The sequence below is a fragment of the Melospiza melodia genome, unplaced genomic scaffold (genome assembly GCF_035770615.1).
Source record: "Melospiza melodia melodia isolate bMelMel2 unplaced genomic scaffold, bMelMel2.pri scaffold_37, whole genome shotgun sequence".
NCBI lineage: Eukaryota > Metazoa > Chordata > Aves > Passeriformes > Passerellidae > Melospiza > Melospiza melodia.
Window position 1 is genome coordinate 3,904,454 of NW_026948690.1, and position 56,070 is coordinate 3,960,523.

At 50.0% G+C, this 56,070-nt stretch overlaps 1 protein-coding gene across 1 annotated transcript; it reads left to right on the top strand.

Annotated features, from left to right (window-relative positions):
- Positions 1-15,727: 15,727 nt before the first annotated feature.
- Positions 15,728-51,817, top strand: LOC134434463 (olfactory receptor 14J1-like; the record flags this gene model as incomplete). Its single annotated transcript, XM_063183117.1, has 2 exons — positions 15,728-16,189; positions 51,674-51,817. Coding segments are annotated over 2 exons (606 nt in total), but the record flags the coding sequence as incomplete, so codon positions are not given.
- Positions 51,818-56,070: the final 4,253 nt, after the last annotated feature.

Consider the following 56,070-nt stretch of genomic DNA (forward strand, 5'->3'; position numbering starts at 1 on the left):
ATATTTATTAGTGGACAAGATTTAAAAAGTAAAATAAATAGATAAAGAACCACCAAAATGGAACCATCAAGAAGTATCAAAGATGACTTTTATTACATGTGATTTGCAGAAACTGGCCAGCAGTTTAATGCTTCTGAAACCATCCAGTCATCAGTCTCCACACTGCAGCCTTGAGCTCCTGGTTCCTCAGGCTGTAGATGAGGGGGTTCAGGGTTGGAGGCACCACCAAATAAAGAACTGACAGGGCCAGATCCAGGGATGGGGAGGACATGGAGGGGGGCTTAAGATAATAAAATGTACTAGTGCCGAGGAATAGGGAGACCATGGCCAGGTGAGGGAGGCAGGTGGAAAAGGCTTTGTGCCGTCCCTGCTCAGAGGGCATCCTCAGCACAGCCCTGACGATCTGCATATAGGAGAAAACAATGAACACAAAACAACCAAAATACCAAACAGACACTAACTGCAATGAGCCCAAGTTCCCTGAGGTAGGATTTTGAGCAGGAGAGCTTCAGGATCTGTGGGATTTCACAGAAGAACTGGCCCAAGGCATTACCATGGCACAGGGGTAGGGAAAATGTATTGGCTGTGTGCATGAGAGCATTGAGAAAGGCACTGGCCCAGGCAGCTGCTGCCCTGTGGGCACAAGCTCTGCTGCCCAGGAGGGTCCTGTAGTGCAGGGGTTTGCAGATGGACACGTAGCGGTCGTAGCTCATGATGGTCAGGAGGAAATACTCTGCTGACAGGAAGAAGAAAATCAGAAAGACTTGGGCAGCACATCCAGTGTAGGAGATGTTCCTGGTTTCCCAGAGGGAATTGTGCATGGCTTTGGGGACTGTGGTGCAGATGGAGCCCAGGTCAGTGAGGGCCAGGTTGAGCAGGAAGAAGAACATGGGCATGTGCAGGTGGTGGTCCCGGGCTACAGCGCTGATGATGAGGCCGTTGCCCAGGAGGGCAGCCAGGGAGATGCCCAGCAAAAGGCAGAAGTGCAGGAGCTGCAGCTGCCGCGTGTCTGCCAATGCCAGCAGGAGGAAGTGGCTGATGGAGCTGCTGTTGGACATTTACTGTGCCTTGGCATGGGGATCTGTAAAAAAGTAATCATGGCATAGTTGGGTTTGGAGAGGACTTTAGATATCCCAGCACAGCCGGTGGGCGCTTTCCTTCCACTGCCTGCCAAGGGCTCTGCTGCCTGGAGCTGTCCCTGCCAGCAGCTGCTTCCCTGTGCCAGTGCTTCCAAAGCCCAGCCCAGCCCTGGGGGCTCAGCTCTGCCCTGCAGACCCCTCCCAGCTCTGGCACTGCCCAGGAGCAGCTCTGGCTCTGCAGGCTCTGATGGCAACATCTGTGCAACCCTGAGGAATCTGGAAAAGTGACACTGATGCTGCCTTTGGTGTCCTGTGCTAATCGCTGTTGCTGCCTGTTTTATTAAGATCACAGAGAATTTAATTTTCCAACCTTAACTGAGTGATGAATATCTATGTGCAATTTCCAACCCAGACCAGTCGATTTTAAAAAGCAGGATTTTCCCTTTTCTGCAGCCCCTGCTTCACTATGCTCCCTGTATAATCTACTTGGAAATATTCTACAGTCAAATGCCCTGCTGGGAGCAGTCCTGAACAATGCAGCATCCTCCCCACACAAGGAGAACACTTCCAAGCCTGACCAACTGTCTCCTCCCACCACAATCTTGTCCCCCAGTGCCGGGAGCAGCTGCCAGGGCTGGCTGAGAGCTGTCCCTGGCAGGCAGCAGAGTCCCTGCCCTAAAAAGGCGCCCTGGACTGCAGGACCCTGCTCTGCACGACAGTCCTGGGCACCCTTAGCTACTCTGCACAAGAGACAGTCAGAGAATGTACTCATAGGGTCTGCAGGCATTTGGATGTTCCAGCTGCAGGAGATGGCTCCAGGAGCTGCAGCTGCATTGTCCTGCAGCCAGAGATTCCTGTGCCAAGGCCTGGCAGTGATTCTGACCCAGGAACCTCTCGGCACCTTCCCAGCCCTGACTGATTGAAGCTCTCTGTGCCTGTGTGCTGTGCCCGGGGTGGCTGCAGGCCGTGCTCCAGCCCTGCTGGGCTGGCAGAAGAGCTGCTCATCAAGAGAAATGTGCTTTTGAAGCTCTTCTTGGTTACCAGGAGCTGCCTCTGTGCCAGGAGCCCAGCGCAGCTCAGCAGCACAGACACAGCACAAGGACTGTAATGAGCCTCTGGGGCTTTGTGCTCAGGCCCTGAACATCAGTCCCTGAGAGGGAGCTGAAGAAACCTCTCCAGAACTCCAAGGCAGAATCCAACTCCAAAGTTTCTTGGACTTTTAATGGGTTCCAGTGAAGGACACGACTGAGAAAGTGTCCCCAGGCCCCAGGCAGAGCAGAGACCTAGAGGCAGTGATGACAGGAGGGGACAAAGAGAAGCCAAGTCTTGGTGCCCTGGGGCACAGCGGGGTCTGTGCCACCAAGGGCTGGGAGGAGACACCTTGTCCTGAGGCCCTGGGGCCTCCTGGCACAGCCCCAGCCAGGCTGGGCACGGTCAGCCCCTTGTCCTGCCCTCAGCATCCCCCCCTAGCCCACATCCCAGTGGCCTCGAGGATCTGCTCGAAGGAGTCTCTGGTGAGCCTTGCTCAGGAATGGCCCTGGGGGCTCCTTCATGCTCCCTGTAGGGAATGCAGGTTTTTGAAAGGACTTTGGGTTTGGCTTTTGCCTTGGAGTCTCTGAGAGGTTTGTGCAATCATGGCCTCCAATTATCCGCTGTAATTAGTCCCTGGAGAGGCTTTCTCAGTAACAACACTCATTGGGGCTAATTAGTACTTCGGGGTACTTCAGTTATTTTAAGGTACTTGGTGTTTCCCTTTTGATACTGACTCTGTGAGAGGTTTGTGCAATAATGGTCCCAATTTTCTGCTTTAATGAATCCCTTGAGAGCTTTGTACTGACACTCAGTGGGGCTCATTAATGGCTTTAGATACGTAAGATTTTTAATGTACTTTATGGATTTAAGAATACTTTTAGGTACTTTTAAGTATTTCCTTGCCCACACTGAGTGTCTGAGAGGTTTTTGTGCCATCCTGACCTCTGATTCTCTTGTCCAAGGAGTTCAGGAGGAGCCTATGTTGGGTATCTTCCCTCTTTTCCGTTTTACAACAAAGATGGAACTGAAAGAATTTTGTAAGACTTTCTAAAAGCATCCAAACAAACATGAGACAATTAACAATACAACAACAGCTAAGAAAATTAAATGTCCTGTTTTAGATAGACATCATCCAACCCTTTAGTCCCTTGGATTGGAAGAGTTCATTGACCCAGTCTTTGTTTTCCACTTGAAGCTTCTTGAACTCTTCATTCAGTACTTGAATGCTCTTGTGGATTGACTCTGTGGCTGGAGAGATTCATGCAACACATGCCCTCAGAGTCTACACAGCCATGCCCATGTGCCCAGAATAAAAATTCTATCGCTGTTCTGCAAGGTAGCATGTCTGATGGCCTCTATGTCTGAGAGCAGGCCACTCAGTGTGAGGGAGTAGCATTGGTTTGCTTACTTAACAGGCACCCAAGTAGGTCTGATTGTCCTAAAGCTTTAGCTGCAGCCACCCAAGGTAGTCCAAATTGGGGGTACAACAATGCGATACCTTCATTAAAGCTTTCAAAGCCATCTCTTTGATATCATCCAATACTTCTCTGGGGATACCTGCTGCTTGATCATCTAGTCGGCTTTGCTGTCCTTCTCCAGCTAGATGGTTGATTGTCAGTTCTGCCCTTGCCTCATTATTAGCATAGTCTGCTCTTAATTGATTTAGTAGACACTTCCATCCCCCTTCCCACAAGTTGTATTCTGTAGGCGACAACAACATGGTCCTAATACATTTTAAATCATAGGGAGTTATGATGTGCTGTAAACATGGCCCTCATTAGGTCATTAAAACAAAGTAAGTCCTTCCTATGGTCTTTAGCTGCCCTACACAGATCTTTGATTTCCCTGTAAACCAATGGCTGATACCTGGGATTCTGCCCCTTTCTTTCATAACATACCCGGGCAACGAGGAGTTTCAAGACTATTTGCCAGTCTCCTTCCTTAACTGCTTCCTTCCGAATCCTTTCCTAGGCACCTTCTGGGGTTGAGGGGAAAGGTGGCTCTGGGGAATCCAAACTGTCTTCCGGGGAGGAGGAATAACTTGGAGGAGAAACATTTGGATTAGAAATAGTGTGACAGTTGGGCTTAGTATCTGTGACCATAAGGTTATATTATTGCTGGAGGGTGAGGCAAAGGGTACTGCTATTTTGTCAAGTGTTGGGGAGGAAGGGCCTTGATTTATGATGGCGGACTTCTGGGGTAGAGTTCTGGAGGCATGGCCCAGGGTGAAAGTGGAATGATTGACAGTAGGGACATGACCCACAGTTGTGGGGATGGAGTCTGGAGGTTTGTTCAGGGCGGAAGAGAAGGTTGTGGTAGCAGGAAGTGGAGGAGCCAAGATGGAGGGAGGATGATCCGGCTCCCAAGCCACTTTCAGGCTCCTTCCATCTTGAGTCTCCAGGGCATGATATTCCAAGACCACGTGGCAATTGCCATCAGGACCATCGTGGAAGGTCTGAGAAAGGCATGTTTGATGGGAGGTCCTGAGTTAGGAGTGACCAACGGATTGAGTTTTTGAGACACTGCTTGCTGGTGAAGGGTCTCAAGGATGGTATGGAAGATGGGGAGCATGTGGGCTCCAATGGGCTCCCTTTTGATTGAAAGCTTGTACAGTTTAAGTCCCACTTAGTCCTAAAATTCAGTGGTATGGATTTCATCAGCAGAGGCATCTGGGAAATTTTTAATGATCCACCTCATGATTGATTTTAATTTGTTCTTTGAAAATATTTTGTCACGATCTGTTAGAATTAACTTAAAGCATCCATATATGCTCCTTTCTACTTTGGACATCTGGCTGCCCATTTTTCTCCTTCTCTGCCTTAGGGGCAACAGCCACCAGAACACACCAAATCAATTATGGGATGTGGGTGCATATTGTAAAAACACAGTGGCAAAATAGGCAATAAATGTCTTGCATTTCCCCAAACCCACCTGCAATCCTATGCAGGTGAAACCGTTTTTGCCCCTGCTGATCCTGGGCCAAGGTCCCTTGAAGCAACAATGAATCTGCCAGGCTTGGCACAATTCAAAATCCCGGGGAGCACTGACCTATCCATTAGCTAACCCCAGCTGACGTGACTGACACAGGGAGGCCTGAATGTCATGGTGCCTGTTCGGGTGCCAAATGTCACAGTGAGGGTTGCTGTGACAAACCTCTCTGAGTCCTTGACCTCAGGGCGAGGGTGGCAAAAATGAAAAGGAGTGGGTTCGATGGAATTTCCCAAAAAGAACTTTAATTACAGGGTGAAAAACAATAAACATGGAGAAGTTGAGCACAGTAGGAGGGACAGTATCCTAAAACCTGAGACAAAGAGGAAGTCACAACATAGACACCTGGGACTAGAAAACTAGAACAATAACCATATAGAAGAAACAAGTAACCAATAAACCAATACAGGAGTAGAACTTGGACAACTTAGCATAACAACACTAAATGCTTATGGGAAAAGTCTCAAGCTCACCCTAAGTAAATTGAATGATTCCTAGAACTTGAAACTCATGCCCAGTTCTTCCAGGGTAAAATCTCTCTGACTCTGAGTTACAGCTGGGCTAATTGCCACACCGCTGCTTTGCACTGGTCCCTTGGGACCATGCGGCCAAACAGAGCCGCAATGCTGTCCTTGGTTCCACAAGGCTCTGCAGTGTCACAATGGCCCCTTCATTTCACAAGGCTCTCAAATGTCACATTGGTCTCCATAGGAAGGAAATCACAAAGCCCCAATGTTTCAGAAGCTGATGAACAGCAGCCATCAGCAGCCAAAGCAAGCCTGACCTGTCTGTCCTGGCAGGTTTGCTTGAAGCAACCCTTGGAGATTTGAAATTACGAATGCGGAGTCGTAATTTAGAACATTTGTGCCTGGAAAAGAGGGATTTTTTTTTCCATACAAAGAAAAGCAGAGAGCCCTTTCCAGTGTTTGGAAAATAGATGACTGCTGCCACTCAGGAGTCAATGACCAGTCAGACTTGTCTGTCTTGGCAACTTTAGTCTGGCAGCAATCCTTGAATACACAGATATTTGGAGGTGGAATCGTAATTTTAGTCATGGATGCCTGGAAAAAATGGACAGTTCTTTTCCATAAAACGAAAAGCTCAGAGCCCCAATGTTTCAGGGGCAGATGGGAATGGCCTTCCACATTCCAAGGTCAGGCAGACCTGTCAGGTGACCCCTGGGAAGCCAAGGCAGCCACACCTATTTCATGTTCCCTTGGTTCCACAGGGCCCTGCAGTGTCACAATGGCTCCTTGCTTCCATGGTGCCCTCAGGTGTCATAACGGTCACTTGATTACACAAGTCCTTAAGGATCTTAATGGTCTCCATGGTTCCACAAGGCCCCACAGTGCCATAATGGTCTATAGGTTCCATGAAGTCCTGCTGTGTCCAATGGCCCCTTGGTTCCATTGGGGCCCAGTAGTGCAACAATGATTCCCTTGGTTCCACAACTTCCCATAGTGTCACAATGTCACCTTCCTTCCATGAGACCCTCCAGGGTCACAATTGTCTCCCTGATTCCATGGGGCCTTGCAATGCCACAATGCTCTCCATGGATCCACAGTGTCCTGCAGGATCACAATGGCCCTTTGGCTCCACAAGGCCCTGAAATGCAGCAATGGCCTCTTGGTTCCACAAAGTCCTACTGCTTCACACTGGTCCCTTGGGACTGTGAGGCCCAGCTGGGCCACATGTTCTTGGTTCGAAGAGAACAGAAAGATGTCCTTGGTTCCACGAGGCCCCAGAGTGTCACAGTGGCCCCTGGGATCCATGGTGCCCTGCAGGGTCACAATGTTCCTCTTGGTTCCTCAAGTCCCTAAGTGTCACCATGGCCCATTGGTTCCACAATGCTCCGCAGTGTCACAATGGTCTCCATAGAAAGGAAACAATTGAGCCTCAGTGGTGCAGGGGCAGTCGCCAGAGAAGCAGTCAGCAGAGGTCAAGTTTAGCCCAACTTGTGTCATCCTGGTTTTTTAAGATTTTCTAAGCCTTCTGATGTTGACATTCTTGTAGTGAACTTTCTCACACACTTTCTGAAAGTAACTCATTGTTTCGCATTCCTTTATGGAGGAGGAGAGAGTTGAAGGGCTGTTGGTTTGATCAGTGTCATTGGAGAGGTGGCACTGTCACCCTCCAATCCGCTGTTACTTTTGGAAAACTATAAATGTTGGAGTCAGAATATAAACTGCACATTTTTTCTTCACCTTGAGAACAGCCATGTGTGCTTCTGTTCTTTCCTGTCCTCTAGTGACATCAGGTGACTGACAAAGTGTACTGCAGCCTAGGCTGAGACAGAGTCCGGATTGACGGTGAGGTTTTATTGTCACCCCTCTTTGGTGCTTTGCCTGCTGTTCTTGGGGTAATGGCAACCGCTGTGGGTTTCAAGGAGAATTCCCTCATTTTGGATCTCTGGAGGGGGGGTCCTGGAGTGGAAACAGGTTTCTATTTCCTGGAATGATTTTGAGCGATTGCTGCTGTGGGCCCGAGAGCGAGGGCTCTTTTCGGACTCTGGGAAGGTGTTCTCTAACGAGGAGTGGTCTCTTGTGGGGGTCCGCCGCATGGAGGCCCTCTTTGATGATTGCACCGTAGATGTGGGGTCGCTGCTGGTGCAGTGGAAAAAGTGTGAGGATCTTTGGCGGGGGTCTGGTTCTTGTACCCCTCGGAGTTCCCAGTGGAGCCCTTCTGTCTCGGACATGGACGAGGGGAAGTTTGAGTTTCTGTGTGATGTGGAGCTCTCTCCCCACCCTGGGACGGTGTGCTGGGGGACGGGTCCAACATGGGGGATGGCGATGGTTCCCCTGGGGTGGATTTGGCTGTGCCAGTCTCCCTTGTGCTGCTCTGCAGTGATGCGGCTCCACGGGCTGCACCTCTCTTGGCACCCCTCCCCTCCTCCATGTCGGGGACAGGGCCCCGCGCCAGTCTCGTGCTGTTGCAGGCATCTTTTCATTAAAATCCTTTCATTAGGAGTTTTCCTCCCGAAGCTGAGAAGTTTCAGCACCAAATTGTAAACAATGGTAATCTGCTGCTGTTCAATGCAACAGGTGGATCCGTGATTAGTCTCCTGTGGATGTTTGGATTTACTGACCACTCTCAGCAGAGCTGCTCTTGTTCTCTGACGAGACACAGATCTTTGTTATTCATTCTTTTCGATTCTATTCTTAGCTTAGTCTTCCGAGAAATCTTTTCCTTTATATTACTTTTTAGTACAGTTAAAATGTAGTGTATATATATAATAAAGTAATAAATCAAGCCTTCTGATCATGGAGTCAACATTCGTGTCTCTCTCTCATCCTGAAAACCCTTGTGACCACCATCACATTGTCTCAGTCCACACTGGGTTTGCAGGCCGTGCTGGCCCCTGTGCCCGCCAAGGCGCCCCCTTCCAGGGCTGTGGAACAACAGGGCGCTGAGGTATTTACCTTTAGTGTGAATGCCAACATGGCCAGCGGGAGGCCGTTGGGTGCCCGGGGCCGTGGCGCTTCCTCACCGAATTTGTGGACACTTTCCTCATGCCAGGTGACCGTGTGTCCAAGGAACGCCGAACGTTTCTGGCAAGAAGCCAAAACCAAGTCCGATGAGATGTCTGAGCCTGCCTCCTCATGGCATCTGCAGGGTCATGGAGGGGGCTTCTCTGGCTGCAAGGGGTGCAGGGGCGAGTGGTGTAACCTGGCTCCCAGTCAATCATCTCCTCCTGTCCCTGTGGGGCTCAAGGACTGGGACAGAGCAGGTGCTGTGGCTTTGTCGGAAGGTCCCCAGGCTTTCCCTATGCTCAGGGGTGTTACTCATAACACCCATGAACCGCTTTTGTATAAGCTGGAGAGGGAAGTCCATGATGCGGTTGCTCAGCATGGTTTGGGGTCTGCTGAGGTTATGCAGACTCTCGGGAGGGTTGCTATGGATGTGCTGACATCTCATGACCTCTGTCGTGTAGCACATTCACTTTTTGACTTCGTGCAGTTTGATGTTTTTGAGACCAAGTGGGCTCGTTTGGTGGCCCAGCGGTGGTGCAGAATGCTGCACTGGCGCCGCAGGACCCCAGGCGTGTGGATGTCACTGACATGCCGCTGGGCACAGGGCTTTATGAAAATGCTCAGGGGCACGTTGGCTTCGATCCCCTTGTGCTTGACCAGTGCCCCACACTGGGCATGGCAGCGATTGTTCAGACCCTGGAAATGGCTGCTCCGAGGCAGCCGTTTGCAACCATTGTCCAGGGGGATGATGAGCCTTTCATGGCATTTGCAGCAAGGCTGACTGCGTCTGTGGAGTGGCAGGTTCCTGATCCTGTGGCAAAGAGGATTGTGATTGCAAACCATGTGAGGTGTAATTGGAATGATGCTTGTAGGAGGGTCATATTGGCTCTGCCTGGTTTTCCTTCTATCTCTCAGATGGCGGAGGCCTGTGCGGACATCATCCCCTCGGGCCAGAAGTTGGCTGCCGTGGCTGCCACCGTGCAGCCAGTCTGGGCAGTACCGCAGGGTGGGCGGCCACAGCAGGGGACTGCACAGGCTGGCAAGAAGCAGGGGAAGAAAGCACAGAAGTTCAGATTTCCCATGTTCTTATGAGGTCGGTGTGGTAGGTCGAATCACATGTCCAATATCTGCAAGGGGACTGTTCATGTTAATGGCCAGGCTTTACCATGCTTGGGAAATGTGAAGCGGAGCACGCAGAAGGGACGCACCCAGACACAAGCTTCTCTCCAGACCCCGAAGATGATGGAGGTCTCCTTTGCCGGCTTGTAGCCAGCACCCGCGGATCAGCAGGTGTGGATGTCTGCACCACAGCAACAGTTGTCTTAGAATCTTGTAAAATACACAAGGTTCCCCTGGATTCATTTGATCCCTTGGGTGGGGGCATGAGTGCTCTCCTGATAGGGAGATCTAGTGCCACCCTTCAGGGCATCATTGTGCCCCTGGGGCTCATTGATGCAGATTTCACAGGGCAGATTTTTTCCATGGTCTCCACACCCACCCCCTCCTGTCAACTTGTGCCTTTTAAGTCCTCTGTTGGCAGGACAGCTGACCGGTTGTGTGTAGCTGGTGGCTTTGGATCCACTGGGATGCCTCAAGTTAGCTGAGTTGCTGTCCTGACCAAGGACCGTCCCGAGATGCTGTGTACCCTGTCTGTTCCTGGTGCGATGCCATCAGAAATCCACCTCCGCCGGCTTCTCAACAGCGGTGCTGACCTCATGGTTCTCTCCCTTTCAGCCTGGCCCTCAGAGTGGCCCCTGGATCCAGTGGGGACATCTGTCGCGGGTCTGAAAGGGACAGCGCAATGCTATGTGAGCCTGCGGCCCATGCTGGTTGCGAACCCAGAGGGACAGACAGCCTGGGTTAGGCCTCATGTTACTTCAACTCCTCCCAACCTCTGGGGGAGGGATCTTCTTCTGTCTGGGGGTGTCGCAGGAAGGGGACCAGGACACCAGGTGGTTCATCACTGGTCCAGTTTATTGAAGAAAGCATCAAGCACTTATACAGCAAATAATAAGCTTATGAATATTCTGTAAGCCAAGCAATCTACTGGTTAAACTATACCATGAACTCTTCCTCATTCCTTAGGGGTTACATCTCTCTTTTCTCATGTCTCTTTTACTATTTGTTATCCTAGTACAGCTAGGCCAAGGACACACTATCTCACAGGTGCAGGACTTGGAATTAGCCACAGCTTTGTAATTTTCCAATCTCTAGCAGCTAAATTCCCAACATCTCCCCTGTTTTTATTTTTTTAAAAAAGCAAAATTCTATGGGCTAACTGTGTCACACTCTTTGCAACACAAAAATAGGCAATTCTAACAACTAAACAATATTCTCAGCTAGCAAGGTTTCTCCCCTACAAGGGATCTAAGCCAGGGAAACAAACCAAAAAGGCTGTCACTATTTATAAGATATGCTATATAACAGATACAAAAAGAATTCTATGTGCTACAAGGCTCAAACCAAACTCAGCTGTGCTAATACAACCTACAAAAATAAGCTAAAGGAGTAACATGTGCGCAGGTTTCACCCGTGTCAACTGTCTGGTCAGTTTGCTTTCTATTCTCAAACAGCAGATATACTTCAAACAGGAATGGCTCTACTTACAAATGCTTCTGATTGTCCTTTTTTAACTAGAGTTTCTCTGATGTTCACAACAACACTTTACACACAAGTGATAAAAATAAACGCCTATCATAAAAGGATAAATCTATCTAACATCACTTAAACTTTATAGTACCTAGACTTAAAATAATTAAACTTAAAATATTTAAACTTAATAGAACTTAGCATTACTTAAACTTATCTTTACTTAAACTTAACAGATTTTTAAATCAACAGAACTTACATGTAAAATCACTTAAATCTAACAAAACTTTAACAAAACTTAACCGACTTTAAATTCTACATAACTTAAACCTAATATAATTTAAACAGAATCTAGCTCTACTTAAACTTAATAACACCTAATAGATAATTTAACTTTAACTACTTAACAACAGATAAAACTTAGTATAGAAATAGAATATAGCATTTACTATAACTTACTTACAGGCCTGATTCTAAAATACCAAGCTAAAACAACTTCCTTCTTCGTGTATTTGCTGCAGCATTTTTATACTTGAATGCACTTAAACATAAGAAATTTGTTCAAGGTATACCTGTGAAAAAATTCTTTTGAATTCAGTGCTTTAAAAATTTTAAATTTTTCAAAATATAATTTTAGAGTCTGATGTTTCACTCACTGAGTTATTTGGGCTTCTGATGTTAAAGTCTCTTTTACAGTCTCTGCTAGGAAGAACAAAAAGCCTTTTTAACTTGGGTGAGAAACGCTGCCACAATGGTCCTTGTGTCACTTGTTTATTTTCACTGGTCTCTTAATTGCAGTAGGAAGCTTTCTTTTGTTGACAAGAGTTACATTTATTAAGCTGTTAGGTCTCACACTGAAGCTTTTGCCAGCTGCGGGGCGGAGGGAGAGCGCTCCTGCTGCAAGAAGCGCTCCGGTCCCGCGGCGCTTGTGTCGGAGGGGGCGAACCCCCCCGAGGATGCCGCCGCTGCTGCCACTGCGCCCATGCCGAGTTTGGAGCGGCACAGCCCTGCAGCCACCCTGAGCCACAGCTGCTGCTGTGCACTCAGAGATGTGCTGAAGTGTATTGTATATCACCCGCCATGGCTTGCTCGGTTTCTTTGCTGACTTATCATCTTCTAACACTGCTTCCCACAGTATATCCCCAGATTTTCTCCATTTCGAAAGTTCATGTGGGTTAAGGAAAGGTTCTTCAGCATAAAAGTAGGCTAATAACAAATCTATCCCCTTTATCCCTCGCCATTCTAGATACGTGGCGAATAACTTATATGGTGCTTGCCTTTTCACACCTCTTTCGTGAGCGCTCTTGCAGCTTTCCAGGCTTCTGGCAGCAAGTATAGCTCAGGTCACCGATGTGAACCCCGAGGGTGCCTCAAAATTCTGGCACCTATGATTTAAAATATATTATGTTGTTCTCATTTACAGAATACACCCTGTGGGAAGAGGGATCGAAGTGTTTATTATGCTAATAGCAATGAGTATGCTAATAATGAGGCAAGGGCAGAATTGACAATCAACCATCTAGTTGGAGAAGGACAACACAGCCTACCAGTTGATCAAGCAGCAGGTATCCTCAGAGAAGTATTGGATGATATCAAAGAGATGGCTTTGAAAGCTTTAATCCAGGTATTGGATGGCAGCACCCCCAATTTGGACTAGACTGGGTGGCTGCAGCTAAAGCTTTAGGACAATCAGACCATCTTGGGTGCCTGTTAAGTAAGTAAATGTGACCTCACTCACATTGCGTGGCCTGATCTCAGACATAGAGGCCATCAGACATGCCACCTTGCAGAACAACGATAGAGTTTTTATTCTGGGCACATGGGCATGGCTGTGTAGACTCTGAGGGCATGTGTTGCATGAACCTCTCCAGCCGCAGCGAGTCAATCCACAAGAGCATTCAAGTACTGAATGAAGAGTTCAAGAAGCTTCAAGTGGAAAACAAAGACTGGTTCAATAAACTCTTCCAATCCAAGGGATAAAAGGGTTGGATGATGTCTAGCTAAAACAGGACATTTAATTTTCCTAGTTGTTGTTGTATTGTTAATTGTCTCATCTTTGCTTAGATGCTTTTAGAAAGTCTTCCAAAATTCTTTCAGTTTTTTCTTTGTTGTAAAACAGAAAGAGGGAAGATACCCAACACAGGCTCCTCATGGACTCATTGGAGGAGAGAACTGGAGGTCAGGATGGCACAAAAACCTCTCAGACACTCAATTTTGGAAGGAAATTCCTTAAAAGTACCTAAAAGTATACCTAAATCCATAAAGTACCTTAAAAACCTTGAGTATCTAAAGCTATTAATGAGCCCCACTGAGTGTCAGTACAAAGCTCCCCAGGGACTCACTAAAGCAGATAATTGGGGCCATGATTGTAAAACCTCTCACAGAGTCAGTATCAAAAGGGAAACACCAAGTACCTTAAAATAACTGAAGTACCCCGAAGTACTAATTAGCCCCAATGAGTGTTGTTACTGAGAAAGCCTCTCCAGGGAATAATTACAGCAGATAATTGGAGGCCATGATTGCACAAACCTCTCAGAGACTCCAAGGCAAAAGCCAAACCCAAAGTTCTTTAAAAAACCTGCCGTGCCTGGGAGCATGATGGAGCCCCCAGGGCCATTCCTGAGCAAGGCTCTCCAGGGACTCCTTCCAGCAGATCCTTGAGGCCACTGGGATGTGGGCTAGGGGGGGATGCTGAGGGCAGGACAAGGGGCTGACCGTACCCAGCCTGGCTGGGGCTGTGCCAGGAGGCCCCAGGGCCTCAGGACAAGGTGTCTCCTCCCAGCCTTTGGTGGCACAGACCCTGCTGTGCCCCAGGGCACCAAGACTTGGCTTCTCTTTGTCCCCACCTGTCAGCACTGCCTCAAGTTCTCTGCTCTGCCTGGGGCCTGGGGACATTTTCTCATTTGTGCTCCTCAGTGGGACCCATTAAAAGTCCAAGAAACTTTGGAGTTGGATTCTGCCTTGGAGTTCTGGAGAGGTTTCTTCAGCTCCCTCTCAGGGACTCATGTTCAGGGCCTGAGCACAAAGCCCCAGAGGCTCACTAACGTTCTTGTGCTGTGTCTGTGCTGCTGAGCTGCGCTGGGCTCCTGGCACAGAGGCAGCTCCTGGTAACCAAGAAGAGCTTCAAAAGCACATTTCTCTTGATGAGCAGCTCTTCTGCCAGCCCAGCAGGGCTGGGGCACTGCCTGCAGCCACCCCGGGCACAGCACAGGGGCACAGAGAGCTTCAATCAGTCAGGGCTGGGAAGGTGCTGAGAAGTGCCTGGGTCAGAATCACTGCCAGGCCTTGGCACAGGAATCTCTGGCTGCAGGACAATGCAGCTGCAGCTCCTGGAGTGAATTCCTAAAGCTGGACCATCCCAATGCCTACAGACCCTGTGAGTACATTCTCTGATTGTCTCTTGTGCAGAGCAGCCAGGGGTGCCCAGGGCTGTCCTGCAGAGCAGGGTCCTGCAGCCCAGGGCGCTGTTCTGGGGCAGGGACTCTGCTGCCTGCCAGGGACAGCTCTCAGCCAGCCCTGGCAGCTGCTCCCAGCACGGGGGGACAAGATCTAGGTGGAAGGAGACAGCTGGTAAGGCTTGGAAGTGTTCTCCTTGTGTGTGGAGGTTGCTGCATTGTTCAGGACTGCTCCCAGCATGGCATTTAACTGCAGAACATTTCCAAGTAGATTATACAGGGAGCACGGCAAGGCAGGGGCTGCATAAAAGGGAAAAAATTATTAATCTACTGCTTTGGGTTGCTGGGATGGAAAATTGCATGTAGATATTCATCTCTCAGTTCATGTTTAGAAAAAATAAATAATTTGATCTCAGCTCTGAATAAATCAAGCAGTGACAGAAATCAGCACAGGACCCCTCACAGGCAGTGTCAATATCACTTCTCCAGCCTCCTCATGGTTGCACAGATGTTGCCATCAGAGCCTGCAGAGCCAGAACTGCCCCTGGGCAGGGAGGGGTCTGCAGGGCAGAGCTGATCCCCCAGGGCTGGGCTGGGCTTTGGCAGCACTGGCAGGTCATAGCCCTGGGCACAGGGAAGCAGCTGCTGGCAGGGACAGCTCCAGGCAGAAGAGCCCAGGGCAGGCAGAGGGGAGAAAGTGCCCCCATGCTGTGCTGGGATATTTAAAGTCCTCTCCAAACACAACTATTCCATGGTTACTTTTCTTACAGATCCCCATGCCAAGACACAGCAAATGTCCAACAGCAGCTCCACCAGGCACTTCCTCCTTCTGGCATTGGCAGACACGCGGCAGCTGCAGCTCCTGCACTTCTGCCTCTTGCTGGGCATCTCCCTGGCTGCCCTCCTGGGCAACGGCCTCATCATCAGCGCCGTAGCCTGCAGCCACCACCTGCACACGCCCATGTTCTTCTTCCTGCTCAACCTGGCCCTCACTGACCTGGGCTCCATCTGCACCACAGTCCCCAAAGCCATGCACAATTCCCTCTGGGACACCAGCACAATCTCCTACACAGGATGTGCTGCTCAGCTCTTTTTCTTTATGTTCTTCATTGGATCAGAGCTTTCCCTCCTGACCATCATGTGCTATGACCGCTACGTGTCCATCTGCAAACCCCTGCACTACGGGACCCTCCTGGGCAGCAGAGCTTGTGCCCACATGGCAGCAGCTGCCTGGGCCAGTGCCTTTCTCAATGCTCTCATGCACACAGCCAATACATTTTCCCTACCCCTGTGCCATGGCAATGCCCTGGGTCAGTTCCTCTGTGAAATCCCACAGATCCTGAAGCTCTCCTGCTCCAAATCCTACCTCAGGGAATTTTGGCTGATTGTGTTTTCCATTTCTTTACTATTTGGTTGTTTTGTGTTCATTGTTTTCTCCTATGTGCAGATCTTCAGGGCCGTACTGAAGATCCCCTCTGAGCAGGGACGGCACAAAGCCTTTTCCACCTGCCTCCCTCACCTGGCTGTGCTCTCCCTGTTTTTCAGCACTGGGTTTTTTGCCTACCTGAAGCCCCCCTCCATGTCCTCCCCATCCCTGGATCTGGCCCTGTCAGTTCTGTACTCAGTGGTGCCACCAGTCCTGAACCCCCTCATCTACAGCCTGAGGAACCAAGAGCTCAAGGCTGCTGTGAGGAGACTGCTGACTGGATGGTTTTGGAAATATTAAAGAGCTGGCCTATTTCTGCCAATCATTTGTAATAAAAGTAATTTTTTATACTTTTTGTTCATTTGGATGTGGGTTTTTTCTTTTATTTACTTTTTTAATCTTGTCCACAAAGAAAGGTCACTTTTTATGCCATTTCCCATTTTGTTTCTCTCTACCATCCCTATGGTCACAGACTGTGTCAAAGAGGGGCTATGCCCTTACTTCCTTTAAACGAACTAAAGGATCTCCCAGCAAAGTTTTCCGCAGAGATGCCCTTTTGTTGCCTTCTCTGGAGCTGCAGCAGCAATGTCTGTGTGCAGAGCTGGGGCAGATCAGGGCTGGCCCAGCAGCTGTGCCCAGCAGCAGCAGCACTTGGTGTTGCCAGTGGTGCTGTCGTGGCCCTGCCCCGCTGCTCTGGTGGCCCTGGGGTTGCTGCAGGGCCTGAGTGCTCTCGGGGCCGGGCACAGCCCTGGGGGTGGCAGTGCCGGGGCTGCAGCAGGGACAGGCCATGGGCACTGCAGGGGCAGCGCTGACGCCTCAGCCCAGGCCCTGGGGGCTCCAGGCTCCTTGCCCAGGCTCTCACAAGAACATGGACAGGCCAATGCTGAGCACAGAAAACCCCCGTGAGCAGCCCCAGGCTGGCCATGGGCAGGCTGGGGACAAACAGCATGGCTGGGGCTCTGCAAGGGCCCTGGGGGAGATGGGAAGGAGTAGCAGAGCAGGGGCTGATCCATCCCCAGTGTGCTGGACAGCCCAGGGCAGCGTCCCAGAGCATCCTCATGCAGCTGCCAACAACATCCCCCCTCTGCAGCCCTGGCCTCTCCCCCAGCTCACACAGGTGCCCCATCCTTGCAGGCACAGACACGGCAGCACTGGCTCAGCTGCCCCTGTTTGCATTGCACAGAGCAGGGGGAGCACCCCCATGCTGTTGGTGTGGGGACATGAACCTGAGGGAGCACAAATGCCATCAGCCCCTGGGGCCAGCAAGGGCTGGGGGACACCAGGGAAACCACTCAGCTTTGTCCTGGCCTCTGCAGTCAGCCAGAAAGTTTGTTCCCATCAGCTGGGAATTTCCTGTCCCACTGCAGACACTTGCTCAGAGCCAGGGCTGGCTGGCATCCACCCCCAAAGTGCCCTGAGCATTTCCCTTACTTCACCTTTGCTTTCTGTAGTCTTTGCTTGTAGAAATTTCTTCCTCTTGCTCATCCCTGTTCCCTCCCCTGCAAACAGCCAATCCCTGTTTGTCCTTTCCTCTCTGGCCCCACTCCCCTTTGCAGTTCCTGACTTGGCACCATGGGATCGTCCCTTAGGGAGCAGGATCATCCTACAAGTGCTGCAGGAATTGTCTGCAGGCTCCTGCAGTGCCTCCTGCTGCTCCCTTGCCAGAGGCACCCCAGGCCAGGGGGGCACATCTGGGCTGCTGTGTCTGGCTCTGGGGCTCCCTGTTCTGGGCAATGAGGAGGAGCTGCAGAGGCTCTGCAGGACTGACAGGATGGGCTTTGGGGCTGGCAGGAGAAGCTGAGGGACCTGGGCTGCTGGAGCTGCTGAAGAGGAGGCCCAGGGCTCATCCTGCAACTGCTCCAAGGGTGATTTCAGAGAACCCCAGAGTCAGCAAGGCCGGATAAGGCCTTGGATATCATACAGTCCAACCTGTGCCCTGGCACCGCCTTGTCTACCCTGAGCTTCCTCTTCTCCAGGACAAACAACCCCAGCTCTCTCAGCCACTCCTCACAGCACTTCTGCTGCAGGCCCCTCACCAGCCTCGTTGCCCTTCTCTGGACACGCTCCAGCCTCTCCGTGTCCTTCCTAAACTGGGGGGCCACAACTGGACACAGCACTCGAGGTGCTGCCCAAGCAGTGCTGAGCAGAGGGGAAGAATCCCTGCCCTGCTCCTGCTGGCCACACCATTCCTGATCCAGGCCAGGAGCCATTGGCCTTCTTGGCCACCTGGGCACACTGCTGGCTCATGCCCAGCCTGCTGTCCATCAGTCCCTGCAGGCCCCTTTCTGCCTGGCTGCTCTCCAGCCACTCTGTCCCCAACCTGCAGCACTGCAGGGGTTGTTGTGGCCAAAGTTCAAGATCCGGCACTTGGACTTGTTCAACCTCCCCTTGTTGGATTTGGGCCCTGGATCCGGCCTGTCCAGGTCCCTGTGCAGAGCCCTCCTACCCTCCACCACATCCACACTCACACCCAGCTTTGTGTCATCTGCAAATTTGCTGATGCTGGACTCAGTCCCCTCATGCAGATCATCAGTGCAGACATTGAAATCCACACTGGCTGGCTCTGATCCCTCAGCCATCCTGTGGGTGCCCTGGGATGGCACTCAGGGTGATCTGTTCCATAACCTTGCTGGGCACCCAGGTCAGGCTGACAGGCCTGGAGTTCCCCAGCTCCTCCTTCCAGCCCTTCTTGGGGATGGGCTCACATTGGCACCTCCAGTCCTCTGGGCCCTCCCTGCTGAGACAGCACTGGTGGTAAATGATGGAGAGCATCTTGGGGAGCTCATCCACAGCTCCCTCATCCCCCTGGGATGGATCCCATCTCCTCCCAGAGACACCTGTGAGCATCTGAGTGGCTCAGCAGGTCACCAGCTGCTTCCTCCTGGATTACAGGGGCTGTTCTGCTCCCTGTGCCCATCCACATGCTCAGGAGAACTCTTGTCCTGAGGACAACCTGTCTGATTTTTGAAAATTAAGACAAGGAAGCGGTTAGGTACCTCAGCCTTTCCCTCATATTTGGAAACCGTATTTCCCCCAATAATGAATGGATATTTGCCTTGTACCTCCTTTTGCTATTAATGTATTTATAGAAACATTTTTATTATCCTTCACAGAAATGGCCTGGTTAAGCCTTAAGCTTTCACCTCTCTAACTTTCTTTCTGCATGACCTAATAACATCCTTAAACATTTCCTGAGTTACCTGCCTCTCTGTCCAAAGGTGATGCACCTTCTTTTTTTACCCCAAGTTCCTGCAAAAGGCCCATCACGTACAGAACGTCACCTGTTGCCTAATGTACACCTCACACGAGAAAAATACAAGAGTCTATAAAGTAAAAGAGGGAAAGCAATCTAGTAAGGTAACAGAAGAAGAAGAGGCTGAGAAGGCTGACAAAAACTGGGACCCCCTTGACCACTTACTTCCTCCTACCCTTGCAGTACCTCAAATCCTTCCTCCAATTCCTCTTGCTGTGGACGCAGTTCCTTCTCCTCTCCCAGTTGTCATTCCTTTACCACCTGCTAACCCAGTTATACCTCCACCACCTTCCCCTCAACCCTCTGCTCACTCTCTTTACCCTTCACTACTGTTCCCTTACCTCTGCCATCTCATGCACCCTAATTCACCAGCAAGTTCCTGCTCTGCCTCCCCCACGACAAATGGGAAGCCAAACAACATCTCAGAATCTCATGCCCAAGAGTGAAGTTAACCAGTCAGCCTCCACAACTGATGTTGTAACACCCGGTCCAAAGTGGGTAAAGTGGAAAAATTGTTCCCCCTCAGAGAGGTTCCCATGTGCAGGGTGGCCAGTGAGATTGGCCAGTAGGAATAGCAAATCAAATAATCCATTTTTGGGGAGAATTGAACTCCACCTTTAACATCCTATTTTCCCCAGAAAAGACTCGATTAATAAGAACTGCAGGAATGAAAATTTGGGAGCATAAAAGCCAACCCAGGCCCCCAGGTGACAAAAAAAATGCCTTTAGTGGAGCCTAGCTGGGACTCTAATCAAGAAGAGGGGAGAAGGAACATGAGAGATAACAGGTCCCTGATGACCAGAGGGATAAAAGAATCAGTCCCTAGAGAGAGTAATACCAGGTTAGCGTTTGATGGCACCCAGGAAAAAGATGAGACCCCAGCACCATGGCTTAATAGGCTAAAGCAAAACTTCCAGATTTACTCTAATGTTGACCCAGACAGCCCAGAAGGCCAATCTTGGGTTCCCTGCAGCCGGGGATGACCCCAAGAATCCTTTTTTCTCAGCCTGATATTTCCAAGAAGGAGTCTGAATTCTTCGGCTCTGGTTTCCAAGGTTGTTTATTGTTTCTTATCTATAACATTTTTTCTCTGGCCTGCCGAGATGTTTTTAGCAGGTCAGACAGAGGCACACTCCCCATCCCAGGGCTGGTGTCTACATTTTATACTATGAACTATGTGTACTTTATTTATCATTATTTCCCAATACCTATCACCTATGTTAGACAGTCTACTTCTACTCTAAACCAATCCTAAAATGCCACCATCACCAAGAACATGGAGACTAAGAAGAAGAAGGAAGAAGAATAGGACAACACCCAAGTCCCTCCATCTTGCCTCCTAGACCTCTATATAAAAATCCCCAAAATACCATTTTATACCCTGTGACAGATTCATTATCATTCTACTTAAATTTTGTGACTTGTAATTCTTCATACAAGGGTGGTAATTTGCTCCATGGGTTAAGATCAAAATCCCAGGCGTCTTTGGCTTCCTGCCAGGACTCCCCAGCCCGCTGCCAGGGATCCCCAGCCCCCTGCCAGGGGCACATGTCCTCCAGGGCACCCAGAGGTGTGTCCTGGGTTCCGACAGGCCAAGTCCTTCTCAAGGTACAATTTGTCACTACATCCTGGCAAGATATCAGATGAAAGTTAGAAAGAATAGAGGACTGGCAGGAAAAAAGTATTAATGAACTGCTGTGAGAAGCCATAAGAGTATATATAGAAAGAGAACAAGAAAAGACAAAAAATAAAAATTAAAATTATGGCAGCCATAGCCAGAGAAAGTGTGGGAGCCAGTAGAAATTCACGCCAGTAGAACCACTTAGAAGAGACAAAGGTTTTATTGGACCAAAAGGGGCGAGGGCTCTACTCAGTGACAAATATTGTTATTACTGTGGAGAGAAAGGACACCTAAAGAGAAATTGTGAGAAACTCCAATTAGATGAAGCCATAGCCTGGGAGCAAGAAACTCTAGAGAAAAACTTAAGAAGAGATGAGAGGTATGCGAAATAAGTTCTATGCACTGGAGAATTTAATTAATCATCTAGAAGAGCCCTTTGTAAATTTTGAGATTGGTCCCCAGAATGATGAATTTGAAGTTTTAGTTGATACCAGAGCAGACAAGTCATGTGTGACTAAAATACCAACAGGAATCACAGTTGGTAAAATGGTCTGCAAAGTACAAGGGGCCAAAGGAGAACCATTTGAGGCCCAGATTATAGAAGATGTAGAAATTAGATGAAATTCAAGAGAGTGTAGAGCTAAGTTCATTTACATCCCCAAGTTAGGTTGTAATTTATTAGGACATGATTTACAAATCAAATTGAGAACTGGAGTAATGCCAAAAGAAGGAAAAATGGTAGTACAAATAATGGTCTTAACAAAGGGAGACATAGATGAAATCAACCCAAATGTGTGGGCAGAGGAGGGAAAATTGGTTGTTTGAATAGTTCACCAGTAGAAGTAGAGCTGCAGAAAGACATCTCCCCCATTTGGGTAAGGCAGTATCCAATTTCCCCAGAGGGAAAGAAAGGACTAGCCCCAGTAATTGACCAGCTATTAAAGGAAGGATTTTAGCACCATGCATGTCTCCACATAATACTCCCATACTAGCAGTGAGAAAAGCTGATGGAAGGTATCGATTACTACAAGATTCAAGAGAAGTTAATAAAAGAATGGTTGCGAGGCACCCGGTAGTACAAAACCTGTATACATCGTTTTAAGCCAAGTACCTGAGGAGCATGCATGGGTCTCTGTCATGGATTTAAAGGATGACTTCTGGGCATGTCCCCTGGCTGAAGAGTGCCAGAACTGGTTTGCCTTTGAATGGGAGGACATTGAAAAGAAAAGAAAACAACAACGAAGGTGGACACATCTTCCCTAGGGGTTTAAAGAACCCCCAACCTCTTTGGCAAGCTTTAGAAGAAGACTTAGAACACTTTAAACCTGAGAATGGGGTGCCTATTTTACAATATATTGATGATTTACTTGTATCTGGGTGAGAACAAGACAAAGTTAGAAGTTCTAACATACTAGCATCTAAAATTCTTAGGGGAAAAAAGGCCTAAAAGTATCACAAAAGAAACTGCAATTTGTGGAACAAGAAGTAACATATCTAGGACATATAATGGGCCAAGGGTATAAAAGGTCAAGCCCCAAGAGAATTTTGGGAATTCCGTCCATCCCTGCCCCAAAGACCAAAAGAGACGTTAGAAAATTACTAGGTTTATTTGGGTATTGCAGATTATGGCTTGATCAGTATACTAAAAGTGTTAAATTTCCATATGACAAATTGATAGACTCAGGGCCTGCAACCTGGACCTCAAATGACGAGGAACAGCTTCGGAATCTGAAAACTAAATTGTCTTCTGCCCCTGTACTGAGCCTATCAGACCTTATAAAGAACTTTGACCTATTGGTAAACGTGGAAGAGGGGATAGCTTGCGGAGTCCTTACACGGGATTGGGGAGGATGCAGGAAGCCGGTCGCATCTCTCTCCAAGTTACCAGATCCAGTAGCCAGAGGGTGGCCAGCCTGTGTACAAGTGATAGAGGCAACAGCCACCTCAATAGAAGACACACAGAAACTAACCTGAAAGGGGAAGATCCAGGTTCATACCCCACACAATGTGAAAGATGTTTTAAGTCACAAGGCCCCTCAGTGGCTAACCAACGCCCAAATACTAAACCATGAAGTCATCCTAATAAGTACCAAGGGCCTCGAATTAGTCACTTCAAAATGTTTAAATCCAGCCCAGTTCCTCATGGGAGAGCTGTAAACAGACCTGGATCATGATTGTTTAGAAATTATTGAAATGCAGGCTAAAGTGAGAGAAGATATAGAAGATGAGCCCTTCCCATATGGGAGAATTTTATTTACAGGTGGATCATCACAAATGGTAGCCAGTAAACAGGTCTCAGGGTGTTCAATCATAAATGGGCAGAACATGCAAGTTGAGGAAATGGGAAAGCTACCCTCAAATTGATCTGCCCAGTGCTGTGAAATCTATGCCCTGAAGAGAGGCTAGATTTACTAGAAAAAGATAAAGGAACAATCTATACTGACTCCCAGTACGCATTTGGAATTGTCCATACATTTGGAAAAATATGGGAAGAATGGGGGTACCTAAATTCTAAAGGCAAAAATTTAATACATTGAGAGATAAGAAAATTAGTACTAGAGTTCCTAAGGAAACCAATAGAGATAGCCAAAGGTCACATAGAAGGTCATCAAAAAGGAGACACCCTTGAAATAAAGGGAAATCATTTAGCTGATCAAGTAGCAAAAGAAGTAGCCTTGGACCAAGGTAGACCAATTAAAATTCTTAAGATAGAGGGAACACCTAGTAGAGAAAGAAAAGAGGAAAGACCCATCTTTGACGAGAACGAATTAAGAGAGTTAGAAAAGATGAGAGGACAGCAAAAAGAAAATGGAGAATGGTGGACCCCTGATGGATGGCAAATTTTAAATAAAGCTCTAGCCCGAAAGGTGATGACAGAGTTATATGAGTTGACCCATTGGGGAATACAAGGATTATGTGACCCCTTTCCAAGGGATCAAACGTGCATAGGAGTACCTAACATAGCAAAGGCAGTTACCAAGGGATGTTTAACTTGCCAACAAATCAATCAGAAATTAATGAGAAGAGTACTGTCTGATCTGGGAGAAGAGAGTTGTCCTTGCGGCCGTTCCAAAGCGTGCAGGTAGACATCACAGAAATGTCCCCTGTCCAGGGACACAGACACTTATTAGTGACCGTGGATCACCTCACCCATTGGGTAGAGGCATTCCTGACAAAAACAGAGACAGCCCAAGCAGCCACAAAAGCAATCCTAGAAAACATCATTCCCCAATATGGGTTGATAAACAATGTTGATTCTGACCGAAGTCCACATTTTGCTGCCAAAGTCTTACAACAAGTTGTTGAGGCCCTGGGAATGAAATGGAGGTTGCACAACCCATTGGCATCCCCAGAGCTCCAGAAGAGTAGAAAGAATGAATAAAACCATCAAAAACACGTTAACTAAATTAGTTACAGAAATCCAGATGAATTGGCTTAAATGTCTACCCTTAGCACTGTTAAAAATTAGAACAAGGCCTCGAACAGGTATAAGAGTCTCACCTTATGAAATTATGTTTGGACTCCCCTTCTTGAGAACCCCGTATAGCACGGGAATTTATCCAGAAGGAGAGACAGCCACCCAAAAATAGGTAAAGGCCATAGAAAGGAGATTCAAAGATCTTAGGAAAAAGGTCCTTCAAACCTCTCCCTTAGACACTAAGGGACATAACATCAATCCAGGAGACTGGGTGTTAGTTAAATCATGGAACTCTGCACCTTTAACCCCTAAGTTTGAAGGCAATTTTCAGGTCCTACTCACCACCAATACAGCCATATGACCCAAGAGAGGGGGTGGACACATATAACCCAGACTAAAGGACCTGCATCACCTCCCACTGAAGAGTCAAAACCAACCACATCCCCTACTAAGTCTTCTAATGAATGGATTGTGACCAGTCACGGAGACATCCTAAACCTAACCCTCCAGAGGAGACCTAAAGACTATTGGAGACTGTCTATAGTCAAAAACTTGTTAAGAACTGTTTAAATAATCAAAACTTGTAAAGAAGTGTTAAAAATTTCAGTTAATGTTATTTATATTTTACTTTTGAGTTTGAAAAGCAGATATTTTCCTGCTGCATTTATTATTAGTTAGTGTTTATTAATGAATGTACAGTTTTTATTTTGTGTTGGAGCCTTTGTTTGTTTTGGTGTCTATTGTGATTTTGTAGGATTAGGCGTAAGAGTAAATACCTCGTTATTTGTTTGGAGTATTTTTTCTATCATTTTGGATACCGATAATTCTTAAAGTCATCTGACCATTGAGTTCAAGGTTTTTAGGTCATGTTTTTGTGTGAAAAAGTTTAAATACCCCAGTTAACTCCAATCTTAGTGTACAAAGCAATCTTCTATAAAACATCCCACAGGGCAAAAATAAATTAGTAAAGAAAAGTCAAATGTGTTCACACTGAGAGAATAAAAAACTCTGTACTAAAACCAACGAGCTCTTCTGTATGAGAAAAGCATAACCAGGAGGCAAGGCTGGGTGAGTCTACAGTCCACCTAAAAACAGCCACTCCAATCACTGGGTGCAGCTCAGTAGTTGTAGAGTTTAGGGGAATGCCTCATACCAGACTCCTGGGAATGCTCTTACTGATCTTACTGGTTAACATCACGCTGGGAAGTCAGAAGAGCCCATGTGCTAAATGTTACTACCCCCTTTACATAGGGGAAGAAATGGGATCTTTAATACAAGTACATAAAAATTTAAACCTAAACTGTGTAAACCTCTCTCTGTTAGCAACCTGTCAAGGGCACAGGAAGACTTACTGGATTTCACAAAATATAGAATGACTGCAATGACTGCTTGGGAAGCATCCTATAGGAGATGCTTGGCTTTGCTTTGAACGTAAGTCCAATCAAAAAGGCACAGAAAACTTAATAAAAGAGAAAGAAGTAACAACATCAGTAAATGAGAAAGAGGACCTAGAAACATCTCGTGGGAAAAACTTGTTCATAGATTTAGTGGAAAAGATCAGGAAAGAGTTATATTTAACTAATTGCTGGATCTGTGGAAATACACAAATGGCCAAAGTCTCGCCTTGAAAAAGGATCAGCTTAAGACCAATAGATATGTTAAAATGGACACAAACAAGGCAAAAGGTACCAGCTATTGGACAAAAAGGAAAAGAATGGTGGGAATTAAAGTCTAAAATAATTGGAGAAGAGTAGTGTATATCTAGGAAAGGGAAAATGTATAAAATGTATAAATTTATAAAACCCCAGTAGGAGAAATATCCTGTAAGAGATATTTAAAAATAAAACATCCAGTAGCTGGGTATGTCCCTAGAGAACCCAATAAATATTGTAAGTATTATTTATTATTTATATATTGGATAAATAAATATTATTTATTAAATAATAAATAATACCATTTTAGTTTATAATTTTCATATTTATTAAATAATTATAAATAATATTTTATTAAAATATTATTTATAAAATAATAGGAAGTAATATTATTTATTAAAATAATATTTTAATATAGTAATAATAACTATAAATTACTATATATTATTATTATATATAATAATATAAACTAATAATCAATATAAAAGTAACATAACATAACATAACATAACATAACATAACATAACATAATATATATTATATTATATACTAATAAAGTATATTATTATTAACATGAGTATTGATATGAATATTTTAATATAATAAATTAAACACTGAAAATCCTTTGGGAAGAAAGAAATGGAGTGTATCTACCGAGAACGATCTAAACTCCATAAGTGTACTGGAAAAGGGATAAATAAAGGAATAAATAAAGGAAAAATAAAAGAGTAAATAAAGGAATAAAAGGAATAGACCCATTCTGGGGAGTGAGAGAAATATCCAAGTACTGGGAATTTCCAATGACTATCAGTGATGCTTCCTGGAAAGCTCCAGAAAACCTGGTTTGGATATGTGGGAATGTGGCTTACACTGAATTACCCGGGGAGTGGAGCAGCACTTGCACTATCGGAATTATTAAACCGTCATTTTTCTTACTCCCAAAAGAGTCTGGATCGAACCTAGGGGTCCCAGTATGTGATAATTTCAGCTAATCTAGCTGACCAAAAAGAAACTTAATTGAAATTGGAGGAACACAGACACGGAAAAATACAGTATGGAACACCCAGGAAATAATTTGCACTCATGGACTGGCAACCTGGGCTCAAGATGGGTCCTGGGGACACCGGACCCCAATTTATACGGGGTTAAATCGGATTCTGAGATTACAGGCAGTACTCGAGATGGTATCGAACTGAGCCTCTCTTGCTTTAGACCACTAAATAAATGACCAACTATCCCAGACTAGAACTGCGGTGTATCAAATCAGACTACCAGTAGATTATTTATTATTTGTGGAAAATTTAATTCCCCCAGTGCTGCTTAGAAATGGATGACTGCAGTGAAGTCATTAGAAATATCTCAAAGGAAATTCAGAAATTAGCTTATGTTGGAACACAAGAGTGGACCCCTACATTCGATAACAGCTGGTGGGACAATTTCTGGTCATTAAAAGGAAACTGGTGGGGAAAAAAAAACCTTTTTCATCCTATGTGAAATTGCTGGTTTGATCCTCTGACCTTGCATGCTCCCTTGTATAATCTGAGTTGTAACATCTGCTGTACAAGCAAGTTTAATGATACCAAAAGAGCTTAATAAAAAAGAAGTAAAAGTAATCATGGTAATGAATGACCAAGAACGTGAAGATGCCAAGCAAATTTACAACCAATATTAAAAATTGTACTTTCAAGAAGAAGTAATTGCTACATGATCAGGCTTGAGCCCAATTGAACAATTAGAGGGGGAAATAGTAGAGAATCGATTGTAAAGGAGTTGATATAAAGTTCATTGTTAAAGGAGCTAATATAAAGTTCCAATGTTAGTTATAGATTGTTTGTTGAATGTTTAATAGTTATGTCAAGTTCCAATGCCAGTTAAAGGATTTATAATTATGTAAATCCCCTCACTGTCAGGTGTCACCCCCACTGCTCCTGTCAGCGTTCAGAAGCTCATAATCATGAGAATGATTCTATGCAGGTGCTTTGATTGAAGAGCTCTGGGTGTCAGGGGTACAAACCCAAATCTGTCTCCGACATGCATTCGGGATGAAAATGTTTTTATAATCAATCCTTATATAACTTTCATGTTAATTATTAAACTTATATTGTTCTATTGTATACATAGATTTCAGCCAAGCATAGGCTCCTCGTGACGTCCCCCCTCAAACATCTAACATAGTTTCTCATGATTCTTCTTATGATTATACAATAATTGTATTTAATTACTAAACAATCATCACATCTAACAATTATATGTTTTATCATATACTGCTTACGCAGGTGCAATTTCACATGATCTGGCAAACACAAATTCTAACATTTTCAGAGTCTATTTTTAACATTTTTCTAGGGCCCTCCTAAGTCTAACTTCTTTCTACTTCCCTGAATTTTATGATTTTAAAACCTTATACTATCACTCCCACTCTCATCTAAGATGTTGAACCACCCGACACCATAAAGAAGAGGACTGTGTCACATAATAACCAAATATGAAAATCCCATAAGACCAGGAAGAAAAGAATGACCTAACAAAAACCCCTAGAACAATGACCCACCGTGCAAATGAAGAATTAAAATAGCACCTCTTACCAGAGAAAACATAACATCAGGACCATGGTCAGAGCTTTTTGCCTTCGTCACCCTAACCAGAGCAGGCCAAGAGCAGCACAGGGACCATGCACCTGAAACCAACAGTGCCTACCCAGAGACTCTTGAAAGGAGAGAAAACCCAGCCAAGCCAGGCCTTGCCCAGCACTGCAGTTCCCTGCTCAGAGCCTTGGGCTCCCTGCAATCCTGGCCTCAAGGATCTGCTCTCACCAGGCCCTGGGCAGCCTTTGGCACTCCCTGCCCTCCCTGGGGCGCAGCCATGCTCCAAGGCACTTGGAGTTTTGCTGCTGACTCCTTGAGCAGCTTCTCCATCCTTCTCTGTGTGCCTGAGGCTCCTGGAGCCAGCCCCAAATCCAGCGTGGAGCTGATTAAAATACAGAAAGCCCTCAGGAGCTCTTTGTCTCCCTTCCATTGTCTTCCAGTCTCCGGGGCTTGTGCAGTGATTGGAGTCAGTTTGGAGTTCTTTTCAGGAGGGAAATTCCAAAAAGCACATCAGGATTTTTGGTTTTAGTCAAGGAAATATTTTTTTATTTTTATTTCAGAGAAGAGGGGACAGAAACATTCCTCAGGTGATCTTGATGCTGAATGTCTCCTTAGGAGGTCTGGGCAGGGAGAAGAATGAGCCCCTTGCAGGCTGAGCCTGTTTGGACAAGCTGTTTCTCACCTCAAACCTCACCATATCTCACATCACAAAACATGAAAAAAATTTAAGCATTTTTCCTTCTAAATAAAATTTAATTAAGTAACAAAATTATATTTATATTATTCTAATTATGATAGTATTATTCAATATTTTACTACCTAATTTTTATATTTATATTTAAAAATCAATACAATTTTAGCAAACAAAAAAATTATTTCTCATTAGTTCAAAGTAAACACATCACCGTTCATTAGATAATTAAGCTTTATTGACTATTTATTTCTTCCTCTTTATGGTAACTAATAATATTTGTAGTCCTTTTGACACCATTTTTATAAACTTTTTCTCCAATAGGGTCAAGGGGCGGCACTTTGGGGTCCACGGAGACATTTCTGGGGCCCATTTAGGAGAGTTTTGGGTCTGGAGAGGGAATTCAGAAAGAACTTGAGGATCTGGAGGACACTCTGGGGAGCCGGGTGGGCACTTGGAGGGGCACTCAGGGATTCTGAGGGACAGTTCGGGGTGCGGGGCAGCACTTGGGGGTCCAGGAGGGCCCTTGGAGGTCAGGGAGGGGAATTTGGGGCCCTTCGGGATCCGGGCGGGCCCTTGGGGGACTCCAACGGGGCGCTCAGGGGAGCAGGGGGTGATGGGAATTGTAAGCACGGGTATCGAAGAGTTAAACGGGGTCGCGGAGCATCACGGGAGTTCTAGGCGCAGCTGCAATGGCTCTCGGTGAGGCGCGGAGCATGGTGGGAGCTGTAGTTACGGAAGTGGTCAAAACACGATGTTTGGGGGTCCGGGAAGGCTCTTGGGGCACACTTCTGTGTCCAAGCCGCGACTTGACGACCTCGGGGGAACTTAAATGGTTTGGGAGCACTTGCAAGAATCTCTGGGTGTTCCAACCAGGCTCCTTAGAGTGCGGGACACGGCAGGATTTTTTGGCGCAGGACTGTGTTCTGAGGGGCTCTGGGGCCGCGGGAGATGAGAGGAAATGAATTCCCAGAAGTGGCTGTACCGGACATCTGTGGGGTTGGGAGCACTCAGGGCATTCAGGGACGCTTTTGTCCAGAATGGGCACTGAGGGGGCACTGAAGGATACTGGAGGGTCTGGTGGACACTTAGGGAAGAGATGGGGGAGGATCACGGGGTTCTGTGGAGCGCTGGACCTGACGGGCTTGTAGTCCCGGCTGCAACAGTGCTATAACCGGCCACGGTGCATGATGGGAGTTGTAGTCAAAAATAAAAGATGGCGTCCATCGAGGTACCGCCCCCAGGCCCAGATCTCTGGCGCTGATAGGCTGCTGGAAGTGATGGGCGGGAGCCTCGGCAAATGGTTTGGGGAGGAGGCGGGAACAGCCCATGCACCAGCCTCCACTCCATCCCAGTACAGCCCATTTCAACCCAAGTAGAACCCAGTACAAACCCAGTACCACTCCAATCCCTCCCAGTACAGCCCAGTCCCTCCCAATACACCTGAGTTTCCTCCCTGTCCCTTTCAGTTTCCCCCCAATGTCATGCACAGGATGCACCAGTGTCCCCAGCCTTCCCCGCAATGTCCCCAGTGTCCCCAGTATCGCTAATTATCACTCCCAGTATATCCTGGTACCTTCCAGTATGTCCCAGTGTACTCTCAGTGTCCATCCCAATCCACCCAGTTCAACCCCAGTGGCCCTCCAGTCCCTCCCAGTGCAGCCCTGTCCGTCCCAATACACCTGAGTTCATTCCGAGTCGTTCCCAGTTCCTCCCAATGTGATCCACATGATGCCGCAGTGTCCCCAGTTTTCTCCGCAATGCTCCCAGTGTCCTCAGGTTGTCCCAGTCCTCCCCAGTGTCACTCGTAGTATGTCTCAGTGTCTCCCACAGTGTTCGCAGTGTTCCCAGTATGTCCCATTCCTCCCCAGTGTTTCCAAGGACAGTTTCATTTCTCTCGGTGGCCGTGGCAGCCAAACCCAGCAGTGGGGTCAGTGCAGTGCCCATGGCCACAGCCCCTTGCAGGGGCCCAGTTCAGCTTGGGCTGATGATCCACCCTCACAGCTGGCCCAGGGCAGCTCTGCAGTGCCTTTGGTGGCACCTGGGGCTGGCACACGCCTGAGCAGTGTGTCTGTTTGCAGTGAGAAACTCAACAGTTTCAGATTGCTGCAAAAAGTACAAAAAGAGAAATCCGCTCTTAGGCTTAGTGCATCCAGCTCTGCAAGCACAGCAGGGCTCAGGGCAGTGAGGACAGACAGGATGGGGCTGGGCAATGTGGAGCAAGGTTGTCCACACTGGGTCAGAGCTCCAGGCACGGCTTCTGTGAGCAGACCAGATCTGCTGAGGGGAGACCCTGGGTCAATATCAATCACAGAATCCTGCAACCAGATCTGCTCAAAAGAGAAATAAAATAAAATACTTCCTTTAAAATAGGAATGTGTATTTTTTTACAAGGTGTTTGAAATCTTTCTCCATAACAGGACTTGGAAAATTTTAATGACCCTCTCAGGGCTTTGCTGTTGTTTACGTCAGACTCAGTCCCTGAGAGTGTCTTCAAAAAACTTCTCAAGAACTCAAACTTAAATTGAAAGTTTGAAGTTTCCTGAAGTTTTAATGGTTCCCACTGAGGAACACGACTGAGAAAGGGTCCCCAGGTTCCAGTTAGAGAAGAACACTGGAGGCAGTGATGACAGCTGGGGACAAACAAGGCAAAGGTGTCTCTGGTGCTGAGCAAAGCTGGATGTGTTTGAGGAATGCAAAGGGCCAAGGCCTGAGCTCCAGCCCCTGGCGAGGCAGATCCCGTCCCTCCCTCCTTGCTCAGGGCTCTTCCCGGGATGGGCACTGGCATGTGGGGCTGTGCAATGCCAAGGGCAGGAGCATGGGGCATCCCCTGCCAGGCTGCTGAGCAGGGACAAGGAGGCAATGAGGCCCCAGCCTTGCAAGGGTCACTTGTCTCCTGCTCCTGCCTCAGGCCCAGGGCCAGCAGCCATGGCCAAAGTGTTGCCCAAGGTGGCTCTGGCAGGGCCAACTGGTAGAACTACATGTCCATGTGAGATTGATGGTTATGCCTCCTAGACCTCAGGCCTGAATAAATGATACCCTCTGAAATAGCAAATGAGTGTTAAGGAGCCTTATTCTGATATTTAAGAGATTTGCTGACAGCGGGGCCTCATAGAAGCAAGGAGTCAGCTGTGACACTGAGCAAACCCATGGAACAAAGGGTCCATGGTGACACAGCAGAACCCCATGGAACCAAAATCCATTTTGGCACATTGGGTCCACATTGAACCAATGGCCTGTTGTGATACTGCGGATCCAAGGAGACCATTGTGACCTGAGAAATCTCTTGGAACCAAGGGGCCATTGTGACACAGCAAGGCCTGGTGGAACCATGGGTCCATTGTGACACTGCAGAACCTCACGGAACCAAGGTGACCGTGTTCTACTGCGGAACCTCATGGAACAAAGGGTCCATGGTGACACTGCAGAACCAAGGAGACTGCTACTGGCAGTGTGAAAGCTCATGGAACCACAAGTCCATTGTGACACAGCTAGGCCTCGAGGAACCAAGGGTCCCTTGTTAAACAGTGTGGTCTCATGGAACCATGAGCCATTGTGACACAGCGTGGCCACATGGAGCCAAGGGGCCACTGTGACACTGCGGTTTAAAGGAGACCATTGGGACTGAGGAACCTGATGGAACTAAGAGTCCTTTGTTCCACTGTGGGGACCTGTGGGACTAAGGGGAGCGCAGTGACATTGTGGGGCCTCATGGAACAATGGAGACTGTTCTGACACTTTGGGACCCACTGGAACCAAGGGGCCATTAGAGCATGGCAGGGCCTGGTGGAATCAAGGGGACAACAGTGAACACTGTTGGTGGCCATGGGATGAAGAGTCCATTCTAAAACTGTGGAAGCAACAATTCCATTGTGACACTCTGGGGCATCATGGAACCAAAGGTCTATTGTGTCACAGCAGGGCCTCATGGAACCATGGAGGCCATTTTTACACTTGGAGGCCTTGTGGAACCAAAGGGCCACTGTGGCATTTCAGAGCCTTGTGGAGCCAAGGGGACCACAGTGACACCGTGGGGCTCCATGAAACCAATGGTCTGTTGTGACACTGCAAGTCCTTATGGGATCATGGAGACCATTGTGACACTACAAGGCCTCATGGAAGCAAGGAACCATTGTGACGCTGTGGGGTCTTGGCAGGCCAAGGGGCAGTTGTCACACTGTGCGGCACCATGGAACCAAGGAGTCCATTGTAACGCTCCAGGGCCCCATGGAACTAAGGATTCATGGATCAGTGCAGGACCCCATGGAACCAAAGGTCCATTGTGACATTGTGAGGCCTCATGGAATCCTGGAGGCCATGATGACACTTGGAGGCCTTTTTGAATCAAGGGGTTCTGCAAGGCCTCATGGAACAAGGAGACCCTTCTGACATTGTGAGTCCCCATGGAACCAAGGGGCCATTGTGACACTGCAGCACCAAGGAGACCCCTATGACACTGCAAAGCCTCATTGAAGCAAGGGACCATTGTGACACTCTGGATCCCCATGGACACAAGAGGCCAGTGTGACACATCTGGGCCTGATGGAACCAAGGATCCAATATGACACCACCACTGTGACACTGCAGGGCCCCATGGATCCCAGGGAACAGGGAACAGGTCTGTTTGGCTTGGCCTGACTGGTCCAACTGCCCTTGGCATGTCGAGGGTCTCTTCTCACATACCCCTGAAACCCTGGAGCTCTGGGCTTTCCTTCAAATGGAAAAGAACTGCCCTTCTCATTCAAGCATTCATGGCCAGAATGGGCTTCCCCCTCCAAAATTCCCAATATCCAGGGTTGCTCCCAGACAAAAGCTGCCTTTCCCAACAAGCCTGCCTGCCCTTGACTTCCTGAGAGCTTCCTCACGTGCCTAATGGAACAATGCAGACCATTGTGACACTTCTGGGCCTTCAGAAATTAAGTAGACATTGTGACTCTGCAAGGTACCATGGATCCAAGAGACCATTGTGACACTGAGCACCAAGGCCATCAGTGTGGCTCTGCTAGGCCACATGGTCCCAAGGGCCCAGTGTGAAGCAGCAGGGCTTTGTGGAACCAAGAGGCCATTGCTGCCTTTCAGGGCCTCGTGGAACCAAAGGGCCGTTGTGATCCTGCAGGGCACTGTGGATCCATGGAGAGCATTGTGGAATTGCAAGGCCCCATGGAATCATGGAGACCATTGTGATACTGTGGGGCCCCATAGAATCAAAAGGCCACTGTGACCCTGCAGGGCCTCATGGAAGCACTGGGCCATTGTGACACTGCAGAAGCAAGGAGAACATTGTGATACTGCAGGGCCTCCTGGAACCAAGGGTAGATGAAACAGGTTTGGCTGGTTTGGCCTCCCAGGGTCCGCCTGACAGGTCCAGCCGATCTTGAATGTTGAGAGCTGCCTCTCATCAGCCCCTGGAGCACTGGAGCTCTGTGCTTTCCTTCCTATGGAAAAGAACCATCCCTCTTTCCAGGTGTCCATGGACAAAACTGATACTCCCCCTGAAAAATTCCCTATGTGCAAGGATTCTCCCAGACAAAACCTGCCAGGACAGAGAGCTCTGGCTGGCCTTGTCCTCTGCTGGTCACCTCTCATCTCAAGGAAGCCCTGAGGAAAGTATTTGAACAGGTTTGACCTCTGAAATATCAATGAGTCTCTCCTCCTCTGAAAAACTCAGATGCTCTTCTGATCATATATGTCTTTTATTACTTATTGTGTATTATGCATGAAATATTATTTTCAGGTAAATAACATTAATCTTCTAGTTCTACCAGTGTTATCTGACACAAAACACCTCCTCCACATATGGATCCAGGTAACCTGTTTAAGCAGACACAAGAAGGAATCCAGCAGGAATGATTTGTCTCTGCTCCCATCTGTCCCATCTCCTCTGGAGCTGGAGGTGCAGCCCCAGCACTTGGCAGGGCTCAAGGGCTCCCAAGCTCAGCTCCCACCCATAGAACTTGCAGACCCTGGGCTGCTCTTCTTGGCCCCTGCACACTCAGCCAGGCTGGGATGGACACTGATGGTTTCTGGGCCAGGCTCTCTGAGCCCAGCCCAGCTCCCTGCAAGCTCTGCCAGCTGCCCTGAGCTCTGGGCAGCACCAAGGGCCTCTCCCCAGCCCAGCCCAGCCGGCTCTGGCCCCACAGCTCTGCTCAGGCCAAGCTGCTCTGGGCACTGCCTCACGGCCTCAGCCCTTGGCAAGGGCACAGCAGCAGCTGCAGCTGCCACAGGAGTCAGCCCCAGCCATGGGGGAAGGTGCTGGGCCAAGGCCAAAGGAGGCTCCCTGGCTGCCCTGCTCCCTTCGGGCTGAGGTGCTGAGTGCTCTGCAGCCCCTGCTGCCATCCCATCTGCCCAGGGCAGCACAAGAGCCGTGGCCTTGGGGCCCTCAGGAGCTGCTCCTGCTCCAGGCCCAGGGCCCATGCCAAAGCTGGGGCAGCCACAAAGCTGTGCCCATTTCTGTTCATTGCTGATCTGATGGGAATGGATCCTCAGCACCTTGGAGGTTGCTGATGAACTTTAGTTTTCAGAGGCCTCTTCTTTGTTGAGCTCTTCAGTTCAGGAATTCAGTGACAAAGGCTCATTCACATTTGTTGAAACCATCCAAACAAGACAAGCCAATGGGAATAATTCAAATCTTCAGTTCTTCTGTGGTTAATTAGACAGATTTCAGAAGTGTTTTCAAAGTGAATCTACTATATCGAAAACAATGAAGAGAGAATTGTTTTGTTCTGTTTAGTTTTCCTGTTTATAGATTGATATCAGCAATCTCCAACTGATAATTCATCCCCAGCACCTCCTCATGCAGTCTGAACAGCTATGAAAATCAAGACCCTTCATGGCTGACAATCAATCACTTTGTCCCCACCCCTCCCCACCATTTCCCTAATCCAATCCCTGGCACTCAGAGCAGCTGAGGAAAGGAGTCACATCCAGGGGTGTCCCCAGGGCTCAGGATTGGGGCCAAGTCAGTGAAATCTCTTTATTGCTGATCTGGACGAGGCCTTTGAGGGCACCCTCAGTCAGTTCCCAGGTGAGCCCAAGCTGGGTGGGACTGTGGCTGTACTGAAGGGCAGGAAGCTCGGCAAAGGGATCTGGCCAGGCTGGAGCCATCCATGGGCCCAGGACAATGGGATGAGGTTCACCAAGGCCAATGGCCGGGTCCTGCCCTGGGCTCACAACCAGGCTCCAAATCCCTGGCTGTGCCCTTCCCCGATCCCCACAGCCTGTCCTGTTTCCTTCATCCCTGCATTGCCAGGGACTCTCTGGGACAAGGGAGCTCTGCTCTCGCCATGGAGGGAGGTGCAGGTGCCACCACTGGAGTGGGAACCAGAACTCACCGGGTTTGTGTCCTTTGGGGGTCAGGAACTGGTGGGACTCAGAGGCACAGGAAGTTTCTCTTAATGGCCAACAGACCACAGTTGAACAGGACAAAATTTAATATCAATCACAGCTCTTCCCTGAGCTATGTGCAATGTCCCAGCAGTGTCTGATGAGTGCACCATTCACGAGTGATTTCCATACTAAAATTATTTAGACAAACATGGTTCTATGATCGATGTAAACACAATTAAGTTCCTGTATCAGGATGCTCATCCTGGAGTGGGTGTAAAACAGCTCGAATGATTCCTGATTTGCAAAGCTGTCAGTGGTGGGTGGAGAAGGGAGGTCAGGCTGATTTTGGTCTTGAGGAAATGCTGAAACCAGCTTGACTCATTTCATCTCCTCATGCCCTGGCTGATGTCTCCTCTTTCGCCTTCCACCCATTGGCTTTTGTCTCCCACCAGCCCCCCAGTGAAGAGCCTGGCTCTGTGTTCTCCATCCCCTCCTCGCTAGCACTGCCAGGCTGGGATGAAGAGACCCTCAGCCTTCCCTGCTCTGGGCTGGACCAGCCCAGCTCCTTCAGCCTCTGCTCACAGCCCAAGGGCTGCAGCCCCACCTTGGAGGCCCTTCCCAGACCCTGCTCCAGCTGCCAGACATCTTTCCTGCCCTGGGCAACCCAACCCAGGCCACAGTGACCTGGATAATCCACGTCCTTGATGTCCTGGTCACACAGCCCTGGTCCCTTGTCCCCCTGTCAGGCTCTGGGGTGGATCCTGTGGAACATCCTTTGGTGGAGGCTGTGGCTCCAGGTGGGCCGGGGGGATCCCGGGGGACAGGGACCCTGCTGGGCACGAATAGCATTGGACTTTTTGGGAGAAACAGTGAGGGGGAGCTGGGGCTGATCAACCCAGTGACCTGACACAGCCCTGCTGGGATGTCACACAGCCCCTCTGTGATGTCACAGCCCGCTCTGTGATGTCACAGCCACTGTCTAATATCACACAGCTGGTCTCTGATGTCACAGACAACTCTGTGATGTCAGACCACTGCCCTGGGATGTCACAGATATGGCCTATGATGTCACAGCTCCTCCATGACCTCACATCTCCCCCTTTGGAATGTCATAGTCCACGCTGTGACCTCATGCTACGAGATGATAAATTGTCTCCACCTGCTGAGCTGACACGTGGAGCTTGTTCTCCACAACCCCAAGCCTATGGAAACCACACAACGCCCATTGTGTGAGAAGGGGAACAGCAAGTTCAGCAGCCTCAGAGTCCTGCCAGCTCAGCCAGGGCCACTGGAACATTGGGGTCTGAGACCACCAGGGACCACCAGAGAGACCCCCGGGTCTGGAAGAACACATGGGTAAAGAGAAGGGGAAATATGTTAATGATTTTGGGGACATGATCATCATATGTGTGTTTAGTCAGGGAAAATCAATGAATATGTGTGCAAAATACAGAATATAAACAGAAACTTTTCTGTACTCACCATGCACGGCTTTGGGAGGAGCTATCCCCCGTGCATCCAGCTGAATAATGAATGCTGCTTCTTAATGCTACATTGGGGTTCAGGAGTTTTCTTTTTCACCAAATTTTTTGTAACAGTCCCACTGGCAAGGAAAGCTCTGTCTGCTGCTGTTCACAAACAGAGAAGGGCTGGTGGCAGATGTGGGGCTTGGAGGTTGCCTGGACCACAGTGACCATGAAATAATCAAGTTTTCAATGTTCTGGGAAAGAAGGAGGGGCAGCAACAAAACTTCTGGACTGGAATTAGGAAGGGTAGACATTGAACTATTTAGGATGCTGATGTGTGGGGTACTGAATCAGGCACTGATTTTTATTAAGGAAAACATCCCTTAAAAACAAAGGGGTCCAGGAAGGATGGACACATTTCAAGGAAGTAATCTTAAGGGGAAAGGAGCAGCCTGTCCCAGTGTGGCAAAAGATGAGCTAGTGTGGAAAATGACTGGCCTGGCTGGCCGTGGAGATTTTGTGGGAACTCAAGGGTAACAAGAGGTGCATCAACTTTGGACAGAAGGTCAAGCAGCTGAGGAAATGTTTAAGGATGTTGTGTAGTCGTGCAGAAAAAAAGTCAAGAGGTGAAAGCTCAATTAGAGTTTAACTTGACCACTTCCGTGAAAAAAAAATGGACAATGTTTCCACAATTAAGTTAATAGCAAAACATGGGATATGGAAAACCTCTACTCTTTATTGGATGCAGTGGGGAATATAGTAACTGAAGATAAGGAGATGGCAGAGCTACTTAACATCTTGTTTCTCTCAATTTTCGATATTAGGACAGGCTGTCCTCAGGACAAGTGCTCTGCTGAGCTGGTTGATGGGCACAGGGAGCAGAACAGCCCCTGTAATCCAGGAGGAAGCAGCTGGTGACCTGCTGAGCCACTCAGATGCTCACAGGTGTCTCTGGGACCAGATGGGATCCATCCCAGGGGGATGAGGGAGCTGTGGATGAGCTCCCCACGCTGCTCTCCATCATTTACCATCAGTCCTGGCTCAGCAGGGAGGGCCCAGAGGACTGGAGGTGCCAGTGTGAGCCCACCCCGAACAAGGGCTGGAAGGAGGAGCTGGGGAACTCCAGGCCTGTCAGCCTGACCTGGGTGCCCGGCAAGGTTATGGAACAGATCACCCTGAGTGCCATCACAGGGCACCCACAGGATGGCCGAGGGATCAGAGCCAGCCAGCGTGGATTCCAGTGTCTGCATGGAATGGTCTGGATGAGGGGATTGTGTCCAACATCAGCAAATCTGCAGATGACACCAAACTGGGTGTGAGTTTGGATCTGATGGGGGATGGAGGTAGGAGGGCTCTGCAGAGGGCCCTGGACAGGCTGGATCCAGGGCCCAAATCCAACAAGGTGAGGTTGAACAAGTCCGAGTGCCGGGTCCTGCAATTTGGCCACAACAACCCCTGCAGCGCTACAGGCTGGGGACAGAGTGGCTGGAGAGCAGCCAGGCAGAAAGGGGCCTGCAGGGACTGATGGACAGCAGGCTGGGCATGAGGCAGCAGTGTGCCCAGGTGGGAAAGAAGGCCAATGGCTCCTGGCCTGGGTCAGGAATGGTGTGGCCAGCAGGAGCAGGGCAGGGATTCTTCCCCTGTGCTGGGCACTGGTTGGGCAGCACCTCGAGAGTCTAGTTCTGGGTCCCCTGGCGGGGGGGGAATTAGTAGAAATTTGTATCAGGAAGAGTAAAGAAAGCCAAGGTGAAGCAGAGGAAATGCTCAGGGCATTTTGGGAGTGGCTGCCAGGCAGCCCTGGCTCTGAGCAACAGCGTCTGCAGTGGGACAGGAAACTCCCAGCTGATGGGAACAAACTTTCTGGCTGAGTGCAGAGGCCAGGACAAAGCTGAGTGGTTTCCCTGGTGTCCCCCAGCCCTTGCTGGCCCCAGGGGCTGATGGCATTTGTGCTCCCTCAGGTTCATGTCCCCACACCAACACCATGGGGGTGCTCCCCCTGCTGTGTGCAATGCAAACAGGGGCTGCTGAGCCAGTGCTGCCGTGTCTGTGCCTGCAAGGATGGGGCACCTGTGTGAGCTGGGGGAGAGGCCAGGGCTGCAGAGGGGGGGATGTTGTTGGCAGCTCCATCAGGACTCTCTGGGCCGCTGCCCTGGGCTGTGCAGCGCACTGGGGATGGATCAGCCCCTGCTCTGCTGCTCCTTCCTGTCTGCCCCAGGGCCCTTGCAGAGCACCAGCTGTGTCTGTCCTCAGCTGCCACGGCAACCCTCAGGACAAAGCGGTGCCAGGGCTGTTCCAGGTACAATTGCAGTGACACTCGTTGGTGCCACCAGGTGCCATGGCAATGGCCACGGGGACCTGTTCCTTGGTTTGGTGCCATGGCAACCAATGCCCGGCCCCCTTGTGATGGTTGGTGGCCATGGAAAGCTGCCCTGGGCCCTTGCTCAGGGCTGGTGTCAGTGCCCAGAGCCAGAATGGATCCCTTGCTGGGGGCTGTGCCATGGCCACCTGCCCTGTGCCGCGCTGGCCGCTCAGGCACCAGGAACCAGCAGCCACCGGCACTGCCAGGGCCAAAGGCCAGGTCAGCCAGACAGAAAGGGGCAGGGCTGGGCACTGTTTCCATGGCAACCGGCACTGGGGGGGACACCTGGGTCACCTGGCCTGGCAGTTGCCATGGAAACCCCTGGCAGGGACTGAGGGCACAGCCCCTGGCACTGAGACACTGCTGGGCCGGGTGCTGAGCACAGGGCTGAGCACGCAGAGATGGTTTTGTTCTTGCTGAGCGGCAGCACAGCCAAGGCCTGTCCTGCCCCTCATCCAGCCACGCTGGGGAGGGCTGGGGCTGCGGGGGAGCTGGGCAGGGGACACAGCCAGGACAGGGGACCGCAACTGACCCTGGGCATAGCCCAGACCAGAGCACATCATGCTCAGGGTATGAAGGGGGGAACAGGGAGAAAGGGGGGAATTTTGGAGTGAGGGCTTTTGCCTTCCCAGGGAACACTTAGGCAAGAGGGGGCCCTGTTTCACCAGTGGGCAGGGTCACGACCAAAGACACAGACACCAACTGAACGGAATTGTGTCATTTATATCATGCACAGCTGCAGAGATTTACAAAAGGATAAGCTCAGCAAAGCACATCATCATTAGCAAAGAATTACAAAAGAGGCTCAGCAATCCATCATAACCCATCATTACATTTTGATGACCAATTCCTTGGTGAAACACCAGATGTGTTTGTGGCAGACAAATATTCTGGCTGACTATCAAGGTACACCTTACAGACATCAGTAGTACTTTAGTGACACTGCTCTTCATTCTTTTTTTTCAATCTCATTCAAGTTAGGAACAAGAATTATGTTGTGCATGGAGCTGGCACCTTTTTAATTCCAGAATAATGCCCCGAGGCCCTTTGCTGTTCAGCTTTACCATGCTGTCTGTGGCTAACAGGGCTTGGGGGGGCCCTTTCCCCTCTGGCTGGAAGGGGCCGGGTCCCAGTCCCTGAGGGGCACCCAGGCTCCTGGATGGAATTCCTGTGCAAGTCCCTCAGTGTCAAAGCAGCCTTCCCATGGAGCCCCGTGGATCAGAGCATGTTCCAAAGGGCCCTTGGGGCAAACAGGGAGATCTGGTCTGGCAGGATGTGTAAAACAATCTCCTGGCAGATCTACTTGTTCTCACACAGAATCCTTGGCTGCAGGGACGCATTCCCATTGTTCCTGCCCAGGGTTCAGGACTCAGAGTTGTCTTTCCTAGGAGCTGCTCCTTCAGCTGCCTTGGGAGGGCCATTTGGCCTCCGGACCCACACTCTGGCTCCATTATCAGGGCTGCTGCATCAAACCCTTTATCTCCACAAATGGTGGTGACTGGAGGTGGATCTCTTTTTTTTCACAATCGTTCCTAAAATTGCAAGATTGATAATTGTGCTACCCTGTCATGGGGTTCAACAATCCAATCCTGGTCACTATAGTTTAACAGAATTACTGTAATTTCTCCTTGATATTCTGCATCATTTCCTCCTGACATGACAGGAATACTTTGCAATGCCAAGCTCCAAGGGAGCAGTTACCAAAGCAAAGTGTCCTGGAGGAATCTGAATTCCTGTTTCAGAATTGACAGCTCTCATTTGCCTTGAATTTCTTCTCATTAATTCCAATGCATGAAGGCCCAGCCCTGAAGCCTCTGGGCTGGCCCTGCCAGGGGCCATCACAGCCAGAACAATTTCCCAGGCAGCCCAAGTCTCACTGCCCATGGCTGGATTTGCAAACTGGGGGCAGCCGTGCACAGCCAGGGGGTTTCCATTTCCCCAGTGGGCCATTGTGAAGGGCATGGAGCACATCTGGGAGATGGGTTCTCCATGGGCAAAGGTTCCCATCTCCTCATTTTTCCAACTGCTCTTTTAACAACCCCTTCACCCTTTTAACCAATCCTGCAGCTTGTGCATAATCTGGTACATGAAAAACCCTGGAGGCAAAATCACTGTATTTTTCACAGGAACAGACAAAGCACTCTGCATCACAGTATCAGCAAACCCTGCAAAAATAGCCAATTTCCTCCCTTTCTCCCTTTTTCATTGTATACAATCTCAAAAAGTTGACCACTGACATGAGGGTCCTGGCCAATCCTGTTCTGTAGGGTATTTAGTGTTACATCCCTGAGCAGGTAAAGCTACAAAATTAGTATTGTCAGCACTATTTCACATTATTATATAATTTTATACATAGATAGTGATATAGAAATATAGATAGATACAGACATAAATAAATATATATAAATAGATATATTGAGGTCTTATTATACTATAAATACATATATAATTGTTATGTATATAGATATTTCACTTGCACAAATGCATTTGAGCTCAGGATAAAAACCTTCTTCTCTTGCTCCATGTGGAAGCATTCCAACCATAACTGTTTCTTCTGAAGGTGCTGTTCCCAATGTATTCTCAACAAATTCATCTTTGTCTGCCCAAACCCAAAGGATCTTTTCCATTTGCAATTTTTGGATGCATTTGAAGCCATCCAGGGGTGCAGCTTCTTTTACCTGACTGCCCCACTGCCCACACAGGGATCCAACCTCAGCCCACTCCAGAGCCAGGGAACTCCAGGGAAGGGCTTCCCATCAGGGTATTTCTGAGGGGACTGATTCCTCACATTGACACTGAACAAGTGACATTTTGTTGGGATCTGGCCAGACTGTGCCAGTTTTGTTTTACCAGTGGGCAAAGTCAGCACCAGAGACACAGACTCCAACTGAAGGAATCAGTGTCATTTCCTGCAGTTCAGAGTAGCAAAGAATCACAAAAGGATCAGCTCAGCAATGCACCCAACCATCCCCACCAAAGACTGCCTGCAGTGATTAAGAAAGATCCAGCAGCATTTACCCTCAGCCTTTACCATCCCCCAGACCCACACAGCAGCTGGGGAAGCTGTCACAGCCAAGGGCTGCAGAGCCACTCCTGGGCACTGGGAATTCCTGCAGGTGCCTCCAGACCCAGGTGAGGCTCCAACCCCGCTGGGAGAGGGCCCAGCTCTGACAGTGCTGAATCAACAAGCTGACAGCACTGCTAGGGTGGCAACATCTGCTTTCATCCTCCTCTTGGGTCCCTCCCAAAGCCTGGCCAGGGCTCAAGGAGGAACCAAGGGAGCTGACTTTGATCCTTCAGCCCCAAACAAGGCCAGATGTCAGATTTCATGGCCTTGTCTGGCTTCTAAATACACAAAGGTCAATACATGTTTCACTAATGAGTGGCTACATCTATCTCAGTGCTAAAAACCATGCATACTTCATCAGGCAGCAGATACAAATATAACCTTTGCTTGGAAGGTTCATCCAGAGGCCACCTTTGGCTCAGGGCCTGCTGTCCAGGCCTCACTCAGGCCTGGTGTCCAGGCCTTGGCACTTCAGGGACGTGGTTTAGTGCTGGGCTTGGCACTGCTGGGTGAGCGGCTGCACTGGGCGAGCTCAGAGGGCTTTTCCAACAAAAAGGATTCTGTGATTCCATGATTATATCCACTGCATTCAGCTGGGGCTATTTTAGCAGCATTCCTTTGCTCCAAAAGTTCCGTCTTGCCCAGCTCCTGTGGCCTGAGGCTTCAGCTCCTGGTGCTGAGCTGCTCATGCTGAACGAGACGACTCGGAGAGAAGAACACAGCCCATGCAATTCCTTCTGGGACACGGAGAGGGGAGGCTGTGCAAACAGGAGCATTGTTTGCTGTGGCCTCCTCTCTGCCCTTCACGCCTTTCACTGCTTTGAACCAGCCAAGAGCTTTCTCCAAGAGTGCAATGGAGCAGCTGTTCCTGCTCCCGGGCCTGGCTCTTCCCAGTCTCTGCCCTTGCCTGCTTCTGTCCCTCTTGCTGTGCCCTCTGTTGCCCCAGGGCTCGCTGGCTGCTGCCCAGGACTGTGGCACTGGCACAGATCCAGTGCTCCAGAGCCTCCTTTCTGTGCCCTTGCAGCTGCCTGGGCACAGCAGCCTTTTCCATCTGGAAGCTCCCCATAGACAGGGAGTGCCCAGCTCTGTTCCTTTCACAGCCTCCAGGAGCCCAGGGCTGCCATCTCCAGTCCCTGCTGGCACTGGGGGCTCCCAGGTGCCTCAGGCTGCTGTGACACCGCTGCACACGGGAGGGAAGAGGGGCAGGGGCTGTGCTCAAAGTCAGCTCCATCTGCTGCTGCTGCTGCTGCTGTGGGGTCATTTGTGCAGCCCTGTCTGCCCAGAGTCAGGGATCAGATCCTGCCAGTCTCTTCCAGCCCTGGCTGCTCAGAGTTTGGGCCTTGGAGCCTCAGGTTGGCAAAGGCAGCTGCTGCTGGTCCCTCTGTGTGTGCCCGTGTTGAGCAGTGCTGCTCCATCAGTCTGTGCCCAGCAACGGGGAAAAGCCTCAGCCCTGCAGGGCCAGGAGCTGCCGGGCTCTGCCTGAGCAGCTCAGCCAGCAGGAAGGGAGCTGCTCCACACGGGAATCAGGAGCAAAGGACATTCCTTTTGTAGGACATGTTTTCTATTTAGAGGGAAATAAAAAGAAAAAGGAAAAAAATAGGTAAATTGTAAAAGTTAAGAATAAAATCCAAGTGTTAGTGAACAAACATAACACAACGTTAGTGAAAAAACCAAAACATAAATGCAAAGATACATTCTTTGCATTAAGAGGTAAATGATCTTTTTAAAAAGAGAACTCAGTCATTTACATTGTAAATGTGCTGATGGCATGGATCCATCTTACTGACCTCAGCAGCCTCTTAAAAGATTTTGGGCTTTGTTCCCAACACTGGTGTTTGAAATTGTGCTCGAAGCAAGAGGAAATTGCTTTGTGCCCTTCCAGCTCCAAGCAGGACTGGGAATGGAAACTCTGTCAAAGCCCAAATCCTTTAGAAGATGACCTTCCTTCTCAGCCTGGGAATGAGCTGCACATTCCCTTTGAAACCACCAGGAGTTTCTTAGAGTCACAAAGTCCCACTTACGGCTTTTTGCTCTGGTTTGGCAGTGCAGAAGGGCAATTCTCCATCCACCAGCTCCAGACTGCACTGCCTCAGCAGCACGGCCCACTTGCCAGCTTTGGCCCACTCACAGCACTTCTAGAGGAGGAACAAAGTGCAGTTGCACAATTCCATCCAATCAAGAAGGACGAATGGGACAGACAAAACACCCTGTGCAGATCCAGGCGCTCAGCTGGGACTGTGGAGAGTTTGGGTCCTTGCCAGTTGGATGTGTGTCCCCAGCTGCAATCTCTGGGCCTGCAGCAGAGTCTCACTCACCTGCCAAAGCAGAAAGCTCAGGCGCTGTGCTCACAATGGGCTCGTCTGATGCAAAGCTGTCAGAGCAATGTGAGGGCAGAGCCAGCCCAGCTGGGCCCAGGGCTGAGCCCAGCAGAGCCCTGGCAGAGCCCAGAGCAGCCTTAGCACCCGCAGAGCCCGGCTGCAAGGAGAGAAAGCAGAAAGTGCTCGTCAGCTGAGGGCTCCTGTGCCCTTGTGCCAAGGCCTGCGGTGCCCAGGCCATGCTGGCTGTGCCCAGAGCTGTGCCCAGAGCTGCCCATCCCTGCTGCCTTTGGCACAGAGCAGGAGGGCAGGACATGTTCCCAGCCTGCAGCCAGCCACGGCACATTCAGCCCTCAACAGCTGCCCAGAGCAGGATGCTCCTGTGCTCGCTGCCATCTCCCAAAAGCTCTGATCCCACCCTGCCAAGCACACAGGGACCCACCTCACGCCACCCACGGCTGCAAGGAAAGCTGCTCCCAAACCATGGCCTCAGCCTTCTCCAAGGGCATGGCCCATCCACGCCACAGCTGCTCCCAAGTGCTTCCCCATCCACACTGGACCATCTGGAATGCTTCCTCTGGAGAAACAAACAACACATTATTAAAAAGAGTTTAGAGACAAAAAGGGAAAACAAGAAAAACGGTAAAAACTCTTATCTGTTTCAGGGCCTTGAGGAAGGCCCAACCCCTACATGGTAGGGAAAAACCCAGCCATGGCTGTGAAAAACCTACACTTTCTTCCCCCCTGCACTGCCCCCCAAAATCACGGTGACCCTGAAGCAAACAAGGGCAGTGGAGCAGCCCAGCCCTTCCTTGCCTGCACAGCAAATCAGCTGTGCACAGGTTCTGGAGCCCCACCTCTGCTCCCACCATGGGTCTTTGTTTGTGTCGGGCTGGCTTCACCAGCCCCAGCCCCAGCCCGGGGCACGGTGGGTGCTGGGGGCTGTTGGCAGGGCCAGGAGCCCACTCCCATTTCGTACCCACCCCAGCCCATCCTCCCAGCCCTGCCAAAAGCATCTGGGCAGTGACTGAAGAATGAGTTGCATCTGCCCCAGCAAAGGGGAGCCTTTGGTTCCCCGCCACGCTGGGTCATGCCCACATCTGGCAGAATTTCCCCAGATGGGGACTCATCTGCAAATTCCCTGTGGAGTTTGGCTTTGAAGAAGGTGCCAGAATCAAAGTGCATCACCTTCAGCCTCCCGTGGCCAGGCTGAGGAAGAGCTTGTCACCCCTGATGTCACCCTCGCTGTCTCCAGCAGCAACAGCAGCATCCCCACCGGGTACAGCTTCTCCAGGGGCTCCTTCTCCTTCCTTGGGGGCAGACCAGGCTCTCAGGGCTCTGCCCAGGGCCCCAGCTGTCAGGGAACCAGGACACACAAAACCAGCTGGGATGGCGGCCACCAGTGCTGGGCAGAGCAGCTCAGCTCCAGCACAAGGGCTGTGTGTTCCCATCCCATGACCCCAGTGCAGTGACACTGGCAGCACAAAAAGCTCTGGGTTCCTTTGCTTCTCATTGCCAAGGCATATGTAGAGCAGGAACTTACCAGGGCCCTGGATCAAAGTGTGCCTGTGGCTCTCTCCCTTCTTCTATGGCAAAGGAATATCCCACATCCAAGGATCACAGAACAGGTCTTCCAGTGCGGGTCTGTCCAAGGAGTTCACGGATAAACACCACCTGATCAGGTCTTTGCACTCTGGGGAGAGAAAGCAGAAACTGACGGTCAGCCAGAGAAGGCTCCTGTCTGCTTTACCCCACTATTCCCGTGCCCAGGCCATGCTGGATGTGCTCAGAGCTGGGCCTAAACTTTCCCTTCAATTCCCTGTTTTGGAGGAGAGCAGGACATGTGCCACCTCCTCAGCAGCTGCCAGAGAGGGATGCCCATGACCTCGCTGCTGGCTCCCAGCACTGGCATTCCCCCCGTGCCCAGAGAAGAGGATCCACCTTGAGAGAGCCGTTGTGGCAGCGGGAGCTGGCCCCAGCTGAGGTTCTGGCCCCTTCTGAAAGGGTGCTCCCCGCAGACCATCTGGTGCAGCAGGATGCCCAGGGACCAGACCGTTGCTGCCTCGCCATGGTACCAGCCAAAGTCGTTCCATTCCGGGGGGCTGTAGGACAGTGTTCCTATGGAATACAGATGGAGTTCATCAGGGGGATGCTGCTGCTCCCAGAGCCTGGCCCCAGCATCCCTGCGGCTGCGGGGGCTGCATCAGGGGGACACAAGGTGACCACTGCCCTCTCGCCAGCACCTGGGACTTGTGCACAAAGTTAGAGTTGGAAAAGAAGCCTCTGGTGCTGGAAGAGGGCAGCCCTGGCTAGGCCCGACCATGACATGCAAAGGAAAAACCCACTCCATGCTGGGGAAAAAACCTGCCTTTATCCTCCCTGCCTACATTGCCCAAAAATATTATGAAGCCAAGGGAAACAGTGCGAGTGGAGCAGTCCAAGCCCTTCCTCTCATCTGCACACCAAAGTGGCTGGGGCACAGGTTCCAGCCCCCCTCTCTGCTACCCCCACCCACGGGGGTTTTGGTCGGGCTGGCTGCCCCAGCCCAGCCCCAGTCTTGGGCGGAGTGGCTGGCAAAGGCTGCCAGCAGGGCTGGAAGATGGCTGCCCACCCAGCCCCACTCTAAAGCAACTCAGCTGAAGACTCAGTGCCCTGACTGGTAGCAAAAGGGAGAACTCCCGCTGCCACAGCCAGCTTGGGATGGGAGATGTTGGGCCATGAGATGTCAGCAGCGGGAGCACAGCCCTGTGTAGGCTCACCTGCAAAGTGAGTGTAGACTGTGTCCTGCAGGTAGGTGCCACAGCCAAAGTCAATCAGTTTGGCCTGCCCGGTGTCCAGGTCAACCAGGATGTTCTCTGGCTTGATGTCCCTGTGCAGGACCCCACAGCTGGTGCAGTGCCGCACGGCCTCCAGCACCTGGCGGAACAGCTCCCGTGCCTCCTCCTCGGGCAGGAACCGCCGTGCCCGAATGAAACGCTGCAGGTCCTGACACTGCTCTGGCCACTCCAGCACCATCACGATGCAGTTGGGGAGCTCGAGCCACTCCAGCAGCTGGACCACACCGGGGAAGCCAGTGGACACCTTGGCCAGCAGCACGACCTCCAGGGGTGCGCTGGTGCCGTCGGGCTGCGGGAGGAGCACGATGCCATCAGTGGGGCTGATGCCATGCCGGGGCTCGGGGAGCCTTCAGCCAGCCCGGGATGCTCTGTGCCCTGTGCTGGCCCCACGCCCGCTCTCCCTCGGGGCATCCTGGCGGCTCCCACCGTGACGGTGCCCGGCTCATCCCCGGCCGGCAACCCCGGCTGCTGGCCCCGCTCACTCACCAGCTCGCCCCAGTGCCGGACGCGGTTCCATGGCACCCTTTTGATGGCCACCTGCAATTCAAGGGCAGCAGCGGGGTGAGCTCGCTGCCCGCACTACGAGCCCCATCCTCCGCCCTCTGCCCTCCTCCTCTTCCATCCCCTCCTCCTGCGCCCGCCGCCGGCCCCGCCGCTCACCGGGGCGCCGTCCGAGATCCTCGTGGCCGCGAAGACTCTGCCGAAGCCGCCGCGCCCCAGCAGCGATCCCAGCCGGTACCGCTCCTGCAGGGCCTCCTGCGCCGTCCCTGCGGGCGGGACGCGGCTGTCAGCGCTCGGCCCGGGGCCAGCCAGGGCCCCCGAGCGCCCCTCACCCGCCCCGGGCCGGCCATGCCCAGGCGTTCGCTCCCGGGAACGTGGCACGGGAGGCTCGGGGCCGGCGGCCGCGCTGCCGAGCGGCGGAGCTCGGGCCGGGGAAGCCGCAGCGGAGGCGGCGGCGGCGACCGCGCCGCGTGTCCTCCACGGGGTCCGGGAGGCGCCGGGGCCAGGGCCAGGGCCGGGGCCGGGGCTGGGGCTGGGGCCGGGGCCGCGGTCGGGACTGGACCCTGAGTCGGGTCCGGGGCCGGGCTCGGGCCAGGCGGAGCCGAAGGGTGGCGATGTCGCCCCCGCCCCAAGCACTGATGCCCGCCCAGCAGCGCCACCGCCAGCACGGCCAGAGCCGGGCGGAGGCGAGACCGCGGCGGGACGGCCGGGGCCGGGCACGGGGCAGCCCCGCCCGGGGCCGGGGGCGGGCCGGGGGCATGGCCTGGCCCTGCAGGGGGGAGGGAGGCGGGGAGAGGAGAGGGACGCCGGGCAAGGGACCCCGAGAGAAGGGTGCCCGACAGTGGGAAAGGGAGAGAAAGAGAAAGAGCGAGAGAAAGAACGATTTTTCTAATCTATCTGCTTTTGCTGCTGCCGCCGCTTCTGCTGCCGCTGCTGCCGCTGCTGCCGCCGCTGCAACTGAGGCACCGGGGCCGTTCGTCCCCGTGTCCGTTCCCCGCTCGCCCCACGAGCCCCACGTTCGAGCCCCGCACGCCCCGGGGACAGCCCCTCCGTCTGCCCAAACACGGGAACTTTGCAGTGCTGAGCCCAGATGCAGAGCCCTGACTCCTGCACTCTGCCACAGCGATGCCCTCGCTTGCTGCTGTGCATTGTCCTTGCTGAGCGTCAAACACTGTCGGGCCACCTTCCCTTGGGGTAGGATTCCTACCTGAGCCCAGTACTGCACTTACATCTCCAGTGTTGCTTTCCTGTAAAAACAGGGGAAGGAAAACTGTGTGTGGCTTATGGTATTTTGTAGCATCTAAAAATCACTAAGTCACCAATTTTAGAGGTGAGGCGCATCTGGAATTATTGGGCTGGAGAAGCAGTGCAACATGGAAAAGGGGACTATAGAAATAAACAGAGGAAAACATCTTGGATTGTTTCTTTCATTTTCATTTCACTTCTGGAAAGCTGTTTAAGTTTTCCAGGAATCTTCTCCTGTCTGCTCTTCCCAAGAACCTCTCATGGAGAACAAGGTCAAGCTTCTGTCACAAGATTGCCACCAGCTGCAGCTTCTCTTGGCTTTCCACACTGCGCAGTGTGTGCAGCAGGACTTTTGCAGCAAAGCAGTGTGAGATGCAAAGCTGTGTTTCATGTCAGGTACAAACAGGCGACGTGTATTTGTGAATGCGAAATGTGTGGACCCCGACAATGGGAGAGCTGTGAATTCTAATATTAACTGAAGAAAATAAAGCATGGAAAAAGGCTTTTGAACTTATCTTTTGTTTGCAATTAACCCTGGTTGATTTAAGAGCACTGGAATTAAGGTGTTAAAGATGTTGCTTTTTGCTTGCATTTAATCAATAATAAGCTCTGCAATAATAACCTTTTGAAGTGTAATTTTAGAGTATTACTTTTATCCTTGAAACTATAGCTTTGGAATATATATAAAGGAAATATGCTTATCTCACGCCTTATTGAAGCAGAGAAAAACAGCTTGAGAAAGGAAGATGAGCATCACCTCAAGGATTTATGGTTTCGACCGAAGGGAAGCTGGACATCACTGTTATGAGATTTAGAGTCTCTGCAGGTCAAAGGTGGACACATCTGGGAAGCTGGACTCCACCAGATGGGATTCGTCTTTCTTCTTTCGGAAACTGGACCGTCACCATCTGAGAATACTCATTTGAGATACATCCTGAGAAATTAAAATCACAATAGTGTATAGAATTTTGATGTAGTAATTTGGAATAAAAATTGCTGATGAGTAAAAGGTTGGAAATAAAAATTGCTGAAAAAAACCTGATGAGTACCCCTATAAATACCTGTAACCCTCAATTATCGGTGTGCAGTTTGAGGGAAAACTTCCCCCACTGTACACAGAGCTGTATTGCTCATACTTTACCATATTAAATAATAAATTGATTGCTGCTTGAATATTGGCCTAGTGAAGCTTCTTATTCATAACAGTGCTGAGCAACCACATCACAGACTTCCCGCTCCAGCTTATGTGAAAGGGGTTCAGGGGTGTTGTGAGTGACACCCCTGAGCATAGGGAAAGCCTGGGAACCCCCTGGCAAAGCCACAGCACCTGCTGTGTCCTGGTCCTTGGGGCCCCACAGGGACAAGAGCAGATGATTGACAGGGAGACAGGTCAACACCACTCCCCCCTGCACCCCCTGCAGCACTGGCAGAGCCAGAGGAGGCCGCTCCACGACCCAGCAGATGCCATGAAGAGACAGGCTCAGTCATCTTGTCAATCTTAGTTTTGGCTTCTCGCCAGAAACGCTCGGGGTTCCTCAGACACACAGTCACCTGGCACGAGGGAAGCGTCCACAATATCAAAGAGGAGGGGCCACGGCCCCCGGAACCCACCAGCCTCCCACCGGCCGTGTCGGCATTCACGCTAAAGGTAAATACCTCAGCGCCCTGTCATGCCACAGTCCTGGCAGGGGCGCCTTGGTGGGCACAGGTTCCAGCATGGCCTGCAAACCCACTGCGGGCTGGGACAATGTGACCGTGGTAACAGTGGTTTTCAGGATGAGAGAGAGACGAGAATGTTGACTCCATGATCTGAAGGCTTGATTTATTATTTTATTATATATGTACTACATTATAACTAAACTAAAAAGAAATAGAAAGCAAAAGGTTTCTCAGAAGGCTTAGCTAAGAATAGAATCGAAAAGAATGAATAACAAAGATCTGTGTCTTGGCAGAGAGCGAGACCCACCTCTGCCGTGAGTGGTCAGTAAATCCAAACATCCACAGGAAACCAATCACGGATCCACCTGTTGCATTGCACAGCAGCAGATAACCATTGTTTACACTTTGTTGCTGAAAGGTCCCAGCTTCAGCAGGAAAAATCCTAATGAAAAGATTTTAATGAAAAGATGTTTGCGACAGGACGAGACCGGCGAGGGGCCCCTGTCCCCAACATGGAGGAGGGGAGGGGTGCCAAGAGAGGTGCAGCCTGTGGAGCCGCATCACTGCAGAGCGGCACAAGGGAGCCTGGCACAGCCAAATCCACCCCAGGGGAACCATCACCATCCCCTGTGTTGGACCCGTCCCTCAGCACATCGTCCCAGGATGGGGAGAGAGCTCCACATAACACAGAAACTCAAACTTCCCCTCGTCCATGTCCGAGACCCCGAAGGGGTCCCCTGGGAACTCCGAGGGGTACAAGAACCAGACCCCCGCCAAAGATCCTCACACTTTTTCCACTGCACCAGCAGCAATCCCACCTCTACAGTGCAATCATCAAAGAGGGCCTCCATGCGGCGGACCCCCACGAGAGACCACTCCTCCTTGGAGAACACCTTCCCAGAGTCCGAAAAGAGCCCTCGCTCTAGGGCCCACAGAAACAATCGCTCAAAATCATTCCAGGAAATAGAAACCTGTTTCCACTCCAGAACCCCCCCTCCAGAGGTCCAAAATGAGGGAATCCTTCTCGAAACCCACAGAGGTTGCCATCACCCCAAGAACAGCAGGCAAAGCACCAAAGAGGGGCGACAATAAAACCTCACCGGCAATCCGGACTCTGTCTCAGCCTAGGCTGCAGTACACTTTGTCAGTCACCTGATGTCACTAGAGGACAGGAAAGAACAGAAGCACACATGGCTGTTCTCAAGGTGAAGGAAAAAAGGGAAGTTTATATTCTGACTCCAACATTTATAGTTTTCCAAAAGTGACAGCGGATTGGAAGGTGACAGTGCCACCTCTCCAATGATACTGGTCAAACCAACAGCCCTTCAACTCTCTCCTCCTCCATAAAGGAATGCTAAACAATGAGTTATTTACAGAAAGTGTGTGAGAAAGTTCACTACAAGAATGTCAACATCAGAAGGCTTAGAAAATCTTAAAAAACCAGGATGACACAAGTCTGGCTAGGCTTGGCCTCTGGTGACTGCTTCTCTGGTGACTGCCCCTGCACCACTGGGGCTCACTTCTTTCCTTCCTATGGAGACCATTGTGACACTGCGGAGCATTGTGGAACCAATGGGCCATGGTGGCACTTAGGGACTTGTGGAACCAAGAGGAACATTGTGACCCCGCAGGGTACCATGGATTCCAGGGGCCACTGTGACACTCTGGGGCCTCGTGGAACCAAGAACATTTTTCTGTTCTATTCGAACATGCGGCCCAGTTGGGCCTCACAGTCCCAAGGGGCCAGTGTGAAGCAGCAGGGCTTTGTAGAACCAAGAGGCCATTGCTGCATTTGAGGGCCTCGTGGAGCCAAAGGGCCATTGTGATCCTGCAGGGCACCATGGATCCATGGAGAGCACCATGGCATTGCAAGGCCCCGTGGAATCATGGAGACCATTGTGACCCTGCAGGGCCTTATGGAAGGAAGGGGCCATTGTGACACTATGGGAAGTTGTGGAACCAAGGGAATCATTGTTGCACTACTGGGCCCCAATGGAACCAGGGGGCCATTGGACACAGTAAGGCTTCATGGAAACCAAAGTCCATTATGGCACTGTGGGACTTTGTGCTTGTGGAGCCATGGAGACCATTAGGATCCTTAAGGACTTGTGTAACTAAGGAGCTATTATGACACCTCAGGGCATCATGGAAGCAAGAGAATCATTGCGGCACTGCAAGGCCTCATAGAAGCAAGGAGCCATTGTGACACTGCAGGGCCCTGTGGAAGCAAGGGAACATGAAATAGGTGTGGCTGCCTTGGCATCCCAGGGTTCACCTGACAGGTCTGACTGACCTTGGAATGTGGAAGGTCACTCCCATCTGCCCCTGAAACTCTGAGGCTCTGCACTTTCTTTCTTATGGAAAAGAACTGTCCATCTTTTCCAGGCATCCATGGCCAAAATTAGTATTCCACCTCCAAATTTCTGTGTATCCAAGGATTGCTCCCAGACAAAAGCTGCCAGGACAGACAGTCTGGCTGGTCTTTGACTCCTGAGGGGCAGCACTCACCTGTTTTCCAAACACTGGAAAGGGCTCTGTGCTTTTCTTTTTATGAAAAACCCCCCATCCCTCTTCTCCAGGCACAAATATTTTAAATTAGGACTTCACATTCATCATTTCAAATATCCAAGGGTTGCTCCAAGCAAACTTGCCAGGACAGACAGGTCAGTCTTGCCTTGGCCTCTGGTGATTGCTGTTCATCAGCTCCTGAAACATGAGGGCTCCGCGATTTCCTTCCTATGGAGACCAATGTGACATCTGGGGGCCTTGTGAAATGAAGGGGCCATTGTGACACTGCAGAGCACCATGGATCCAAGGGACCATTGTGACACTGTGAAACCCAGGATATCTTTGTGGCTCTGTTAGGCCAAATGGTCCCAAGGGACCAGAGCAAAGCAGCGGTGTGTGAGTTAGCCCAGCTGTAACTCAGTCAGACAGATTTTACCTCGGAAGTATCGGGCTCGAGTTTCAAGCCCTGGGAATCATTTGTTTAACTTAAGGTGAGTTAGAGAGTTCCCCCATAAGCCTTTAGTGTATTATGCTAAGTTGTCCAAGTTCTCCTCCCCTACTGGTTACTTGTGTCCCTTATATGATTATTGTTCTAGAGTGTTCTACCCTCGAGTGTATATATTGTTGCTTCGCCTTTATCTCATGTCTTTGAATGCCGCCCCTTGCACTGCGCATGACTTCTCCATGTTAGTTGTTTTTCACCCTGTTACTAAAGTTGTTTTTGGGCAACTCCATTGATCCTGCTTGTAGGATCATCGGAGGCTAGGACGGTTGGGACGGATGGAGACCAGAGATTTCTGAAGCCAGGCCTTGGAAGTTGTGGTTTATTGCAAAGGGTGTGGGTGCAGGGACCTTGTTTGGAGCTGCCAGCCACAGCTCAGAGGAGGCCCAAAAGAGGAGATCGAAAGAGACACCCAAAATGGATGCCCAAAAGAGGAGGGGAGTTCCCATTATTATACCATAAATATTCCTCTGTGCTGTATATTCTAATTTTCACTAACCAATATAGTACAAGATAAAAATCTTATAGCATTTACATACAGCCTATAAAGATCATTACATTACCATACTGTGCTACATTTTAAACCCTAAAAACTACTCTTTGGACTCCTTCTGCCAAGCTAGTAGGGTCTGCTCTGACCCTTGGACCTGTCTGCAAGCAGAGGGTATTGTTTCATCAAAGGAAGATTACCTTCAGACGGCCATACCATTGTTTTCCAGTTGTTCAGTAACTAAGGCTTGGTGTCTCAAAGCTTGCTTTCATTTCAATCTCACTTATAGTTTCCATATTCTCAAAATCTTTTGCCAGGCAATCATATTTATAAGGCTTTCCTGTTTCATCTTCCCCAGCATCTGCTTCTTTTCGTTTTCACCACCCTTGCCCTGAAGTTGGGGAACCAGAAAGGTTTGTCACACCCACCCTCATTGCGACCTTTGCCGCCTGAAGAGGGACCATGACATTTAGTCACGTCAGAGTGGTTAGCTGATGCATAGACCAGTGCTCCCCAGGATTTTGGATTGTGTCAGGCTGGCAGATTCATCACTCCTTTGAGGGATCTCGGCCAGGATCCCCAGGGACAACGACAGT